This window comes from Engraulis encrasicolus, chromosome 15 (genome assembly GCF_034702125.1).
Source record: "Engraulis encrasicolus isolate BLACKSEA-1 chromosome 15, IST_EnEncr_1.0, whole genome shotgun sequence".
Lineage (NCBI taxonomy): Eukaryota > Metazoa > Chordata > Actinopteri > Clupeiformes > Engraulidae > Engraulis > Engraulis encrasicolus.
The window spans coordinates 24,244,884-24,316,972 of record NC_085871.1 but is presented as its reverse complement, the minus strand read 5'-3'; the positions used below and the strand labels follow the sequence as shown (position 1 = coordinate 24,316,972).

Here is a 72,089-nt window from a genome sequence, read left to right as displayed (position 1 = left end):
TGTCGTGCTGCTATTCCACGGTAGCGACCTTCTCGCCGAACGTTAACCCTTACGTATAGTATAGTACAGTACAGTATAGTATAGTATACTATAGTAGTATAGGTATAGGTATTGTTCAACAGTGTTTCAAGTTCAAGTTCAACCTACAAGTTCAAGTTTACCTACACTATACAGTTGTTAGCTACTGTCCGCATGGTTCAAGGAGCTTCTTAAAGTACGATATGTGAAATCTGTCGAATGTCTGACAATCTTTTTTTCACACTAGCCTGGTTTTACCAGATCATATCAATTACCTCTTAATTCAATTTTGGTCTGGATCCTCGATGCCCTGAAGCACTTGGGTGGGAGCAGTGAGCTCAGCTGGTATGAAATGAGCTCTGACCAATCGCTGACAGTTGATGTTCATGACATATGTTATTATGCTCCCAAGTGCATTCGCTTATTGGCTGGTAACACCGCCCTGAAAACCCTCCCCAAAGAAGCGTAATCAGACCATTAGTGAATTACAAAGTAATTCAAAATGAATGGTCTGGCTTGTCAGCTTATTTTCACATCACGTTAGATTAGAAGCCAAAAAAAATGAACACAATATACCTGATTGTTAAAATCAGGTAAAAATCAGGTTAAATCAATTTAATTAACTGAATTGAATGGAATTGAGTTTAACGCTTGGCGTGTATAGTAGTTCTAATACCAAAATGTACAGAGTGATTTCGTATAATATAATATGGCCTCTTCAAGATGAGACACCTATTTATTTTTGCACTTTAAGTTTAGTTTGCTGACTACAAAGTGATGGGTAAGCCTCTGTGTACTCTAGCAGAAACTCAAGTAGACTGATGGGCCAACGCTTGACGTGCATGACTTGCTACATAAATACAAAAACAAATGAGCAAAGTAAACATGTAATGATGATAGCACAGTATTACTACAATGTGACAGAATATGGCAGAAAGCAGTATTTCTTGTGTTATGTATAAATATTTCCAATTACAAATGATCATGAAACCAATGTATGTACAGGATATTTACCTTGCAACTGCTCCAATTGGTTTTAACACCAGTGATAAACTACGATATGTCATTGTTACAGATTGTGGCCCATTTTTGGGAGACCATAGAGGTGAAATTATTGAGAGCATGTCAATGTAAAAAATAATAATATTAATAATAGTCAATAATAGTAACAAAGTGACACAATAGTCCCTCCATATTGGAGAAGTCATGGAAGTAATGATCATTCCATGTCAGCAGGCTGCTTATATATTGACGCTGAAAGAAAACTGAATAATGGGAAGTTGTTTTACCCATATCAGCTGGAATTATGTTTTTGTGAAGGCTGTATTTACTCTCAAGCATGTTGGTTTGCACAGCATCGTGACCAAGGCCACTGAGGGTTATTTTGCATGTTGACTACAGGTGGCAGCACTGAGCTACAACAAGAGGCAAGCAGCATCACTGGCTTGCGCAAAGGCTGAGGGGGGGAGGGGGCACCTTGTTTTCGGGAGAAACATTTGTGCTAAGGTGTCAATTCTGGGTTCAGAGAGGGTTTTTTTTCCCAATTCATTGAGGTTATTACGTCAAGAAATTAAGTTGTGAACCGTTTGACATTTTTGAAAGCCATTTTTATTAGCCTTAAAGAAACAGTCCACCCTTTTTTATTTACACATATTTGGGGTATTTCCAAGCATTATTCATTAATGTGCATACATTTTTCTTCTCAGTGTTTTCAGTACTTAGATTCATATGTATCAGAATTATTAGCATAGTTTAGCATAATCACTGGAAGTAAATGGGATCATTAGCATAAGGCCACAGGACGGGATTAAATAGCTGTTTTGCCCTCTGGTGAATTTTACATTCAAGTTAAAGTAGTTTATAAGTACATTTGATGTTGTTTTGTTTGATCCCATAGCCTTGCATTGCTACGCTTAATTTGGTTATCCTGTTAAATTGCACACACATCTGGAAAATCCTATGTAGGCTATTCTCATATTTTACTGGGATTTAACTACATATGAGCAATTTCCTGAAATGAGGTGGACTGTTCCTTTAAGACATTTTCGCCTTGCATCCAACATGCATGTTCAATTTAAAAGCTTGAAGACGTAAATAAGCCCTTTGGATAAAAGGCGAAACCTTTGCTTACCACTTGATTTAGCGCTGGCCGCTTCATGAGACACTAGGAGTACGTACACTACCAAACCTTTCATTTGGGGGGCTGTATTGAATTCCCTGAACCGGGGATTGACACCTGTTTATTCCAGGACAGCCGAGGTATCTTCCTAAGTGATGAAGGGATAGGCTGGGGTATGGGGGTGGGTGGGGGTTGGAAAGCTGATGGCTTTTCTTTTCTTTTAATCTGATCCACTCTCCTTGCCGTGATCTCTCTCCCCCCTCTTTCTCTCTTTATTTACCTCTCCTTTCTCGTGATCTCGTGACACCAAACCCACCCCTTCACCACCCCCCACCCCCACCTTTATTTTGCCATGCGCATCCACCTCCCCCCTTTCCTCCACTCTCGATGCAAAGGGTAAAAGTGTAAGGCGTGCAGAGAGAGGCAGGGGCGGACAGAGAGAGAGACAGGAGTGGGGTGGGGTGGGGTGGGGTGGGGGGACGGCAGGTGGACATGTCCCCCTATCTTCTCCTGCCCCCTCCTCTCCCGTCGATGTCCTCCCCCCCCCTTCTTTTTTGTTCTGTTCCTCCTTTTTTCCCTTTTTCTTGTTCCTTTTGGGCGGTTTCAGCCTTTGTGCCACCACGGTTATACCTGGTTGCCATGTCCTTCTAACCCTATGCGGAAGGCCTTTTTTTGGGAAGGGTGGCTGGCGCTGGGTGTGGGGTAGTTTGGGGGGTGGGGTAGGGCTACCGGCCCAGGGAACCGGCACACGGAACCAGCCCACCCTGCCCCCACCCCCATCCCCACCCCCCATTCCCAAAACCCCAACCCTGCTCCCCCAACCCAACCCAACCCGATCCGACCCAACCCCGCCTCGCCTCACCTCACCTCACACTAGAGCAGAGCAGGACCCCACCTCCTCACCACCACCTCCCCCCCACCCCGGACTCGCCTGACTCGCGGCTGCCTGTGCAGAATGCTTCACAGAGACCTGGTACAGACGCGCGCTTCACATGCACCTGCATGCCCCCCCCCCACCCCCCACCCCCACCCCTCTCTACCCCCCCAACCCCACCCCTTAACCCCCACCCACAAAACTCCAACCCCCAACCCCCTACCACCACCACCACCACTACCACCCTCACTACTACTATACTGTACCTCCACTCCACCCACCAACCATGTACTGTACCACTACCACGAGACAGTTGGTGTGAATGTGGTGTCACTCTATAGTCTCTGGTTGTTGCCAGATAGGGAACAGATTATGCATGTTTAATCAATGTAGGATGCCCCACATTATGCCACTCTTAGGGGATGTTGTGATCGATGGCCCCCCACCCCCACCTCCTTTTTCGTTGAAATTTAAAATGTGTATTTATGATATATATAGTGTTGTCGATTGATCTCCTTCAACTCACCACTCTGCCTTCCCCTCCCCCCCCAACCCCACCCCCCAACTCCCCACCACCCCCCCCCCCCCCCCCCCCTTCCTCGCTCGGTGTGCGTGCGTGCGTTCGTTCGTTCGTGTGGATATTTTGTCGTCGTTTCGGTGGGTTGTTGTTGTTGCGTGCCTTTGTTGTGACGCCCCTTCTTCTCTTACTGACCATCCCTCAGTGTGGTAGACCTGTGCATTCCCTGTGTCTCTCTCTGTTCGTGTTATTTCGTGTTCTCTCACAGAAGGTAACGTGTTCCTTTTTTATTTCATTGACAAGATTTACGTTCTTTTACTTGCCGTACTTCTTTACTCTCTGTGATACTTGCATTGGCCTCCATTCACAACCCCATGGGGAGGGGGGGAGGGAGGGAGGGGGAAGGGTGGCTGTTTCCCTCCTGATCCCATCTCTGTGTCTTGGAAGGGTAACACTTTACTTGACGCCGGTGTCATAAGCATGTCATTACAGTGTCATAACAGTGTCATGACACAGTTATGTATGTGTCATAAACATTATGTCCATGTCATAAACAATTTATGACTGTTGGCTTTAAGTGACATTCCGTTAAGGCAAAGACGGTTGACTTATATATGACTGTGTCATGACACTATTACGACACTGTAATGACATGCATATGACACCGGCATCAAGTAAAGTGTTACCCTTGGAAGCTGTACTGTAGTAGTCGTGGATGGTCATTCCTGCTCAGTCTCATCATTCACTCCAGCACCCATGGCGGCGTGCACAGCACAGACTGACAAAACTTGTTTTCGAAAACAAGGCAGCAGTTGTGCACACCCCTAATGTCAAGCATAAAATAGCTTTCCAAAACATGCACCAAATATGAATTAGTTGCTCCATGCTCACTAATATGTTTGTGAGAGAGAAATACTGTCAGAAAGTCTAGGTAGAGATCATTAGTTCCTACTATTGATATTTTTAAGGAGGGAAAGAAAACGATGGCAATTACAAAACAACAGATAGGCTACGCATACGTATGTAACGCTTATAAGAGTTTTTTCTGGCCTGCAATGATGCTAAGATCAAGAATGACCATGCACTTAACATGAAGGGGCTTTGTTGTTTTAGCTTATGTTTATCTCACTGACTTTTTGTTGCATTGTTTCTAACTGTCTCTTCTTCTCTGTTCCACCAACCAACCCTCCTTTCTATGGCTCTGTTTCGCCCAAGAAACGTCAAGAAGCGCCGCTACGACGCCAACGCCAGTGCCATCTAGGGTTCTGGATGAGTCTGTGCACTTTGGGTGCCCAGCTCCTTCCGTGCTGCGTTCAGCAGAGCTGACGTTCGCTGGACTCCTCCTTCACCACCTACTCCTAAGTACTTCACCCCTTTCCCTGCTGCTAACTTAGAGTTAGTGTATACTTGAAGACTACACGACGGAACATCGATAATGAATGAAAAAATAAACGACTACTGCTACGGGGAACTCCTGGGCATCTTCCATTTGTAGTTTGTTTGAAACTACAGTGCCCAGTACAGCCCCTCCTTTGCCCCCTCCTCCTTTCTTTCAGAGACTTTTACTCATCACCCCAACATGCCCCACCCTGAACCCAAACTCTTTTCCTTACTACTGGTGTACCCTGCCCCCCAAACTCTCTCGCCTGATGGGGGCGCTGTACTGTACTGGTGACCAGTGTGCTGCAGGAGCAACCCGTTCCGGAGGCCCTGCTCCGTGAGGCACGACTTCCTGTACAGTGCACTTTTGACCTTTCACCTTTGACCTTTCACCTTTGACTCCCTTCCCACCTACCCCAGCATGCAACAAGTCCTGGCTGAGGCACTGCATGGCTGAAGTGAGTCACCCATTAAAAAGCGAAAAAGAAAACCACGGTTAAACCACAAACAAGCTGTATCACAAACGAGGAGGGGAACAAAAAAAAACGTTGACGTCGATGCTAAGAATAATTTTAAGAAAAATAAAAAAGCGAACTTGAGTACAATCAACCACTTCTGGCCGGCCCATAGCTGCGAAACATGAATCCAAGAAAAGAGAAAGAGGTGATTGGCCTCTGGAACAGACTGGCCACATGTCCTCACAGTGGCGTTGCTACCAGACGTACGTACTGTATATGTGTATGGAAGAGGCTTGTAGCCGTCACATTGAGAACATCGATCAATTGTCGAATCGACATATCATTTTACACTATTGCATAACTTGCATTTCCTTCTTTGGTTAGAATTTTTCGCATGTTGTCTTGCAGGTGTTTTGGCTGTATTAATAACAAAGAGTGGTGGAGAGAGGACAAATCCGATAGGTGAATTGTTTTTTGGCCAACAGTTAAGGACAAACAAAAAAAACATGAGAGGAAGCACTTGTGAGCAGTGAACACCTTTTTTTTCCCACAACAACGCAATAGCAGGGAACTCAAGAGTCACGACACACGACAGACAGATACCTAAACTGACAAATACACACACCCACCCACACACTTTCTCACACACACCACACACTTTCTCTTTCTCTCTCTCTCTCTCTTTCTCTCTTTCTCTCTCTCTCTCTCTCACACACACACACACAAACACACACACACACACACACACACACACACACACACACACACACACACACACACACACACACACACACACACGAACCTGCCTCACTCACACAAAGAAATGGTGTCTGTGTGGACCTTAAGTCTTTTGGCCTTGTGTTCTTCTCACCAAACGTACCGCTAGGCACCACAGTCTGTAGAAGAGAGAAGAGCTGCATGATGAAGACGAAGACAAGAGGGCAGCCTTTCCTATCTGCTCTGCTTCCCCTGACTACTGCATGACAAAGGATTTAAAATAAATAAAAATAAATAAACAAATAAACAACTAACGTACTTACTATGCAAAAGAAAACATTGCACAGACCTGCTGATTGGTTATTATGACTATATGATATGGTTATTATTATTATTATTATTATTATTATTATTATTATTATTTAAAAAAAACATGTTTTTCGCTACAGAACAAACAATGAGGCAGCATTTGTGCTTGGCCACTTTGACTTCATTTGTCTTTGGTAAACAGAAAAATTAGCGGAGAAAAAGGAAAAAAAATCAGAAATTCAAAGCTCATTTGATCATTTCATTTGTCTAAGTTGGAGGAATCAACAATTTGTCGTTTGTGAATAAGAGAGATACATTTTTCTTATGAAATGTAATAATAATACTAATGATGATAACGATGATGATGATGGTAATATTAATAATAGAAAAATAAAAGCGTTTCAAAGGGATCTTTCCAGAATTTTCTCGGGTAGAGGTCTAAAGATGTGGGGTGTCCTGTGTGCCGTGTGAGGTTACTTTGGGTGTCCGTCATCATCATCATCATCTTGTTCTGTCCAAACGCTCATCATATGGCTCTCCATAGAAAACATCTTCAAAAATATTTAAATAAAGGACTTGACAAAGTATTGTATCATAAATTGACGACGTGTGTTTGTGTGTGCCTTTATTTGTCTTACATTGTCTTTGAATATCTTTATCACTACAAATTATGTGATGCAATATAGGCCTATATACCTGGTGGGCTGTTCAGGTGAAATTGGTTTGCTAGAGTTACACATAATACAGGGCAAGCTACAGATTCTCAACTGACGTGTAATGTCTTACATTCTACCAAACTCATACTAGTGTTCTGCAGTGTTCATTTGGTGCTTTTTTAGATAGCCTGTGACTGTGACGTGAGACGCATCAGACAGGTAAATAGGATAAGACACTATGCAAATGTGGTTGCAAGCGCTCCAGTGGCAACCTCGGTTATGAAACTGAGGTTACAGAGCTGTTTGCAGAAGTGTGTGTTTGCTTGCTATCCTATAGCACAACCAAGACCAGGGCTGGACTTGGATGAAGAAAAAAAATGAAAAGAAAGAAATTCGGCCCCTGAAGACTGTCGGCCCACCGGGAAAAGAGGGGACGTTGACAAGTTATTGTTGAGCTTTAGAAACAAAACAGTACATTTGTGTGCACGAAAAGACAACTGGATTTGCAATAGCCTGAGCACAATATGCTGTGTGAACCTCCAACACATCAACCAGGCAGCACAAGCCACACGAGAGCTCTAGGTCAGTGGTTTTCAAAGTGGGGGCCGCGAAGGGGTACTAGGGTGCACGCGGCAAGTTGGAAGTATAGCAAATAATAATAATTTATCAATGTACACCAAAAAAAGCAAAAATAAACTAAACATTATTTCCATTAGTAGAGATCTGCATTATAATAATCTATTTCATGTCTGAATTCGGTATTATATAAATCCCAATGGGACACTGACACACAGACCGAGACTATGGTTGTGAAAGAGTGCTATGGTTGTGTGGCACGACCCGTGTCAGGGGGTCCTTTGCTGGAATCTATCGATATATGAGGGGCCTCATCATGGTAAAGTTTGGGAACCCCTGCTCTAGGTTGTCTGAATTCGTGTCTGGGGGAGACCCCCTTGGCTTGGTTACAGAATTCTTGCTTAGCCTACCAATATCACATCCCCCAAAATCCGCCACTGTGAATGTTCATTAGTTTCTTAGCCTTGGGTTTCTGGACTGTTCTTCTGTTTAATGAGTCAATAGTTCTTTTCACAAATGGTGCACCCTCTGTTGGATTTTAAAAGTGGTTGGAAAGATTAGACCTAATTCATTATTTGTGATTGGCAATGCAGATCGTGATTTTGGTGGTCAGGTCAAAAAACCTGATTGGGCCATATGCTTTCATGTGATGTTAACATACAAACCCCAACTCCGATGAAGTTGGGACGTTTGGTAAACAGTGAATAAAATCAAAATGCTATCATTTTCAAAACATTCAATCTATTCATTAGATGGAGAATAGTGAAAAGACAACATATTAAGTGTTAAAACCGAGAAAAAAATATTGTTTTGGGGGACATATGTACTCATTTCTAATTTGATAAATCCAACACGTCTCAAAAGAGTTGGGACGGGGACAATAAATGGCAGCAAATGTCGAGGAAGACTAAAAACAAAACAAAAGACAACACTTAACAGTTAAAAACATTAACCGATGAGATGATTTTATATAAAAAACAGTGTTAATTCCTATCTTGGACATGATTTCACCAGCTTAAATTGTGGGTGTATTCCTTGTCATGTTTTGCAATGTTTTCCTTTCTGTAGTGCTTACAGTGTGACAGGTCTGACCAAAAACCCACCGTTTTATCACCTGCTGGTCCTTATAATGGAGCCAAACTGTTAAAACATAGTAGAGAATGCAATTTGACCTTACTATGTGGCAGTAATCGAAGATCTCCCTTCAAAATATAATGCATGAGTGGCTTTTCATGCTGTTTAAAACCCATTTATACCATTCAACACTGTATCTAACTCTACAGATGAGTGAGAACATCTTAACCAATGCACTACTGCACCCGCATGCCATCATGGAGGCTGACTTTTGAAGCTAGCACTAACACAAGTTGGATGGTCCATTTTCACTGTAGCACAGGATGTGCAATGCTCTATTATTGTCAAAAAGAATGGACTTCTACAACTTCTGCTGACTTCTGTAAGCAAAGGACAGTTTCCCATGTCTTCTGGGTCTATTTCAAGTGAGCTCAGGTGCTTAGGAGAATGTTACACCCCTGTATCATTTTCATGCATTAAGCATTCTTAATATGGTCAATTTTCAGTAGCTCTAATTCCTGGAGTGCTAGAGTGAGACTACAGCCAATATATATTTCATGATGTCATGAACCTATACAATGATTTTATTAACAAAAATATGTCTTATATACACTCAATCATGGTAAATCAAAGGGAATTCAAAAATGTATGTAATAACTATGGTAATTATTCCCTTTGCATCTTTAATTCTGAGTGACTCAGCCTCTCTGTGATGATCTTATACCTGGACACCTATATTGTCCGTCAGTACAATTCATTTTGAAATGTTCTTCTTTGTTGTTTTATCTTATTTGGATGTTTACTACATTTCACTGATCCCCGTCCCAACTCTTTTGAGACGTGTTGGATTTATCAAATTAGAAATGAGTACATATGTCCCCCAAAACAATATTTTTTTCTCGGTTTTAACACTTAATATGTTGTCTTTTCACTATTCTCCATCTAATGAATAGATTGAATGTTTTGAAAATGATAGCATTTTGATTTTATTCACTGTTTACCAAACGTCCCAACTTCATCGGAGTTGGGGTTTGTAGGTCAGGTTACATCCAGTAGGCCTAAACAACAGAACATTACTTCATGAAATCATGAGACTATTGAATTGAATGGGCTATATTTACCCAAGTCTTTATTCATGAAGTTTCATAAAATGAACTAATGTAGGGATATTATAATAACTAGATTGCATTCCATAGGTTTAATGGATTCTGTGAGATATGTTGTAATGGTTTGTAACAATGACTGAAGTGCCACCCAAAAATGGTGGCTGCCCAGAACCCCCCTCCCCCACAGGGCCCCCAACAACCCCTTTGCCTAGGGGCCCCAAAATACTGCAACAGGTTCAAATAACTTGTGTAATGCTGAATAGAAGTAATTTCCTTTCCAGACTGCACTTCATCAAGGCCTCCACCTGATGGCCTCAGAGAGAGAGAGAGAGAGAGGGTTGAGTTGACAGTGCTGTGGGTAGGCCTATCATGTGTCAAGGTTAAACAGCAACTAAAATGTCTTGCCTTTGTACTTTCACTTTCTCTGCAACGCGGGAGAGAATGCTGTTCTGAGCTCAATCATGGCAAAGCTGATGAAAAGAATATTCCTTGTTTTTTCATTGTTTCAAGGTAAGTACGTAATACCCTTTGATTATAAATTAAACATAACTTGATTATTTTATAGTCCGCAACTTTTCTGGTAATCACACCCGTCGCCTTACTTGCCATACCGGTTGCAAAACAACCTTGTAGGGTGTGTCTGGAATTTCATGACAATGTAGACCTATAAGTCCATTATAAGATTCTAGTTATTAGTGTCTATTCGTTTGAAAATTATAGAAGAAGTGCAACACTGCTATAATCTGATGAAGGTCTGACTGACCGAAACGTCAGCTTTTACATTAAAACCTTGACCGTAATTGTAGCAGTGTTGCGCTTCTTCTACAATTTTCAAGTGATTTCCATTGAGATAGCTGCACTTGCAAATGAAGATTCAAGGTGTGCAGGCCACCTCCTCCATTCTATAGTGTCTATTCTGAAATTTGAATGCAGGACTAAGGTTGTGATGGCTGGTGATAGTATGTGCACTTCCTGAATTTAGTTTTTAGATCTGCTGATTCTATTGGCTGGTCCTGGTGGGCCAATTGGCTTTGGTAAATGATAGCCCCACAACAACCCCCCCCACCCCCACCCCCTTTTAAACCCGCTGCTATACTACATGGCTATCTGTGCATTTTTCCAAAGAATGAAATTAATTTGTGGTGCCCATTTTCACAAAAGGAAGACAAAGAAACGTCATTGTTGGTGGTGTTTATTGCTGCCCAGTTTATTGTTGCAATGACACTGACCTTTGGTAAAGCCTGTGAATGTTTAGGTCTAGAATAGGATTTAATCATGAGCATGCACAGTTCAAAGCATTAGCATCACATGAATTAAGTCATATTATGGTGACTAATTTTACACCCTTTCCATTCAATGTAAAGGATAAACACCCACATGCCACCAGCTGTAGATTATGTGCCCAGTATAACAAACAGTAAACAGTACATTGCTATCAGAGACTGTCTTTTATATGAGACGAAACACAGAGGGAAGCATCCATAAAAATAGACAGGGGTGATTCGTAACGCCAAATTGGCGTATGGTCGCACTGGCACAGCTCCCACCTTTCTGCCAACAAGAGCCATTTGCCTACTGAGCTTGAGGAGATCCACCATACACACTGCACAAACAGAACATTAAAAATCCTTAAAGACCACACACATCCTGGTCACAGGCTCTTCACCATGCTACCATCTGGCAGGCGCTTTAGGACTCTGCGTGCCCGCACTACGAGAATGAAGGACAGTTTCTATCCTACTGCCATTAGACTCCTGAACTCAATACGTCACCTGCCCCCCCTCAATACTTCAGGACTCTCTATACTGTGAGATGCAAATGGACTTTTATATTTTGTTTATTATACTGTTAATATATCTTTTATTTTGTGGGCATTTGTGGGTTGCTTCCAAACAGAATCTCACTGTATTTATATAGAGACAATAAAAGCACTGTACTCTACTCTACTCTACTGTAGCTGTGCTGGCATTGATCCAATGATCTTGCAAGTGCAAATGTATTCTTTTACGACTGCTCAAATTGGTTTGCCTTTGCCAAGCGGTTTGTTTGCAATTGCCAGCTAATTGAAAACGTGCCTGTCTGACGGTGGAGTCCGCTAGCCCTTTATTGCATTTTTTTTAATGGTTTCATCAATGTGTTCTCAGAACAGGGTAATTGGTTTCAATTCAGACCAATTATCCTCATTTTATACAATGTATGTTTCTTTTTCTGTGCTCTATGAAACCATTAAGCCTATCTGGTTCCTGGTTAAAACAAGAGATAGGCTAAATAAACTAAATATAAACCTTATAGATAAAATACCTTATTATTGCTATTAATGTTGTTATTGTTATTATTATTATTAGTAGTAGTAGTAGTATTAATTTGCCAACAGCACACAAATAGACTAACAATCAGATCAAGGTTACAATTGGCTTTTGCCAAAGGAGAGAGAGAAAGAAATTGAGAGTCCAGAGAGCATGCTCCTTGCTTGGCGTCTGTCTCTCTGACTCTCCTTCCAACTATAGCCGTTTCATAAGGAACACAACGAGAAAGACATGGGTCACACAGGTCAGCAAAGAGAGCAAAATAACTCCTCCAGTCTGCTATCTTATCTAATGCGGCCTTGAAGCCGGATACTCCTTAATACAGACGCACATTTCATTGTTATTGATGATAACTCACAGAAGACACAGAGTACAATGTATGAGGTGTTTGCTACAGATTATAAGTACTTTTTAAATTATATTCACAATATTGCTGTTGTTGTTGTTGTTCTTGATATTATGCTATTATTGTTGTTGATAAAATATCTACCTAACAGCCCCCATGTTTGGTACATGGTATACTACTGTACGACTGCCAACTGTGCTAGGGATGCAAACAATAGTATATGACATTTAGAAGTAAATTCATGTAAATTAGCACACATATTGTAACATTTCCTGTGGGAAAGTTAATAATATACACGTGACGATCATGTTTTCCAGGTCTGTCCTCAAAAACCCTCTATGGCCCCACTAATGGAGAAGTGACCTTGAAGCCAGGGGTGGAAGGGGTAATAGACGATATCCTGTGGAAGCACAAAGGCAACAAAGTAGTAGACTGGGACCTGACGGCTGGTGCAGCTGAGTATTTAAGATTTAAGGGTCGTACACAGCTGAACACAAAGACAGCAGATGTCACTATCCAAAGCCTGACAAAAGAAGACAATGGACTATATGAAGCAGAGGTTCAAATTGCTGGACTGTTGAGACATAAGCAGTTGGAACTGAAAGTAATTGGTAAGATGCTTTGGCGGAAACACATAATCAAGTAGTCTTTATAATTTCATGTCGGCCTACCATACAACTACAAATACTCAGACACAAAAATGAAACAGACAGAATATGTATCTTCAGCACTGGAATGGTAATACAGGGCATTTTCCCCTTGGGCCAAATTTCTTTGGGGGCAAATGCTGTTATTCTTTATTTGTTGACCTGTACAACTTTAACATATAAAATGGACTGAGCCACTCCTGGTATCGTACAAAAAAATCTGTGTGGGAGGATTTGTGTGGAGCTGGTCTACGCCAAAAGTGCACAGGCTGTTTTTTGTACCAGCCTAGCCCTGTGTATCTTCATAGACCTTACACCTTTATTTCCATTCTTTTTAATATTTATCTAATTGTATTTGTTTGTTCCAGACCCTGTGACAGAGGCAAATGTCACCTGTGAAACCAGTGATGCCATGACAACACTACACTGTGTAGCAGTGGGTGACAATCTGACATACAGCTGGTCAGGGCCTGGACTACCGACTGTAGGGATGAGCGGACAGACAGGACCACAGATCAGTCATGAGAACCAGGACTCAGTCTACACCTGTAACGTCTCCAACCCAGTCGGTCACGGCAGTGTGTCCTTTCATGCCAGGGACTGCTTTGGGAAAAGAGGTGAGTCCTCTCATATCTCTCTCTCTCTCTCTCTCTCTCTCTCTCTCTCTCTCTCTCTCTCTCTCTCTCTCTCTCTCTCTCTTTCTCTCTCTCTCCCTCTCCTACACACACAAAAGGAACATAAGGACATAAAGGGATGGACATAACGAAATAAATAAATTTGTATTTGTCACATAGGTCAACCATATTCTGAAGACATTGGAGCAATAATTGGAGGGGGGGTTACTGCTGTTGCTCTCATGGTTGCTTTGGCTGTTGGAGTTTGGTGCTGCTGTAAGAAGAGAAAGGAAAAAGGTAAATCTGCAGACACAAGAACATAGTTCAGTGATACAAGCTACGTACCATGCAAACAGAATGTCGCCAGGGAGGTGCATTCCCACATTCCAACATTCCTCCTCTTTAAAAAGCATAGGTGCATTCACCAAGAGGTCAGAAAGATAAGAACCCCCTTCTTTTAAGAATACCGGCCTGCACTATATTACTAAGTGTGCATGCACTTACAGAAATTCTAATTGTTGAATTAGTCCAATTAAAGACTTTTTAGAGTTTAAAAAGTCATGTATACACCTTAGTTGAACTGAAATTGAACCGAACTGGACTTTGAAAAATCTGACTATGCTGACCAAATAATCATTCTTTGTCGGGCTACGGTATGCTGGCATGTGCAGCTCCTTCTTTAAAACTTCTAGGGTTAGGGTTTCATGTATTAAAAATGTATTAATTTCCATATACTGTATTATTATTATTATTATTATTATTATTATTATTATTATTATTATTATTATTGTTATTATTATTATTATTATTATTATTATTATTATTGGCTCTGCATTGATTTTCTACAAGGTCAAGAGGTCCAAGAGTAAGCCATATGTCTATACATATAGGCTACGTGTATACACTATTTTAACCATTTCTTAGGGTTCACTGCCTTTTTAATCAGTCATATTAAAATTATGCACGTTTACTATCTGTATCTGCTAATGACAGGAAACAACAAGGACACTGACAAGAATACCACACAGCAAGGTCACCCAGGCAACCCTGTCACTGAAACCATACCATTACTGGCAGTCAACGAAAAAGATACACAGCAGGAATCATGCCCTACCAAAAGCTCTTCAGACACAGTGGTCAGTGAACGCATAAGACCTGTGGGGGAGACGGTTGGCAAATTTGGAGGGGGGATAAAAAAAGAAATAGTTAAAAGCTCCAGTGCTGCCAATTTCAGTTGTACAGGTAGTAGAAACTCCGAAGTTGACAAACAGAATACAAATCCCGTGTCAAAATCCATCAGAGGACAGTTTGCATCTTTTGGTGATCCATCTGCTGGTGATGGTAATGTATTAGAACAGACAGACCCTAAGGAGGATGTATGTGAACCAGAGAAAGGTGAAGACATTAAGGAGAAAAACAGACACACTGAGGAGGAGAAAACAGGAGGCGCTGAGGAGAAAACAGGAGGCGCTGAGGAGGAGGAGGAGACAGGAAGCACTGAGGAGGAGGAGGAGGAGGAGGAGGAGGAGGAGAAAGAGGAGACAGGAAGATCTGAGGAGGAGGAGGAGGAAGAGGAGGAGGAGACAGGAAGCACTGAGGAGGAGGAAACAGAAGACACTAGGAAGAAAAAAGGAGGCACTGAGGAGAAGAAAACAGGAAGCACTGAGGAGACAGGAAGCACTGAGGAGGAGGGGGAAGAGGAGGAGGAGGAGACAGGAAGCACTGAGGAGGAGGAAACAGAAGACACTAGGAAGAAAAAAGGAGGCACTGAAGAGAAGAACACAGGAAGCACTGAGGAGGAGGAGGAAGAGGAGACAGGAAGCACTGGGGAGGAGGAGGAGGAAGAGGAGGAGGAGGAGGAAGAGGAGGAGGAGGAGGAGAGAGGAAGCACTGAGGAGGAGGAGACAGAAGACACTGAGGAGGAGGAGACAGGAGGCGCTGAGGAGAAGGAAACAGAGGATACAGAGGGAAAAAAAGAGACACCAAGGAGAAAAAAGGAGAAAAAAGGAGGCACTGAGGAGAAAACAGGAGGTGGAGGCAGGAGGCACTGAGGTGGAGGCAGGAGGTACTGAGGAGGAGGGAACAGAAGAGACTGAGGAGAAAACAGAAGACACTGAGAAGAAAACAGGAGGCGCTGAGGAGGAGGCAGGAGGTAAGGAGGACAGAGCAGGCACTAAGGGGCTGCTGCTTCTGGTCCCCACGCCCTTTAGAAGATGAATAACAGCTCACATTTCACATTTACAGCAGTGACGATTATGGTTCAAATGTTCACTCCTTTGAATTTTTGCTTGGGGTGCTAGCTGATCTTTGAGTTGACTCTGGAAAGGACTCGGAGACACTGGAAGAGAAAAGAGACACTAAAGGTCAGGAAGGAGACACTATGGTTACCAATTCTCTACAGAGTGTGATGACTCAAAAGACCATGCTGAGGAACAAAGTGGAACAAGAGGAGACACTATGGGGAAAAGAGACACTAAGGGGGTGGAGAAGACATTTAGGGGGCAGAAGGACAACAAACTATGGGGAAGGATGCACTACAGCAGGGGTGCAAGAAGGCATGAAGGGGGCAGGAAAGAGGAGATACTACAGGGCAGATAAAGACACGAGGAGGACGCAAGGAGCCAATATGGGGGAAAACTCTGTAGAGGACAACTTATCAAGGAACAGTAACATCAGCCCAGAGGAGACTTAGGGACCACAGTTGATGGAAATAGTGATGCACCAGATCTGAAATCACAACATACACTTGCTACCGGTAATCCATCCACCACACATTAAGCCAGCTAAGATAAAGGAACATTATTCTGAAATTACTGTGTACCGTAAATCTGCCAATGATAATCGGCATTGCTGTTGCTGCTGATATTATTATTATTATTATTGTCGCTGCAGTGGTTTTCTACAAGCTCCAGAGGTCCAAGAGTGAGTCACATGCCTATAAAGCGTGTCAGGCTGAAAGTGAGGAAAGGAAAGGGGCTGATGATCAAGTATGAGGAGAAGGGAGCGCACAACACACTACATCAAACAAAACAGATGCACCAAAAATCTCTTCAAACTCTGTGGAAAGTAAACCCACAACTTATTTGCATGAAACAGAATTAGATGGTGACCAATACCGCCCCACACCTATGAATGAGAAAATGTACTTTCGGCAAAATAATGGGGAAAAAAGTAATAACAGCTCCGGTCCTGCCCATTGGAGTCATAGTGGAAATCCCAAAGATAAAAAACAAGGATTCCGTGAGATATGTAAGACTGAGCAATTCAATAATGAAAATAATGATCAGAATTCAGACACTAAAGGAGGAGGGAGACACTAAAGGGAAAAGAGGATACAGCAAGGTGTCAGATACACTAATGGGAAGTACAGAGATTCTAATGGGCAAGGAGTAGGCACTAATGGACAAGGAGTAGGCACTAATGGGCAAGGAGTAAGCACTAATGGGCAAGGAGTAAGCACTAATGGGCAAGGAGTAAGCACTAATGGGCAAGGAGTAAGCACTAATGGGCAAGGAGTAAGCACTAATGGGCAAGGAGTAAGCACTAATGGGCAAGGAGTAAGCACTAATGGGCAAAGAGTAAGCACTAATGGGCAAGGAGTAAGCACTGATGGGCAAAGAGTAAGCACTGATGGGCAAAGAGTAGGCACTAAAGGGCAAGGAGTAGGCACTAAAGGGGAGGATAGAGCAGAGTCACATCCTGTCACCAAGACAGGCAGGCAGCAGGTGCAGTGGTCCCCAAGCCCTACACAGTGGTCCCCAAGCCCCGTGAGTAACAGCTCACACTTTACTACAGCAGTGGTGATTTTGGTTCAAATGGTCAATATTTTGAATGTCTGCTTGGGGCGTCAACTGACCTTCGAGTCACCTCTGGGAAGGAGATAGGAAGAGCGCTGAGGGGTGGGCTGGGGGTTGGGGCTGTGCTTCAGTCCTACCCATTGGAGTCATAGTGATGACAAGAATGGTGCCAATGCCCAGAACTTTTCTGTATGTGATAATTTGTTGAATCTGTTGATGTCCACGTTGCTATCACGGTTCGCAGAGAAAAAAACAAGTATTTTTCCATTAGTATCAGGAACCAACTTTCTTGTTCTCAAACGCTAAGACTTGCAACACTTGAACACACTGGCCGGTTCTGAACGTGATTAGGTGCGGAAATAGACCCTGACACGATTCTGAAATTTTGAGAGGGAGGATGCAGACTTTAAGTTGAATGGAGACACAATGGAGAAGGAAAGAGGACAAAACCTCCAATCCCTGATTACAAAAATGAATAAATAAATGCAAATTGTCCTTGTATATTGTGTACACTTAAGTTACAGAATGCTTGATATTGAAAATGGCTAAATATTATTGGCATACTAATATTTAATGAAGTGATGGATATGTTATGATTTTGCCCCAACTACCCTTGCAACAAAATCCGTGCTTCTGGACACAGATGTTAAAGACACAAAATTTGTGTCCAGGAGCACGGATTTTGCCAAAATTCCGTGCTCCTGGACACAGAATTATTTTCTGTGATGGACACACAGTGCTCTCTCTACTCCCACAGTTCTATGTTTCCACAGTCTTGTGTTTTCTCAGGATTTTTCTTATTTCAAATATTGTTTCTCAAAAAAATGTTCTTACTGACAGGTTATGGTTAGGGATTGTTTTGGTCTGGGCACAGCTAGTATTCTTTCATTCATTATATGAATTTAACCTATCAACCAACTGGAAAAGGTATTTCTCAAAAATATGTCTTTAATGACAGGTTAAGGTTAGGGAATGTTTTGGTCAGGGCACAACTTAAATTTCTATAGCATTATTTTGTTTAGGATTAGCATTTGGTATGTATTTTCTAATGATGGAGTAAACACAGTGCTGTGGGAATATAGAAAGCACTTCCGTGTGCCCATCACGGAAAACAATTCCGTGTCCAGGAGCACGGAATTTTGGCAAAATCCGTGCTCCTGGACACGGATTTCGTGTCCTTACCATCCGTGTCCAGGAGCACAGAATTTTTGGAGATCAGGCTGACCCTTGTGTCCAGGGTCGGATTAATGCACAGGATATGGCTGCAGCCACGGGAGCCCCCAGTTGGCCAAAAGAAACAGGGGGCCCCCAGTTGGCCAAATTGGCGAAATGTAGCAAGATGTGGTATTGATAACTTAGTTTTTCACATCAGGGAGAGTTTTTTATAACTATTCTGATGTGTGCTAGTAAACATTCTCCTCTTTCGTGAGTATCTACTAGACTAATGTTTGAGCTAACCAAGCCCCAGGCCAGACTCTTGATATGTATGTATGTGTGTGTGCGCGTACTCTAGGCCTACTTAAAAAAAAACTAACCCTTCCTTGCATTTACACTTGTTGTTCTGCATATTTACTGTGCACTTTGTATTTGCTAGTGATGTTGGCTATGATTATGCCCTCTTTTGACAGCTAAGTTTTAATCCACTGTGTGTATGAATGTGTGTGTGTGTGTGCTGTGTGTGTGTGTAGTGTGTTTTAATTATAGCCTTGTGTACGGGCGGGGTGGGTCGAGAGACCAAACAGCATGTTATAGCCCTAAGGGTGCGTTGCATGTTTCTAGTGTGCAGTGCTTTGGTGGGAAACGTGTGCGATTTTAGGGGGGCAGACATTCGAATTCAGCAGCCTACTTTAAAGGGGATTTTGCATGTTCAAAGTGTGTAGTGCCCTTGTGGGGTATGTATTGGGTTTGATGTGTGCCAGCATTCGAATTTAGTACTATAGCTACTGGTTTTGTAGTGTGATATCCACGTCCTATGAGTGTAAACCAAAGTGTGCAGTGCCTATGGGGGAGACGTACTGGGTTATGTATGCCTTCGAATGTCAGCCTGTATTTTTCTAGTGTGAATTAGTGGCCTATAGTCTGCCATTCTTTTACCATCTGCACATTGTTTGTAGTGGTGTGCTGCTATTTCATGAGTTGTTAGTTGTAGACTTGTGTACGGGCTACAACCGTACTGGGCTTGGCCCCCACCCCGTGCCAGGCTTTTTATGAATTTTGTAAGTAATAAAAGATCATTGTTTTTCTTCATCAAATTGTTGTCTGCCTACTCTGTTCTCACACTCAAGGTTTATTACAATATTATTGCAGGCAAATGTGCACATTGGCCTAGAAACGCCCTATAGTGGCCGCATATGGAATTTGCTCCCAGGGCCAGTCTAGGCGGTATCAGGCCAATCAAATAGGGAGAAGTGGGATCGGAGGCCGGGCCCTCCTGATTTGTATTGAGACATTGTAAAAAGGAGATACGCAATCCACGCTTCTAAATCAACAATCCGGTGCAACCAGAGCAGGACTAAATTGTAAGTACAAATGAAAAAGAATCTGGTGACACACGGACGTATTAACTTATTTTAAAATAAAATAAAATAGAACAATAATTCATCACAATTTCATGAGGACCCAGTTCTGGGCCCCTCCCTCATTACAAAAATTACAAGACACTCCTTTGGATAATGGAAAGAAATCTATGTGTCTCCAAGAAATCTATGTCTCTGACCTATGACCCTTACGTTCCCAGAGACACGGAAGTTTGTCGGCACACATGTGCGGTACGGACGTTTTTTTAGTGTGCTATCTATTCTACATGCGCTCCCTGACATCCTCCCCTTACAAACAATTTTTTTTTTTAAAGTATTTTCTAATTTTGTGTTCTTTTTTTTCTAACTCTACACATCTTCCATTTTCTAATTTCTTCCACATTATACACACTAATCTTTAAACCACACAGACCAAGTATATGGTCTAAATGGTGGATGTGTCAAAGCAAGTTATTGGCAAAAGACATTTCTAAGCCCTGGTGGCTCACAGGCCTATAACCGAAATCAGTTAGCCTAACATTCACAGGTGAGCTCAGATTATTGCTATGAACCACCTTAGTATTTCAGGGACACCCCTACCCAGAGGTTAGTTGGCGCCCCCTTGTGGTATGAATAGTAAAGTGCTGTCTATTCCACATACTGTGCACTCATGGACAATAGGTTTAATGTAATGACTGATTATATAATCTGAATATATTTAAACAAGTTCACCTTACTTTAATTGGTTACAGCTGTGAAGGTTTCCGCACTCAAATTATTTATTATCCAGTGTTTTTGTACATCTGATATTGTGTTATATTTCTTTAAGCACGAACTGTTGGTAAATATTTCTGTGGTGAAGAACATACTGTAAAATGAGTTCACAAGAAGGAGGTTTGGTGACCTAAAAGATGGAATTTGCAGCAATAGAGACATTGTTGTAGTATGATGTTGTGTATTTGAAATGTTTACCATCTGTTTAAAATCCATTTACTTGATACAAAATTTGTCAATTTGTCTAGATCGAAATGGCAATTCTCAGTATTAGAATACACATATATAAGGAGTATGTCTATGCATATTTTATGCTACACGACAATGTTTCTAAGGTTTTGTAAGGTTTTTGTGTATAGAATGACAGCATGAGTGTTGTGTGCTTGAAGTTTAGCGGTCACGTTCTACTGTAAGAAGCATGCTGCAGCAACATAGGCTAATTTACAGTAAAGTGACCTACTGTACAGTTTGCAAAATTAAACTACAGGACACTACAGTTGGCTATATTAACATAAACACCATTAAATAACAGCTGCATACACACTCAGACAGTGTCAGAAAACAGCACAGCATTGATGCCAGTCAGGAACAATATACACTTCCAGGAGGGTCCAATGCAGATTTACTGTGGGAGGATGTTTATTGCAGTGATAGCAAATGGAACAAAGCTTTTCATTGAAGCATGCCTGTTGCCAGACTGTCCTCTACCTATGTCTGGATAGAAGCAATGTGAAGTGTGGGTGGAGTGAGTGTGATCTCTGTTTATTGAATGTGCAAGGTGTATGACAGCTTTGAAGTTGAGCTCAGATTGTGTGTGGCGTAGTGAATAATTGTTGTTGTGTTGTGGGTGATTTTTGTGTTTGTTTCTGTTGCTGGTGGAGAGCATGTTGTAGCAGCAGGGTGAGCAGTACAGTCGAATGGAATGCTGGAGTACAGGAGGAACAGGAAGTGAGGGGCAACACAGACGGTATAGAGTTGTGTCTACTGTAGGTGCAGGGCTGGACTGAGACAAAAAACAAATCAGCCAAGACCGGTCCGCCAGGCATTGAGAGAGTCATTGAAGCCTGTGACAATGTTTGTAGTCATCTACTTCAGGCTATTTTGACAACAGGCAAAATGAATAATTAAATCTGACTCCGACGGGTCAGCTCTAGCGGCATGAGGACTGATGCCACTACATTGAGGGGAGGACCAGGCCAAGATCATCAGCAGTCCACCGGGCAAATGCCAATCCAGCCATATAGGTGTAATATGTCAAGGGTTAAACATTGACTAAATGTTGTACTTTCACTTACCTGCACCGAGGGAGAGAATGCCGTCCGGAGCTCGATCATGGGAAATTTGATGAAAAGAATCTTCGTTCTTTTCACATTGTTTCATGGTAAGTAATAATCCTTTGGTAAAACATCACTTAGTTATTTCAGTTTGCAACTTTTCTGGTTATTACATCTTCACCTTTACCTATTGCACATTACAATTGCTTACTTTATATTTATTATTATATCACAATGCTACTATCACACCATGTCAGAATCGTCACAATAGGACATAACTGGAAATGCACAACAATACCTCTTCATGTTCTATGTATGTCTGCTGTTGCCCGGTCTGCACTTTATATGTCTGTAAGGTATTGTATAGGTACTCTAGTGTAATGTATGTGTACTGTCTTTGTCTAATTGTCTATGTCCACACCTAAAGTCTATGTCTTTGTCTGCATGGGAAAGTAAGAAACGTAATTTCAATTATTTGTATGACCAGTGCATGTAAAGAAACAATATACAATAAACTTGACTTGACTTGACTTGACTTAGGCCTACCATATCGGTTGCAAGTCTGACAACATTGTGGCATATGGCTTGAATATAATCACGACAGTAGGCTACACAAAGTCATTATAAGGTCCCAGTTAATATCATTGTGTCTATTCTGAAACTCTGCGGGGATAAAGTTGTAATGGCTGGTGATAGTTTGTGCACTTCCTGGGTTTAGTTTTTAGATCTGCTGATCCTAATGGTTGGTCTCGGAGGGCCTGTTGGCTTTCGTGATTGGTTTTTCCCCTTTAAACCCACTAAAATGCTATAGGCATGAACGGCCATCCGGGTACTTTGCTTGTCAATGTGCGTTACGCCCCTTTGTGGGTGAAAACAAACCAAATGTCTCATCAACTTACATGCTATATTTGCTTGTCTAAATGAACACAGTCCATGCTTCAGCCACGGCTGTTTGGTTATATTATTTGAACAGCCGGCAACACAACACGTTTTCGGCATGTTGCGCGTGAACAGCGCTAGTCTACAGGTCCGTATCTTTCGTTTATTAAACCCCAACATCACCAATTAACTTGCATGGGTTGTTTTCCCCCACAAATGGGCGTAACGCACATGGAAACGTCACGCCATTCATGAGTTAGTGGTGTCTTTGTGTTTTTATAGAATGTAATGAATTAGTGTTGAGTAGTTCCACAAAATGATGAAGTCATTGTTGTTGATATTTTTGCGACACAGCTTATTGCTATGACAAAAACTGAACTTTGGTAAAGGCTGTAAAAGCATGTTTTATAGGATAGGCCCTAGGTCTAGTAGGATTTTATCATGAAGAACAGTCTTCAAAGCGTTAGCGTTAGACAACAGTATGAGTACAATATGAGAACAATATGAGATCATTTAGTGGCATGTGCCATGTGGCATGCGCCAGTGACATGCGGAAGTGGTATCATTGGCATGCTATTATAAAACACATTTTCCCACTGACAGGTTAGGTTTATGAATAGGTTTTGGTTTAGGCACAGTTCGGCATGTTTATAGGTTGGCGTACACACATTTTTCACTGACAGGTTAGGTTTTTTTTAATTTTAAGGATGATTTGCACGCATGTGGTCCATTTTTTCCAGGAGTATCCTCAAATTGGCCTGCCATCCATGGCCCCACTAATGGAGACGTGACCTTGAAGCCAGGGGTGGAAGGAGAGATAAATTACATCCTTTGGATGCACCAAGGCAACCAAATAGTGTACTGGCACTCAATTCTTGTTCGTGAACCAGCTTTTTTAGAGTTTTCGAGATTTAAGGGTCGTACAAAGCTGAACACAAACACGGGAGATGTCACTATCCAAAGTCTGACAAAAGAAGACAATGGGTTATATGAAGTAGAGGTTAAAATTGCTGGACTGCGGAGAAATGTAATGTATGAACTGTATGAACTGAAAGTAACAGGTAAAAACAATGTGGTTTTGTCAACTACTCTTTATAAATGAATGTGTGATGTATAAACTCTTAATTAATAACAACCAATCAGACTATATGTATCTTCATAAGCTTTAAGCCTTATGCACTTTCACTTTCACGCGATTCGATTAATTAATTTATGCCATTAAAAAAATTAATCGCAGTATAATATAGCTACATAGTTCTGGATTAGACCAGTGGAAGGCAGTATTACGCCTGATGGTGAACAGCCTGCTGAAATTGAGAACAGTTCTCTCCTTTTAAAAATGAATAATATTTTATATTAAGCTTTTATTTATTGTTATTATTCAAAATCCATGTGAAAAAAATGTTTTTCACTGTTCTCAAGTCAAATATTTAAATATGATTAAAAAGCGATTCATTAATTTCAAAGCCTATAGATTAATTTGATTACAATTTTTAATCGATTCCCAGCCCTAGTAATTTAATTTGTTGCAGACCCTGTGACCAATGTAGACCTATACATAACCTGTAAATGCAGCGATGGCATGTCAACGCTACACTGCACAGCAGAAGGTGAGAGTCTGACATACAGCTGGTCAGGGCCTGGACTACCGACTGCAGGGATGAGCGGACAGACGGGACCACAGATCAGTCATGAGAACCAGGACTCAGTCTACACCTGTAACGTCTCCAACCCAGTCAGTCACAGCAGTGTGTCCTTCCATGCCAGGGACTGCTTTGGCACAAGATGTGAGTCCTCATCTCTCTCTCTCTCTCTCTCTCTCTCTCTCTCTCTCTCTCTCTCTCTCTCTCTCTCTCTCTCTCTCTCTCTCTCTCTCACACACACACACAGAGTTATAAAGACCAAAATTAATTATTATTTTTTATTTGTCACGTAGATCAACCACATTCCAAAAGCATTGGACCAATAGTTGTTTGGATTGTTGGATGGCTTGCTACTGTTGCTCTCGTGGTTGCTTTGGCTCTTGGTGTTTGGTGCTGGTTTAAGAAGATGAAAGAAAGAGGTAAGTCTCCAGACACAAGAACATAATTGTAAGTGTGTGATACAAGCCACTATGGAAACATATAGGGTTTTCACATCTGGTCCCTTTCAGCCATTTAAGTGAACTCAGACCTGTGACTCAGCATTTGCTGTGGATAAGTGAATGCTCAAAAGTGGACCCAGACCACTCGGAAGCGAACCTCACTGAGACCCATCAGTACAGTTCGCTTATGAGTTCTGACAAGTTACACTTGTGACTAGGTGTAATCACTTAAGGAGGGCTCTAGAGGACCGGGTGTGATCAAAAAGAAGACTGACACACCATAAAAGCCTAACAGGACCAGACAGATGAGCCGGTTCTTTTTGTAATACACTCACAATATGAACAAAAACAGAACTTTTTGGTCCACTTAAAGAGGACTGAGTTTGGACTGAGTTTTTGGCCCATATAATGTTTACACTGGATAGTCCAATGGACAAGACCTATAAAAAATGTATTGGATTTTTTTGTTAAAAGTTTGCAATCATGCCAGAGGTTATAAGCATGGACAAATGTTTCAGAATCCATTGGTTGCCAACAGGAAACTTGACCTTTAAGGTCACATTTGAAGGGCAAAAGGTAAATTATGGTCAAATAATAGACATATATACTTTGGTAGCTCATATCTTGGCAATACCTTGCACTGATTCTTGAAAAAGCGGCTAAAACATGTCTCAGCAATAAACTGCCAATTATGTTGAAAATAAACTACATTTTCATGATCAAAATGAATCCAGGTAAAGACCCAGGGGTCTGTTACACAAATGTACAGTCGTTTGAAGTATTTAAGTGCAATTGTATTACTTTTCATGGCTATAAACCTGCCCACACCCTGTAAAAACAGCTGTCCCAAGGACAGACATCATAAGTTCAATTGACTTAAAATGTAAAAATCACTGATATTATCGAATAATATCACCATGATGTGAAAGTCCATATTGAAGTGGTTCTGCAGATATGCACATAGTGCGTGTAAAGCAATATTTACTACTATTTTCTGATTGCTCAAAGTGTGTCCAGCATATTAGTCACCACCGTCAGATTTTTTTTTAAAAGACGATAAAATCAGGTCTGCACAAGGTCATTGTCATTACTTAGGACCCCTTTTCAAACCTTTAGCTCTGAATACTTCACCATCACTGAAGCTCCTGTAAGTTTACTATTTTGTCCTCAATTTGTTAATTTGTTTGGACACTGGTACTGTCCCAACCATAAACTGTCAACACCGTCGGGGGTTTTAATTAATAGTATTATGTTGTATTAATGTTAATTATATATACTTTTTCAGAAGTGGCATGAAGACCCTAAGAAACAGAGCGAAAACGAAGTGGCTAATGTGAGCAAAAAATGCATAATATGCAAAAGAGTGTTTTTTTGTCTCACACCGTCAGATATCACCACCGTCAGATTTTGTTCCGCTCATCATCTTGTTCTATATTTTACTAAATTGTGCTGGCTGCCAGCCATTTTCATAAAAGAGTAACCCAGAGTGCCAGAGATTTTTCAGCATTTTGGGTGTTTTTTGGAGGCTCACAGAAAATTGAGTTCTGTGTCTATGTCAACACCATACCTATCAAAACACAGATTAGACGCTCATCTGTCATCAGAAAAAAACGGTGTCTCTCTACCCCTTTCCGTTCAATCATCTGTTGAAAATAAGTGGAATTCGCCAAAATGCTGCTTTCTAGCCAAAAAGCTGAGAAAACGCCATTTGAAGTTGACCTATAATTGCAAGTGTTTTTGCTCATAATGACACCGTCCTAACAACTCCAAACCTATCAGATGCTATTACAGAGTCTCCTGTCATCTGTAGCCAGAACAAAAGATCGTTTGTATGGTCTTTTCAACCTAATAATGTACTGAAATATAGCGGGTTGGGCTTGAAAACAAGAGTGTTTTGGTTTGTTGCTGGCGCGCACAATGGATCATGACAGCAGGTGCATGATGTAACTCATGTGAAATACTAAACTCACAGAAATACTGTCTCATAGTCCCTCTGTTTAGCCTGTAGTCCTCTCGTTGGGGAACAAATCACAGCTGATTTGTTTCCTCCTGTACCGTGTGAACTGGGAGGCAGGCAGGCAGGCGGCACAACTTAGTTACTGCTGCTTCTTTGGCAGAGCGGACAATTTGCAGATTGATGATTACTGTCATCATGTTTCTGCTATAGTGATCTTGTCATATATTGTTCAATGAATTTTCTTTTGATAAAGTACTGATCACATATCCAACATTTCACAAGCCGATTGGAGTGGGGAAGGCTAGCTGGTCTGAGGCTAAGTGCAATGCTTTCTCATGTGAGCTGAATGTATCTGACCAGACACAAAGGCTAGCCTACTCTGTTCCAAGAATCTGCAACCCCCCTGTCTTTTTGATGATACAGTAAGCTGATCATACTATACAGATCCATAACTGCAACTGTAGAATGAGTAAAAATAGTTGACTTACCAAGGCTCCTTTATTTAGGCTTAGTTGTAAGTTGTTAGCGATTTCGTGCTAGCTAGCTAGCGTAGCAAACAATAGCCAAACATTCCCAACTGAGGTGACCACTAGTCCCGTGCATTTTCCTGTTAGATGATCTTTTGTACGCATCATCCTGATGTTGTGTAGGCTGATCACATTATCCAAAATGAAACAGTTGCCACACAGATCATCTCTGGTTGAACATGGTGTATTTTGGGCAAGCTAGTTACAATGCCTACTAGCTAGATGGCAACAGGGGGGGTGTATTTTGGTCATGAGAGGAACTTTTTTTTGTCAGACTCTGACACTAAAATCATTAGAATACCTGTGTTAAAAGGTGCATTCGAGATGTGTCAACGCATGTATGCGCATTTAGACAGCAATGCACCCTGGATGGAAAATGCTGCATGACGGTTAGATTTCCTGTCAAGCTTCGAAATTTTGTCGACGTTGCGTTGACAAGGTGCCATGTCACATGGTGTAAAACTATCGCAGGATGAATGCGGCTGCAGTCAGATCTTGCAACCTCTGCAGTTGCTTATCCCCTTCAACGCTCGTCGGCGGACTGCCTCCGAGGTCACGCGCCCATGAACTGGTTGGTCAACAACTCACTCACGTGTGTATATGGGTCTTGTCTCACACCTCTACACAAGTTTGCGCAGGTCCCCACTTCAGCTCCTCCTCACTGCCCGTCCCCCCACTCCTCACACGTGGTGTGTTAGTAGAGCAAACCGGTGCGAGCTCATCGTCTCGTTCATATTTGTGGCCGACTTTAAATGCGCTGTATTTAATAACACCCACATCGTGACAAGTTCTCGCTCACGTGCTTCCGTCAACGTTGGTCGACAGCAACAAAGTCGTATGGGCTACAAATCAGAGGGCAAGAAAGTAGACTACTGTCACAGGTGCTTTACTTTCAAAAATGATTTTGCTATGCTACTTTTGAGATTATAATAGTAAAAAGGGATGTTTTTGTCTTGACATTTCCTCTTGATGTGAGCTAATGCCCTGCCCTGACTGTTCCTAAGGACACTTCTGCCACCTACAGGAACAGTTAGAACATGACTAGAGGCGTGAAATTAATACACAACATAGGTCAGACCGTCCTCAAGGCGTGGCTGTAAAAAAACGCAATTATCGGCGAACGACGTCGAAGGCAGGGGGCGTCACTATTCGAAATGACGTCATTCGACGGCTAAGGGAGCCAATGAGTTAATGAAACATTACCAGACATGTTAGTAATAATTGTTGCCCAAACTTATACTCCAGCCTCCACTGAGGTGCATTTGGAGGGTTTTTTTCACAAAACCTGACGGTGGTGACATCTGAAGTAGTTCACAAAAATGCATGTGTTTTACATGTTTTTCACAAGTTTTAAGAATATGCTTCCAATAAGTATCTACAATTATGTTGAATTTTAAAAGTAATTCGCTTAAATACAGTAAACATATTTTTTTACTTCTAATTCTGTCTGACGCTGGTGACAAAACCAAGAAAGAGCCCATTTTATGAAAAATGTAAAACATGGGGAGCTTGGCCAATACATTCACTGCACTTGGCCAATACATTCACTTGGCCAATACATTCACTGCACAGCCAAGACCTTCATCTATGATAATACACCTCTATATTTTGGATTTGAACAGCTTAAAACCTGTTTATGCCACATTTTCAATTATCTAGGCCTACTTCCTAGAGTATCTAACAAATGAAGAAAAAACACATGCACAAACATACTGTGCACACACAAAAATAAAGTGTTTATGCTAGATGTCATTGACTTGAGAGGGCTATTTATTTTGCTAAATGTAGGTAATAATTAGGTCACTTTCACCACCTTCAGATTACTGTCACCACCGTCAGTTCTTAAGTCACCACCGTAAGAAGGAGTTTTGGACATTTTAAATTAATGTGCTTACAAAATGTTTCTTTGGAGTTGTTGAATTATCAAAGTAATAGCAAATTTAATCCTACACGAATATTTGTGAAATTACACAAAAAAAATTGATCTATTTAGGCATTAAGTAAGCATTGTCTGACAGCGCATATTTTTAAATTAGAACACATGAAGCAGTATTAAAATAGAATGAAAGTGAATTTTCAACATTTAAAGGCGTATGTGTGAACCAGAAAACACACACAATCATCAAAAAAACTCCAGATACATATGCAACCAAATCAATACACTTTTTATTGCTTTTAATTGTGTCTGACGGTGTTGACAAAAAAAGGTATGATGGGAGAAAAACCTGATTTCTGAAAAAAAAAACCAAAATGGGGAGATTGGCCTTGTGCATTTCTGAAAAGCCAAGACCTTTGTCTACGAAGATATACCATATTATTTTGTAATACACTTCGTTTTTTTCTTTCAAGATTACAACCTGTTTTAGCCACTTTCTCAAGAATCAGTGCTTGACGACTCAAACAAAAAAATATTACACATGATCTGCACTACCCCCAGAGGAAGCATACTGAATATGGTGCAAATTGGTCATTGGGAGGCGCTACAGTTAGTGAAAATGTATTTTGGCCAATACTGTGGGCCAAACAGGAACTTACCTCATATACATGGTTAATTGTGAGTTGAGTATGAATGAAGGGCAACACATGCATGAAGGGCAACGCATGCATGGAGGGCAACGATTGCATGACGGTCAAGCATATTGCAGCATTTTTGTGAGGAAATGCAATCTAGTTGCTTTTACCTTTACTCCTTTTTATTCTATTTTCACCTGCCATGCCTTGTGTTTTTATTTTTCATTTTATTTCATTGTATTTGATTTGATCATACTTTTCTGTGAAGCGCACTGAATTGCATTTATGTATGAAATGCGCTAAACAAATAAAATTGCCTTGCCTGGCCTTACATTGCCTTACTGTTGCTTGCTAGGGTCTATACTTTTCTGTAAAGCACACTACATTGCACATCATAGGTCAGACCGTCCTCAAGGCGTGGCTGTAAAAAAACGCAATTATCGGCGAACGACGTCGAAGGCAGGGGGCGTCACTATTCGAAATGACGTCATTCGACGGCTAAGGGAGCCAATGAGTTAATGAAACATTACCAGACATGTTAGTAATAATTGTTGCCCAAACTTATACTCCAGCCTCCACTGAGGTGCATTTGGAGGGTTTTTTTCACAAAACCTGACGGTGGTGACATCTGAAGTAGTTCACAAAAATGCATGTGTTTTACATGTTTTTCACAAGTTTTAAGAATATGCTTCCAATAAGTATCTACAATTATGTTGAATTTTAAAAGTAATTCGCTTAAATACAGTAAACATATTTTTTTACTTCTAATTCTGTCTGACGCTGGTGACAAAACCAAGAAAGAGCCCATTTTATGAAAAATGTAAAACATGGGGAGCTTGGCCAATACATTCACTGCACTTGGCCAATACATTCACTTGGCCAATACATTCACTGCCAAGACCTTCATCTATGATAATACACCTCTATATTTTGGATTTGAACAGCTTAAAACCTGTTTATGCCACATTTTCAATAATCTAGGCCTACTTCCTAGAGTATCTAATAAATGAAGAAAAAACACATGCACAAACATACTGTGCACACACAAAAATAAAGTGTTTATACTAGATGCCATTGACTTGAGAGCAGTGTTAATTTTGTCATCCATTTTTCTATTTAGTCTTAGTCTTAGTCTTGTGTCAAAGTCCATTCTTAGTCTTAGTCGCTTTTAGTCTTTCAAAAATCATTTTTGTTTAGTTATTATTTAGTTGACTAAAAGTCCTCAACATTTTTGTCTAGTTTTAGTCTTTCACAAATAATTTTTGTTTAGTCATTATTTAGTCGACTAAAAGTCCTCAACATTTTTGTCTAGTTTTAGTCTAAACATTTTAGTCTTTATTTTAAGTCACAATACAATAAAACACAAGGCCTTTAGTAATACACTAGGACTTGGTTATTGCCATTCTGGTAATAGCAAATTTATAACACTGTGTCTTAAAAAGACACTATGTAGAATTATGCGCCAATGTCATGTCTGTCTCTAAATCTAACCTAGCTAAACTTTCGGTGAGAATGATTTTAATCCCACTGTGCCAGCAGTCAATAGTGCATAGAAATGTGAATATGTCGCTGGTGCTATGTATTCATAAGGGGATTTTTTTTTTGTTTGAGAAACTTCTCCCCCAATATTCCTTAGGGTCAGTCTGCTAAGTTACATTCAGGGTTTTCTGACAGTGGGGCTGCGAAAGCGGTCCAGAGCATTCATTTAATGACTCAAATAAGTGTCGGTGGATGGATTTAATCCCATAGTGTCCCTTTAAAGGTTGATTACCAATTAACAATTAATTTATAGGCATTAGTTGTGGTTGTACCAATTTATGTCTGAGCCCCCAAAAAAGTCTACGTCTTAATCGTTTTTAGTCTTTCACAAATCATTTTTGTTTGTCAGAATTTAGTCGACTAAAAGTTAGTTCTTAGTCTTAGTCGCTTTTAGTCTTTCACAAATCATTTTTGTTTAGTCATTATTTAGTCGACTAAAAGTCCTCAACATTTTAGTCTCGTTTTAGTATTTCACAGATCATTTTTGTTAGTCAGAATTTAGTCGATTAAGCTCTCAAAGGGTTAGTCGACTAATATATTCAGTCTTAGTCTAGTCGACAAAATTAACACTGCTTGAGAGGGGTATTTATTTTGCTAAATGTAGGTAATAATTAGGTCACTTTCACCACCTTCAGATTACTGTCACCACCGTCAGTTCTTAAGTCACCACCGTAAGAAGGAGTTTTGGACATTTTAAATTAATGTGCTTACAAAATGTTTCTTTGGAGTTGTTGAATTATCAAAGTAATAGCAAATTTAATCCTACACGAATATTTGTGAAATTACACAAAAAAAATTGATCTATTTAGGCATTAAGTAAGCATTGTCTGACAGCGCATATTTTTAAATTAGAACACATGAAGCAGTATTAAAATAGAATGAAAGTGAATTTTCAACATTTAAAGGCGTATGTGTGAACCAGAAAACACACACAATCATCAAAAAAACTCCAGATACATATGCAACCAAATCAATACACTTTTTATTGCTTTTAATTGTGTCTGACGGTGTTGACAAAAAAAGGTATGATGGGAGAAAAACCTGATTTCTGAAAAAAAAAACCAAAATGGGGAGATTGGCCTTGTGCATTTCTGAAAAGCCAAGACCTTTGTCTACGAAGATATACCATATTATTTTGTAATACACTTCGTTTTTTTCTTTCAAGATTACAACCTGTTTTAGCCACTTTCTCAAGAATCAGTACTTGACGACTCAAACAAAAAAATATTACACATGATCTGCACTACCCCCAGAGGAAGCATACTGAATATGGTGCAAATTGGTCATTGGGAGGCGCTACAGTTAGTGAAAATGTATTTTGGCCAATACTGTGGGCCAAACAGGAACTTACCTCATATACATGGTTAATTGTGAGTTGAGTATGAATGAAGGGCAACACATGCATGAAGGGCAACGCATGCATGGAGGGCAACGATTGCATGACGGTCAAGCATATTGCAGCATTTTTGTGAGGAAATGCAATCTAGTTGCTTTTACCTTTACTCCTTTTTATTCTATTTTCACCTGCCATGCCTTGTGTTTTTATTTTTCATTTTATTTCATTGTATTTGATTTGATCATACTTTTCTGTGAAGCGCACTGAATTGCATTTATGTATGAAATGCGCTAAACAAATAAAATTGCCTTGCCTGGCCTTACATTGCCTTACTGTTGCTTGCTAGGGTCTATACTTTTCTGTAAAGCACACTACATTGCATTTATGTATGAAATGCGCTATACAAATAAAATGGTCCTGCCTTGCCTTACTGCTGCTTGCTAGGGTTTATAGTTATTTATATATTTGATCTATTACATAATTCATACTTACGCAGTTAGAATGTTTTGTTAATTGTTTTGCTATTCAGTTCAATGTTGTCCATTGTTTGTCTTATCTATAGATGGAGCAGTACATTGTAATTTCTATGTTTAGGACATGTAAAGAAGAAATTGACAATAACTCAAACTAATCTGTCTAATTTACAGTAAAAGGAGGCACTGGAATTGAGACTGTGCCTTCAGAAGAGAAGCTTGATGATAAACGACCACTTCTACAAGCACTACCTACTGAATTTCCAATCCCTCTTCCTCGTGCACATGGAGACGTAAATGCATCGTTAGTCTTAGGTCCAAGTCCGGGACATGAAAATAAATTGGTAAATATGTATGTGACTGGGCAGAGTGAAGGGCAGAAGATAGAATGGACAAGTCAGGATCGAGGTGATGAGCAGCACAATCCTGAAGAATCAGTTGCTCCACAAACACCTTCAGAGAACGCAGAGCATTCCTTAACACTTCAGAGACAGCAACATACAGATTTAATTCCAGACTCACCCAGTCTATCAGTAGATAACCATGGTGTCAACAAATCCTCAGCCTCTTTAGAGATCAGTACAAATGGTGAACAGAACGACTCAACAGAGATTGACGGTAAGTTTTATTTAGGCTTCAAACTATATGCAAAACACACTACTTTCAGACAAATGTCTGAGCTATTTCCTCCTCTAACATTTTGGTGGATTTACATGATATGCCAGGAAAAATGGATTCATCATCATTGTTCATCACCCATCAAGATGATCAATCAGAGCCTGAGGGCAAGTCTGGACTACCGACTGCAGGGATGAGCGGACAGACGGGACCACAGATCAGTCATGAGAACCAGGACTCAGTCTTCACCTGTAACGTCTCCAACCCAGTCAGTCACGGCAGTGTTTCCTTCCATGCCAGGGACTGCTTTGGCACAAGAGGTGAGTCCTCATCTGTCTCTGTCTGTCACTCTCTCTCTCTCTCTCTCTCTCTCTCTTTCACACACACACGTCATGCACACACACAAACCTGTCTGCCTGTCAGAAAATTAGGAACCTTGTGCCCTGCACTATTTCTAGAGTGCATGCACTTAGAAAATTCTAATGATTTGCTAAGTCCAACTAAAAAGTCTTTTTAGAGTTTTAAAAGTCATATATACACCTTAGTCGAGCTGCAATCAAACTGAAAAGGAGTTTGAGAAATTGAACTATGCTTGCCAGCTAGTGACGATTTCCATGGGCGTTTTTAGCCCAAAATTACCACAGGGGCCTGACAGGGGCCCACATGTTTTGAGGGGGGCCCATGTACCTTATATTCTTCGACCTTTATAGAAGCTAAGCCTACCGCTTGAAGCTCCTGAAGTGTTGCTTGACTTAACACCAATCAGACGCGCTTGCTCAGCAGGTGGACATGAGTATGCATGAATAAACAATCTTGACGTCTTCTTACTTTTCGTAATTTATTGCGTCTCACCACAGTTAAAGTGCATCCAGTAGCAGTACATTCCCAGTCAGCAAAGTCCACAATAATCCATGAAGCGAAAGTTAAGCACGACCGAAAGTTCTCATACATACGCCGAGACGAAGCGGTCAAAACTGTATGCGTTCACCTCCGTCAGGCAACACCTGTCACCTGAACAAAGGTTCCCCCTTATATTGCTGTGACCCCAATTACAATGCAAGCGCCACCCAGTGGACAATTACAGCATGACATGAAACAGAAAGACAACAAAGGCAAAACTGGCTCTTACAACCTTACTTTTGCCAAAATATCAGCCTTTTTCTAAACCAAGTGTTGCCTAAAATACCTGCAAAAACACATGCTTCAGCATCTGAAGCACATACTAAGCATGTAATTAATTGAATTAAAACCTGCTTCATTTTGCATTATCACCCATTCATTCAGCTCTAACATACAAACTTTCTTCATTTACAAAAACGTTGAATTTCATGAGCCTAAAGCTACATCATGCAGCTCCTGGCACCACGGTCAATGGTAACCTACACAGTATTTGGCATCAATGGGTTAACCAACTTACCAATTTCATATTTAATCTAGCTAAATCACAATGAGCTGCATGCCTTATTTGAAATGTGCTATACCAATTATTATTATTATGGAAGAAATATAATGGCAAGAACATACAAACTAGGAATGGGCGGTTTTGAAAAAAAAAATGTGTATCACAGTTTTCTTGATGACAATTGATATTTTTTAATATATATAAGTGGCGATGTTCCTCAAAACCTTTCTAACAAAAAGACTGGAAATTAAATTTAAAAATGAGATAAAATCATGAATTCAAATTAATCTCCATTTCTATTTTATCGCTTTTTCATTTCAATAATATTTTTATAATTTACAGTTTATATTTCCCTATCCAACTAAGTCTCAAATAAGAGAAAATGCAGCATTGTATAAAACAGCCTAAAATCTCCACCACAGGGCAGTCAGTCCCAGTAGCAGATCTTTCAAGGAAGAAGGGTTAAATAATTATAAGCAGCTGCTAATTTCTCTGGCAGCTGTTTTGGGCTTTTTTTTCTAAGACAGCCCAAAACAGCTTATTTCTCTTACACCTGGCAACACTACTTGCTTATTTCACATTCTACATCTGGCAACACTGGTTCCTAGGTCCAGCGTCGTGTTGCTTGTGCTAGACTAGCGACAGAGCAGTGGGAACAGAAACGAAACAGGCTGAAGACACGGAAAACAAACGGATTTACTGACATTGTGTGAATATTTCCTTTCAATTAAAGGTCAAATCCAACGTAGAAGGTATTTTGTCTGGTAGTTTGTGTCATATGGCGATGCATTTCGCTCCTATTTTGCTCCCAAATCATTTCAAACAGCAATGTAGCTAGGCCTAATGTATCTTGTCTGTCCATTGCATTTGTAAGCTAGGCTACTTTAGCCTATGACAAAACTCATAAGCAGCCTTAATTGCAGTGCTGCAGCACACACAGTTGGGATGGTAATTAAATACCATTATGAATCTGAGAACTGTTAATAATTAATAAAATAGCACCACATAGAATTGCCTTAAAGCGATGGTTCGGAGTAGAATCACCCTAATGCCATTTGAACCGTGACACCCATCCACCTTTACACCCGAAGTGTTTTCTGCCGCAGGCTTACATCAACAGAGTTGCCGTGTTGTTCGATGTTTATTCCGGATAGCTTGACTCAAGCGCATATGGATACTGGGCACCGTCTCCAAACTTTCCCCACAAAAATAACATGTCATGACACCAAACTTCTACAGTATAACAAATGTGGTTTGTACTCACAAAAAGATGAATTTGAAACTTTGTACATAGTCCAGGAGTTTATTAGTAACAACACACGAGCTGCTGCTAAACATCCGTCAACGTCACTTCCTCCAGCTGGGACTTTGTTGATGGAAACAAATACACGTGAGTCCGGAAGGCGGAAAACTCAAAAAGACAGCTTGCGCTACAACTAGAAATTAACCACTTCGGATTTAAATTTTACCACGTTTAATAAATAGAAGACGATGCCACACTCGTGCATATATCCTGGCTGTGGACTAAAACACAAACCTTACAATAAGTGGACAGTCCCAGCTGGAGGAAGTGACGTCGACGGATGTTTAGCAGCAGAAAAGCTAATCGTCTCGTGTGTTGTTACTAATAAACTCCTGGACTATGTACAAAGTTTCAAATTCATCTTTTTGTGAGTACAAACCACATTTGTTATACTGTAGAAGTTTGGTGTCATGACATGTTATTTTTGTGGGGAAAGTTTGGAGACGGTGCCCAGGATCCATATGCGCTTGAGTCAAGCTATCCGGAATAAACATCGAATAACACGGCAACTCTGTTGATGTAAGACTGCGGCAGAAAACACTTCGGGTGTAAAGGTGGATGGGTGTCACGGTTCAAATGGCATTAGGGTGATTCTACTCCGAACCATCGCTTTAACTCAGCCACATAGGCCTACAGTAGCCTAAGTGCCCAAACCGGATGCATGCCACCATTCCGTTTAAAACCGGCTTATTGCTCACCTACAGAAACTTAAGGAAATTCATTGTTTCCTCACTTCAGCACGTTATCCAACTCCATTTAGGTCCAGCGATGATAGCTCCAAAAATGAAGAAGTTCTAGCTCACAAGTCTGCAGGTCGCAGCGTGCGAATAGGGTTGAGTGCGTGCAGGGGCAGTGGCAGCACCTCACCCGAGCCTGGGGGCAAAGTATTGACGAAGGCCCCCCTACCCAATATGTGTAATGTCACTAGGACCCAATTCTGTACCCCCTCTGTGCCTGTGCCTGGGACAACTGACCCTCCTAGCCCCTTCCTGTGTGTGTTGCACTTGGAATCCGTCAATGCACGTTGCAAACCTGTTAGACATTATTATTATTTCTATATCACTGACTGGCGCAGGGGCCCTAGGGGGGGCCAGGACCAATCCTACAGGGGCCCAGGCCCACCCTGGCCCCTGTCTAAAAACGCCCATGACGATTTCCCAATGTCAAGTGTTCTAGTCTTGGTAGTGCATGAAGCGCCCAGTTATTGGATACTCTTTGGTGAACTCCGCGGATGATCCAATCACCAGGTGTTTCACGCACTAGCAAGGCTAGGACCAAGGACATTTGGCATTGGGAAATGGTGACTGTGACTCTTTGTAGAGCTACGCTATGCTGGCATGTACTACACCTTAGTTCGACTATTGGCCAGCCACTCCCCTTTCTGAACCCACTCTGCCTTCTAGGAGTTAAGTAACCAAAGTTACAAGTTATCAAGGTCAAAAGACTTTTATTCACAGAAACATCCCTAATGGTTAAGGGTGGATTATCAGCGAAAGGAGAGGGATAGAGAGATCATCTGTACCCATGTTGTTTTAAAGCTAACTGTGAGAATGGAAATGGGGAACCTCTGTTCATTTTTGCTGCTGTCTTTGCACGTAGTTATCAGTCTCATTATCTCGTTTGCCTTAAAATGTATTTATTAATAGTTTACAGTGGAGGTAATCTGCAATCATCAATGTGATGTGATTATGTAGATCTTTCCTCAACAGCTAATACATATTAACACAGAGATGTAATTTGGTCAATAGATTGTCATGATGTCAATAACCCCTCAACCACTGCAGAGGTCAGCAGAAATGATGAACAGAACGACACAATGGAGACTGTGGAAGAAGAAGAACAACTTCAGGAAAACAAATGCTCTGCAGCACTACCTGAGGAAGACTTAAGGGCCGTACACACACGTCGCTGCTAGTTACTCGCTCAGCGGATGAAGTCAATAGAATGTCTACGTGTTCCAGCGAGTCTCGCTGGCGAGTAGGCGAGGAGAGTACAAGCGATGCGATGTGGGCGGGTTCCGAGATAAACTTATTTTATCTTCAAGCGACGCGAGTTAAGCGAGTAACCAATTGGAATGCAGGATACAGATTATTGACAGGTGACGTTGCCCCTGTGGTGTTCTGACCACCCAACTTCTGCACGCCATCACACTTTGAAGTGTTGAGGAAAATACATCCAATACAGTGTACACCATCAAAGGCTCATATGCATGGGTGTGCACAGCACACGATCAACGTTAAACAGCGTAGGCCAACATTTTGTTTCGTACGGACGTTATTGGCGCGGACAGCGGGAACCATGACAACCAGTAAACAAAATCACCCAGAGCGAGTGGCAAGTAGGCGAGTGAGCAAGTAGCGAGTAAATAGCAGCGACGTGTGTGTACGGCCCTTTACCCAGAGCGCCAGAAGAGTACCCTGGTGTCAACATACCCTCAGCCACTGCAGGAGAAGAGCAATATCAGGAAAGGGAAGTAGCTGACAGTTCAACTTTTATCCAGGGTTCAAATTACATACCTGTAACTGGTCTTTCAGAAGACAGTTCTCATCTTAATTGTTCTGGTAACACTGCTAATGACACACATGAAAGCACTGAGATTAAAAATAATGTTAAAGTGAGGAACATGGTGTAAAGGGAGACACTAAACATCAGTCTTAGCAGATACCACATGCCAAAATGCAGAGCCGAAATCTAAACCTCCTAAACCTGAAATAGCTCCTAAACCTCCTACCTATAAACCTCCAACAGCACCTAAACCTTCAGTTTCACCAGATGTTGTAGAACGCTATCCAGGTGTAGGGGGAATGTCCAGTGAGACAACAAACTCTAAATTACATGGGAACAAAAGTAGTGTCAAGGGAAACATTGAATCACGCACATAGCCAATTTAAATATGTATGCAGTATTATTATTTGTTTGAAACAACTGTCCTGAAGAAGGCATACTGTAAGTGTGGGACTTTCGTATTTCGTATGTAAAATGTATTTTTATATTTCTGATTTTTTTCTTACTCATGCCACATACTGTACATACCGTTGCCCATGTGGTGCCCAAGTGATTTGCAGTGCTGAGGGTTTGGGTTTGTGTGCTCTGTGTACTTTGTCTAACTGTTTGCGGTATTAAATTGGGTAGGTTTCTGTGTTCTTACTTAAATGAAGCTGATGGTTGAGGTGTAGCCTGTAATCTGTCGGGTATTAGGGTCTGGTCCAAGCCAGCGGTGGGTTTCTCGAATCCGACCAAAATTAGCCTTCGGACCAAGTAAGTCCGAACGAAGTCCGCCACAACAACTAACCAACAACTATGATTTCTCAAAACCCTCATACCAACTTCGTCCGATGTAGGTATGAAGTAAGTCCCATGAAATTCCAACCAAGTAAGTTCAGACGCACGATGAAGTTGTCGGAAATGCTCGGAGTGTCTCGCCTCAGCTCGGGTGCATTTATCGCAAAGCAGTGACGCTACCACAGTGCCTGTCAAATGCAGTAATTACATCTCTATCAAAAGTCCACAAATCTTTGTCAACACAATCATGTCCCCGAATTCACCCCTTCAACTGCAGTTATGAAATGCGACATTACAATCCATCATGCATTATTTTTTTTAACTTAGGTTTTGTGTAGGCCTAATGTTTGCATTAATATTGTATAACCTACTGTACAAGTTTTGCCAACATTTCTTCATTAATATTTACAATTATTTATTGGAAATTAACAGATAATATATTGTATGTGTAAACTAGCTTCATTTTACTCTTAACTGTGGTTCTGTGACTGTGTTTGGGTTTCTGTGTAAGTCTTGGGCCTAACGCTGAGTCCACTAAAGACAGCTGCCCTGTCGTAAATGTAGCTACAGAGGTGTCGTTTATCACACAGCCACTTGGGCTGAAGTTAGTGAGTTCGGTAGGCCCAACATTCAGAGACACTAGGTCTAGGCAATACAACACTCAGGAGTGACCATTTCCTTATTTGACTTACTTGACTATTTGACTGAGCTGACCATGTTTAAGAATGTATTCTTGTATCTTCTTGCTGCACTGATGCTTTGACCATGTTTGTTACATGATGTAATACACATGTGGGGTTTAAATAGGCTACTGTTCTCAGATGCAGCTCGAGAGAACGGTTGGGACAGGCTAGGTTAGGTTCTGAGTAGGGCGTTGTCCCTGGCTCAGAACAAGCCATTCTCACTTAGAGAAGAGCTGGGGACAACTGGGGATGCGCTTGGCGGATGGGCGCTAAAGCCCTGATGCTAGAGGCACTAGGTTATGCTACATTATGGTATTCTAAGGGTTAACTGAATTGCTCTTCTCACTTGCAATGTATCAATAAACTATCTTAATGGCAATGGCATTCATCTCTCCTGACATTTCCTGGCGTCCTGGTTTCTCTTCTCTGTTCTCCTGCACAAAGATGGGTAATGTATGCTTATGGCTGATTGAGCCCAATGAACTAAATAATAACTAAGTATGTAATGGTAATAACAATAATATAAGTACTTGGTATTAATTGGTAAATGGTAAAACATACACGAGTCAGATGGCGGGTGGATATTCTGTGCAACTGGTAATAGCCCAGATTAAGTCTTATTAATTAAATTGGGTTATGGACTATTTTATTGGCCCAGCTAATAATCTTAATTAGCAATGTGGGTTAATAAAAAGTTACAACACTACCACTAATTTGGAACAGTTGGTGGGTGAGTGGTTAAAATGTCGGAATATCATACACGTTTGCCGTTTCCTTATTGGTGGCGTGAGTTCAATCCACGGTGAATAAAGTAGCCTAGCCTATAATAACCACCCATCACATCTTTTTTTTTTCAGAACGGCAAGCGAAGTCATTCTCACGCTCATAGGCAACGCAACACTTTAAGCAGGTCATGGCCACACATATTGGACAGTAAATGCTGCTTGAAATGATAACTAATATTACGCTCGAGAATTAATAAAACATATCAGGATGTTTATGTCATTTTCCAGTCTGCACATCTTTACGCGCAACGTAAGCTAAGGTGGAACTGCCATTATTGCCGTTGTAGCCTACATAAAGACGGGATGAAGGGATGGAAGGATGGATGAGTCCTATGGAAGGGGCCATCAATGTCTGTAAACATGGCACATTCAAAGTCATTCAACGTTGGAAAAGACCTGTCAACACAATCATATCCCCAAAATCCACCCCATTAAATGTAGTAACCAAATGTCGGTCTACACATCATTATCGCCATCAATGACTGAAGAGCAATGGACGGTGAATGGTAAGCCCGAAGGCATAATCGCGGCTGCGTTTTCAGTGTCTGTGACAAGATTTCGATTCCCTCAGTAAGATACATTAAGCGCAGGTGCCTATTCCTTTGCGCAACTGTTTATCCACCCTCTCTCTGTGTGCGTAAAGTGGCCGATCCACGCGTGCTGTTGTGCGCACGTGTGGAACTGTGGCATCTGACAGCCTTTGCCTCGCAGCCACACACGCAGTCACATTAAGGGTGGTTTATGCCTCGAGATCAGCGTCACTGCATCATGATGCAGTGAGCCGCGCAGTTAACGTAGTGAAGCCCCCCCCATCACGCAGGTACTCTGGGGCACCTCCCCAAAATTGTGTCTCGACGCAGGGAGCGACGGCGTGAAAGGGCGAAAATAGGTCTCTGATTGGTCCTCTCGACCAGCCTGCTCTGTCCTCGAGTCGAGAACAAGCGCTACTTCCTTGTTCTAACCTTCGTCGGTCTACGGACTGTGAGCTCTTCATTAAATAAGTTGCCCGTGCTTTGTTGTTTGATTTATTTACACGAACCGAAGACAACACATGCGCGTGCAAGTTATGACGCTGAAGTTATTTGGACAGTTGAACAGTGGTTCCGAGGTCGAGGAAACATTCCGCTTCGTCCTCGACAAATGAGCCACTTCTTTGTTCCAAACTACTACTGTGGCTGCCAGTGCGATCAAACATGCACGTGATATAAAGATTTAATGTTTCATTTTCATTCTCGTCGAGTCTGTGATGCTAAAAAACAACCGACACGTCTAGTTTACTCCTTGTATTGAAGGCAGTTTCAGCGTGGAATGACATCGCGCAGACCGTGCTTCAAAACAGGGCATAAACAAGAATTAACTGCATCATGGCTGCGTCAAGCTCACTCTGTGGCACAGCATGGCCAAGTAACTAACTGCTTTTCACGAAGAACACGATGCGCTGTGTTGTTTTCTGATCCCCCTGACTGCACTGCATGACGGACACTTCGTGCGCCATGGGCCATGGCGCTATTTGGAGTGTGCTCACTGCTGAAACAACATTTGTTTTAACCGTAGCCTATTGGCCGGCTGCTTGTGACAGGCTTGTATTACAATAGTGGAATTGAAATGAAAAGAAGAATATGTATATGTAACCAACTGCGGTGCAGATTGTCCTCCTGCAGCCACCATAGCTCTAGCTGACACACCCCCAGGTAGCAGGTTAGTTGCTAATTCTTCCAATTAGCATTTCATGTATAACTAGAAATGCATTCTCACAGAAAATAATGGAAGCGGGCTTGCCTTTGGGGGCAGAGATGAAACAAAGTACTATTGAGAAAACAAAGCTAAAAGAAATCTTGGAAAAACTCCATCCACCCAGTCAGAAGTTATGGGCCAAACAATTCAGCCATCTTGGATTCAGCCATCTTGAAAGTGTTGTAGCTCTGCGTTTTGGGGATATACTAAATGACATACATGGTATTTTAAGTTGGCTAAGGAACACTGCATATGATATAATTTTGAAAATCAACATGGATTCGAACTCACAACCTCCATATCTGTAATCCAACCCCTTTGCCATTGATATTAAATTACATACAATACATGATATTTGAAGTTGGCTAAGGAACACTGCATATGATATCATTTTGAAAATCAACATGGCTTCGACTGGGGTTCGAACCTCCAACCCCCATATCCCTAATTCAGCACATTTGCCATTCATACTAAATGACATACATGGCATTTTAAGTTGGCCAAGGAACACTGCATATGATATCATTTTGAAAATCAACATGGCTTTGACTGGGATTCGAACCCCCAACCTCCATATCTGTAATCCAGCACATTTGCCATGCATACTAAATGACATACATGGCATTTTAAGTTGGCCAAGGAACACTGCATATGATATAATTTTGAAAATCAACATGGCTTTGACTGGGTTTCGAACCCCCAACCTCAATATCTGTAATTCAGCACATTTGCCATCCATACTAAATGATATACATGGCATTTTAAGTCGGCCAAGGAACGCTGCATATGATATAATTTAGAAAATCAACATGGTTTTGACTGGGATTCGAACCCCCAACCACCATATCTGTAATCCAGCACATTTGCCATGCATACTAAATGACATACATGGCATTTTAAGTTGGCCAAGGAACACTGCATATGATATAATTTTGAAAATCAACATGGCTTTGACTGGGTTTCGAACCCCCAACCTCAATATCTGTAATTCAGCACATTTGCCATCCATACTAATTGACATACATGGCATTTTAAGTTGGCCAAGGAACACTGCATATGATATAATTTTGAAAATCAACATGGCTTTGACTGGGGTTCGAACCCCCAACCTCCATATCTGTAATTCAGCACATTTGCCATCGATACTTAATGACATACATGGTATTTTAACCTGGCTAAGGAACACTGCATATGATATAATTTTGAAAATCAGCATCGCTTCAAGTGGGATTCGAACTCTCAACCTCCATATCTCTAATCCAGCACATTTGCCATTGATAATAAATGACATACATGGCATTTTAAGTTGGCCAAGGAACAGTGCATATGATATAATTTTGAAAATCAACACGGCTTCAGGTGGGCTTCGAACTCTCAACCTCCATATCTCTAACCCAGCAGCATGCATTACCACTAAGCCAAGCAGCTAGCTGTCATGCACAGTCCAGCAAGACTATATTACATTGCAATGCAGAGCTCAACAATAGACTTCTAGAATGCTTCCTCGCACCTGCTCGTTAAGAATAGAATCTTGAGACAGTGACAGTTGAAATGGAACACTTCACTGGCTGCACCTGTTGTGATTGACTGAAAGACAGTTAGCATTGAGTTCTAAACTGGGGAGAAAATGAGAATGAGTTTTTTGTCTTTACAACATCGTTGTAAAAAAACTAAAAGGAGTTGGCACGTGTCCTTTTCACAGATCGGAGTCATGCTTGTGATCTCTCTAACAGTCTTTGAATGAAGTTTATAGGTTAAATTTTTCAGGCACAAATGGACCTCCGTGTGGGACATGCGCTGATCTCTTGAAAAATGCCCTTTTCGAAAGACTGGGATTCTCCATAGAGCCAGGCCTGTTTTTTTTACAAACCTGCCATTTAAAAAGTATTGGGAGTTGGGAAATGAAACTTTCACAATTTGGAGACATCCCATAGAGCTCGCTAACAACGCGTCAACTAAACTTCTAGGTGAAAGTGTTGATGTTTTATGACCGAAAAAGCCTCCTACACTCTAATCTCTAGAGTGGCGGAACTTTGGTTCATGGAGGTTCCACCACTATTTTCAATGGGGGCCCAGGCTTTCACAAAATCGACAAAAACGGGAAAACGACAAGAGACACGGAAAAGCCTATTAGTATACGCGATCTCCAAGCCGAGCCGGTCGTTTTAGTGTTTGAACGGTGTCTCTATCTCGAAAGGCCTAGGAGGAGATCCCTGCACAAGAACGATAAATAATAATAAAGAAACAGGACTTAGAGATTACTATAATCGGGCCTTGCTCTGCAAGGGCCATGCTCTGCATGGTCCTTGCTCCGCAAGCCCGCTTAAAAATGGCACTGACCGGCTGGTCATGCACAAGCCCTGCTATGTTGACTCTCTCCCCGGTCCTCGCTGTTTTATTGGAGGTGTGACACTTCTGCAGCATACTCAACACTTCTTGATGGAGGATGCCTTGAAGGTTGAGTCTGGAGGATGCTGGGGGTGAGCTTATGCCTTGGTGTGGTGTGTCCGAGGCTTTGATCATGGCTGCAGTTATAGGAGGTATGTTTATTGTTTTACCTGTGCTCCTGTGAATTTATTGCAACAACTGTGTTTTACAATGTTTAACTTGTTTGATGTTGATGTATTGTAGTGGGCCTTCTCTCTGACGGCCTGGGGCGCAGACTGAAGAGGCACGTTTGTTTAGGCTCCAGTTGTAGCATGGAGGTAACTCTTGTTTGTTTATGTACGCTGGGCATGGTCAAACATCTTTCAATAATGTTTACTACAGCTTGGTGTGGCGTTGCATGATTTGTGTGAATATATAACTGAAATAACCTTGCATGGTTTGTTTAGAACTGTGTGATTCTTGAAGTTTATGCCATGATGTGTGTAATTGTACGTGTTTCCTGGAACTCTGCCTGAACCATACCTGTCAACTTTGAGCACCCAGAATCCCGGAAAATTACCATATTTTAAGACAAAATCCGGGAAATTTTCTAAAGGCCAAATTCTGACAGTCAACGGGATGACAGAGACGGATCGGACGGTGCGTTCTATCTGCTTTTCACAACAGCGCGCGTGCAAAGACAGTCCTGTCTAAAATCCCTCAGAACACGTTTTACAGCGTGGAAAAACAATGTAATGAAAACAAAACAATGAAATGAGCGCAATTAGTTTCTTCTTATTGTTTTGTCGCATGAATTGCCTGTTCGTGCTGCAAAACTTAGCCTAAAGCCTAAAGGTTGTGATTAGGTTAATCGCATGATTCGCTGTTCCGAGGCTGTTTTATGCGTTGCATGAACGGACGCGGTTTCTGAGGAAAAGAGTGGGCGCACAAGCGCTAGAAAACTACGGAGCTCGAGGGTGACAGACAGCTCGTATTTTCAAGAAACTTCAATTCTTGGTGACATCTGGCATACAATCTTCTGGCCGGTTGCTTGATAAGCAAGACCCTCTGTCTCTCTCTTCAAGAGGGGGTGTGGCTCGTCGGACAGGGCCGTGGGTATAATTACTGGACCGTTTTTTTGATAATGTGAAAAATCCGGGATATTTCCGGGAAAAATGTAAAATAGGGAAGAAATCTAGGCAGGCTGTTGGGAGATCATTGATAAAAATTGATAAAAAAAAATTGAATCCCCACAAAGGGCACAGCAAGACAATTTAACCAGCCCTGGAAGTTGTGAGGAACAAGATGTGAGGCCCACACAGGCCCTGCAAACCTGACCAATGCCCCAGGGGATGTGCACAGAGGAACACAGAAAGAAACCAAAATAAATACTGAAAACAACAAAAGAAATCAAAAATACAAAACAACAATTAGCGCTTGGAGATTGGCGCGCAGCCATATGTGAGCAAATTAGCCCATGGGAAATGGGACGGGTGGAAATGCAAGCAGTATTAGAGAAATACCAGATTCCACATCATTTGCGCTCTTTGCTCCTGACATCGGTACTGCGATTCGAAGACGATATCCAGAACCGCCAGGTGGTATGCATACACTGGCTTTTACTTACAAAGATTGGCAGGACATTACAGAGTTGTTTTGTAAGACCAAAGGGACTGATATAGCGGGAAGTGGACATGGACCGATATAGCAGGAAGTCACCGTAGTGCGGATGATTTACATACCACACAATTTAGGAAGGCAATGCTCACAGCTCTTTCCAAACCAGTCAGAGACTGGTCAGAGAGTATGTAGAGAAACATGGGGGGAAAACAAGGACATGATAGATTCGGCACAAGAACAACGGGTGATACTCAATTTAGAAGAGACTAGAAAAAAAGTTCAATGAGGCAAAGACAGATAATAAACCACAAAGAATCGAACAACAGCAGCCAGACTTGTATGACTCCCAACCTGGCAAGGTATGTACCCACATATACAGTTGTGGCAAGGACAGCCTTAGCCTTGACAAAGTTGTCAGAGAGTTAGTGGACAGTGAGGTGAGGGTTTCAGAGGTCGGGGTAGGGGACATGATGTCTCCATTTGCCCTGACACAAATGTGTGATGCAAATGTATAAAACACAAATCTATAAAACTTGTATAATGCATCTGCACATATTTCTTTCACTTGGGAACAAAGACCATTCTTCCATGTTGCATCTAGCTTGTGGAATATGTTACCAGGTAATATTAAGATGATCAATAGCCTAGATGGTTTTAAATGGCCTTTGAAAAAAACGGTTTAGAGATCAGTCAGTGTAGTATATTACTTTAAGTGGAAAGAATATGTGTTATGTGCATGCTATGTATTTAATGTGTTATAGTTTTAGTTTGGTCCCAGTGCTACTCTTGTCATTTTAACAACTGCTGCCATTAACACCACTAAACACCAAAGACCACAATGGAAATAAGCTTCCGAGCTTTCCGACCGTTTTTTTAAATTTAAGTATGTGGTGCGGTTTATATGAAACTCAATTATGTATTTATTTTATTTATATGAACTGAAGATGTCAAATAAAAGCATTCATTCATTCATTCATTAACACCAAAACACTCATATCAGATTCACATGGTTTGATCATGCCATGTGGGTTTAGTGTACCAAATTCACACTTTCATATCTTTATAGGCTAGCATAGGCCTATGTGGGCCAACTTGAGTAGAGTCCAAGTATGATGGAGACGTTCTGTCAAAGATAAACTTTTTATTTAGATATCAATTACATAAAACAATACAGCGCTAAGAACTATTACTACTGTCTGTGACCCTTGAATATCAAAATGGGGGTTTTATCCAACTACAGTTTTACCTTTTGAAATATCCTCCCTTATCCTTAAGGCAATCTGGGCTCGGTTCAAGTTCACCTAGTTAAACATTAATCAAATATCTATGCAGTGCTGTTGCAGTTTCACTTATTCCTCCAGACGGAGACCAGAGAAATCCTTCGACAGTCTAATCATGGGAAGCTCAGAGAGAAACATCCAAATAGTTTTCTTCATTGTTTTCACCCTTTTTCACGGTAAGCATGACTTGTTGATCATCAAGTTTAACATCGGTAAGGTAGTCGAGTGGGCTTTGCTCAATCCATTAGCATGTTGGCTAACTCAGCCTTGGCTAAAGGAGCATGGTCATGGAAGCTAACAATCATTCAATTAAAATGTATTTATATAGCACAATATCACAACTATACAGTTCAGTCAGAGTGCTATTAAATACTCATTCACAATCCCACATCGGCTCTGGAGGCTGCAAAGAAGGCGCCAAGTGTCACGTGAGAAGTTGCTCACACACACACACACACACACACACACACACACACACACACACACACACACACACACACACACAGTAATAGTAATAATAGTCATTAGATATTAGACCTAGGACTGTGTCTGTGATTTCCTTATCTGAAAGGCAATATCAAATCTTGTGGATTTGATTGTAAACAGTTGTTAAACAGTTAAAGCTTGCGATTTCTGTAAATCTGTGTATTTAGGAAAGAGAGAGGTAATTGCGTAAAACCTTCAGGTGGTCATCGATATCCAAAGTTGCAAACTTGAAGTAGAGAGAGAGGGTCCGAGGCACTGTAATTATTACATGGACACCATTGATAGCCGACGCGTTTCGATCGTGGGCAACCTTCTTCAGGGCTAATTGTAGGCTACGTTTATTTATTTAACTTTTGTCACACAATGAAACACTGTCATCTATTTCCACGAGACAACACCAATATAATCAGCCTTCTTTTACAGTACTGCTTTATTACGGCTTGGAGAGCCACCCTGACCTTTGATACCAGTGAATAATATAGTGCTGTGTAGAGATCAGGGCTGGACTGGTAATCTGGCATACAGGGCATTTTCCCGGTGGGCCGACAGTCCTTAGGGGCCGATTGCCGGTTTATTTTTGGTGCTAATGTTTAGATGAGGTAGCCCATTGGTCCATCTTTAATATAGACAATGGACTGGGTCAACCATGTCGTTGAAAAACGAGGGGTCTTTGTGAGAAGAAAAATGCAGCCAAAAATGACCGGGCCGTTTTTCGATCCCAGTCCAACCCTGGTAGAGATAAACACCTTTCTTAAAAGAACTGAAGAAGCTGATCATTGAAATAATAACAAAGTGCTGTATTTTCTGTGACTCCTCCAGAAAAAAACATGGCTGCATTTCAATAGTTTAGTAGCCCCTTTATCAAACCATGAATAATGCCAGTGTAGTCCGAAACTACTTTCTTTCACTAAGAAACATGCAGCGCACATTAAAGGATATTGTAGGCCTACGTGTATATAATGGCAAAAGACATCGTATAATAATGATAGTACTGACAAATGACTATTAGGCCTAAATATTAAATATTATTGATTATCAAACCTTTTACCTTTACACTGATGTGTTACATGATTCGTTTCCTTTTCAGGCACAATTTCGAATACCATCCATGCGCCCACTCATGGAAATGTAACGTTAGAGACAAGGGTCCAGCAAGGAGAGATAGAATACATTCTGTGGAAACACAAAGGCAACAAAATGGTGGAGTGGGACAATACCAGTGGTGTTCCCAGTGAATATATGCCATTCAATGGGCGGATGATGGTAAACACAAACACTGGAGATGTGACCATCATCAACCTGGCCAAAGATGATAGTGGGCTGTATGAATCAGAAATTCGAGTGGCTGGAACATCACCACTTACAAATGTTACATATGAACTACAAATAATGGGTAAGAACACTGTATTATTGCTATCATGTTTTGGACTGAAGCAATTGTAGTAGTTATAATCATATATTTTTAAAAATATTGTACTGCATATTCTACAGATATGAACTCTACTACATACTAGATATTTTAGTCAGGAAGACTACCACAAGGGGCCACATCTGAGCGCCTCATTCACTGTGACTATTTATCACTTATCCTGGGCCAAACCCTGTGGACTATTTATCACTTATCCTGGGCCAAACCCCCATTATGCCTCTATATTGAGTGTATTTATATGCAGTTCAGTATCCTGAATATGAGGCATATCCTGATTATGATCATATTCGGGATAAGGTGTTAATATGAGCACAGAGCGTTATATCCCAGTCTACATTCTTGACTGTTGTAGAATTCTCTTCAAATCTGTGTAGGCTGGATATCAGCAACAGCGTTCTATGGGAAGCCCCTGTATTCGGGATAAGGTGTTTACATGCGTCAGTATCCCGACTTCTGACGGAATACTCCACCCAGCATATCCAGATTTCTCAGTATCCTGAATAAGGGCTTATGCGGGATACTGAAAAGTCGGGAAAAGGTGTTTATATGCTCAAATGCTAATTTGGGATACTTAGTATCCCGATCATATTCGGGATACTGAACTGCATGTAAACGCACTCAATTTCCACTTATGTCCTCTTTAAGCTCTTCAAACTTATTTCATTTTCTCTACATCTACTTACTTTCTACTTAGTTTCTCTATTCCATCTTGTTTCTTCTTTTGTCATCTTGCTATTCTTTCTTGTTTCTGTCTCTCCTTTCTACTTCAGTTTTTATTTTCTCATCTTTAACATTGATGTTTATTCATTTGTTCAGCACTTTGAGCTGCATGCCTTGTATAATATTGTGCTATACAAATGCAGTTATTATTTTACATTCCAAAATGTAAGCAGTACACAGTAGCTAGTGGTTAGAAAAGAATATCAGCCCTTCCCCTGGATGGCAAATAAAACCTATGTACATTGTGTTTTATACCATTTTTGTACCAGACCCTGTGACAGAGATAATGATAATCTGTCAAATCAATGGTACCATGGATATCCTACACTGTGTAGCAGTGGGTGACAGTCTGGTGTACAGCTGGTCAGGGCCTGGACTACCAACTGCAGGGATGAGCGGACAGACGGGACCACAGATCAGTCATGAGAACCAGGACTCAGTCTTCACCTGTAACGTCTCCAACCCAGTCAGTCACGGCAGTGTTTCTCTACATGCTAGTGACTGCTCAACCTCAGGTAAGTCTTTGCAAAATCTTGCTATATATGCTACTTAGTTGTTCATAATTAAAATTTTGTAATTAAAAAAGATAATTTTTTTTGTCTGTTTGCCAGATAAGCCAAGCTTTGCGGAACCAGATACATGGCACGAGCCAGGTTGCAGGCTGTTCAAGTTCAAGTTCAAGTTTATTATGGCCAAATCAACAGTATAACATACAGTTACTAGTAATGTCTTTGGTTTGCTCGTATATTTAACAACACAAATACAAAACAAGAGGGGCCATAAATAAACAGGGAATTATGGATACGATGAACATTGAAAGTGCAATAAGACATAATACAGTACACAGTGTAAGGTAGGCAGAGGTAGAAGGCCAGGCAGTGGAGTGGCTGTCAGGACTAACATGAATTCTAAAGTGAATTCCATATTTACAGTAGGGTACATTGAGTGCGTTTATATGCAGTTCAGTATCCCGAATATGAGGCATATCCCGATTATGATCATATTCAGGATAAGGTGTTTATATGAGCACAGAGCGTTATACTGTATCTCGGTGTACATTCTTGGCCGCTATAGAATTCTCTTCAAATGCATATAGCCTAGATACCAGCAACAGCGTTCTATGGGCAGCTTCGCTATCCGGGATAAGGTGTTTACATGCGCCAGTATCCCGACTTCTGTCGGAATACTCCACCTAGCATATCCTGATTTCTCAAAGTCCTGAATAAGAGCTTATCTGGGATACTGAAGTCTGGATAAGGTGTTGTTCAAATGTAAATTTGGGATACTTAATATCCCAATCATATTCAGGATACTGAACTGCATGTTAACGCACTCATTGTCTCTCACACACACACAGAAAGACACTGTTAGATTTGTTGGGCCCATAATTATGACCCCTTAACTGGTTTTGTCCCCACAAGAAAACTTTGGCAACACGCACGCACGCACACACACACACACACACACACACACAGGACAATAATAATACCTTTTCCCCTTTATCTTAGGAAACCCACTTATCACAGTGTTGATTCTTTTGGTGATGTTGCTTCTGTCTGCTGGAGCGGCTGCTGGGTTTTGGTACTTCAACCGCAGAAGGAAAGCGAAAGGTAACACCACAAATTCACACATGGGTCTACTTTGTTGGTGCGTCGCCTTGCGTGGCAGCAAGTCTGCTCAGCTCCATTATAAGATGACAGACACCTTAATTTCCTTCCTTAAAGTTTACTCTGCTCCAGTGGTTTTCAAAGTTGGGGCTGGGGACCCCTGTGGGGTACGCAAAGGGGTGCTAGGGGGTCTGTGACAATTTGAAAGAGAAAGGATAGCAAAACAAGATAATTAATGTACCAAAATAAACAAAAAGTAAGCTAATCAATATTCGCACTAGTTAAGAACTGGGGGGCCATATGTCATTGTTAAGTTTGGGAACCCCTGCTCTACGCTACTCTACAAAGAGTATGATTTACCATACAGCAGCTGGTTGCTCAAAAAGACGTATTCCTCATTTGTGTAATGTACTGCTGTTATGTATGCTCTTTTGCATGTATCTGGATAATAGTGGCCATTACTAGGAGAGAAGACAACAGAGCCGAGACTGAACACTGGATCAGCAATCCCAGAGACAACAGTTTCAATGACAAGTCGCAGAAGAACTTCACACTGTCCAGGATGGCTCAGGAGAAGCAGGGCAGTCTACGTTTAAATAACAAACAAAATTCTTTCACCGGAGGATTCACATCGTTTTTTTCCCTGAAGAGAAAAGAGGGCACGCAGGAGAAAGGTGAGGGTGAGGAGATGACACAAATGAGAGTGATTCAAGATAGCAACCTGGAGGCATGTGAAACAGCAAGCCCAACTGGTGACAGTGGTGACATTTCAGCTCCAACCACGGAACCATCGAACTATGGAACCAGTGAGATATCAAACTCAATAGGCGAGCAACCCACATACACGTAAACCCAACTGAGACATCAAACTAAACCGCCACAGTTTTCATTTCAGAGAGGTTCCACTTTCAATGTCTGTTTCCCTATACATTGGCGGCACACAGATAGTCGTGTATGGCTTCACTTGGGCTAACTTTTTGGTTGGATCTTAAGTCATATGCATGCGACTCTAAACCCAACGTGAACCGACATTTAGATTTTTTTAGTGTTATGTGTCTGCTGTGTTTCTTTCATTTACTGCTGTTTAAATGTCTTTGCGTATAATGGCAATGAATTCATTCCATTGTAATGTTCTTGATTTGTAACTTGGTAAATCTTATTACCCTGTTAATTGTAAAATGACGATTTTACTGTAAGAGTGACGTATAGTGGAACATCAGTAAAATTAAGTTTGCCGTGATCCAGTAGCTAAGCAGATTTCATATTGTAACTGTATATTCATGTAATTATTGACTGTGCCCAATTTTTTTTAATAAACTGTGATGTGTACTGACATTGTCCCTGATATTGCTGCTTTGGATATCCCTGCTATTGTTTGTCATATCAATGGACATTTCTACTCAGATACAGCAAGTACTTGATATACACCACAGCACCTAGAGAACTACTTCTCTAGTCCATGAATGTTGATCCAACAAAAAGCTAACTTGACAGCACATTTTTCCATTTTTGGATCACAGCCAAGACAATGATCATTCACCCCATAGAGATTTCACCACCACCCATGAACACCCATGGACTATCTTTGAACATTTACTGTCTGGCAAATAAAACAGCCCGGGTGTTTTTAAACCAGCCCCTCACACACTCTTCTCTACACCCCCTTCAACAACATCATTATATGATTGTCCAGTTTGGTTGTTAAAGATGCATGAATGGGTCACCCCTTCTAAGTATTTTTTGGAGCTTTGCAAGCCTTTATTGGTGTTTTATATGGCAGGAGAGTGACGCAGAGACAGAAAGCGATTTGGGAGAGAGAAACAGGGAAGGGCTGACAAAGGACCCGGCCCGGGAATCGAACCCAGGTCGGCCAAGTTGTAAGCGAGTGCCCTACCATTACAGTAAGCCACCGGTTGGGCGGGACACTCCTTAATTATGGGTTGGGCTCCAAGGGGGCAAAAAAACCCAGAGGACTGTTGGCCCATATGGAAAATACCTGCAAGACGAGTCCAGTCCAGCCTTGATGTAAGCATACTGATAACAGATAAGACTAACTATTATCAAAGGAGATATGCACTCCGTGCATCTAAATTAACAATCCAGTGCAACCAGAGGCCTAAACGAAAGTAAGAAGGAAAAAGAATCTGGTGCAACACGGATGTCAATTTAAAAAAAAATAAAAAAAATCAGTGCATCAGTTTCGACATGCGTCTTCATCAGAGTCCTCCTGCACCAGATTCTTTTTCCTTTTTACACCAGATAAGACTAACTATTATCACAGCAATTTGCAGATAACCATGCATATCCTTTAACTCCAAAGTTCAGATCGACCAGATAGAAGCATGTGGCATTTTCTTTGCCATCCAGACTATTTTACTTACTCACTTTTACAGTTTTGGTCACTATGTCTGAGTATACATAGAGTTATTACTACAGTAGCTTTTCCAAATGTACCGTAAACACTTACTAACTGCTATATGACATACATAGTGTGCTAATTGCATGATGATTGTGCCACAAAATGTTTCATGTCGTTTGTCGTTTTGTTGTCTGTCAATGATAATCAACATTGTACATCAATCTTATCAAGCATCTTTTATTACACTGAGAAACTGCTTCGGCGCATGCTGTTAATACTTCAAAAATGATCTTCCATTTTACATACCAACATCTTCCATCAAAATAATTGCAATCAGAAAGGCACACTGCATATCAGGGTTTTATCATAGTAATGCACTTTTCACCTTTTCTTTGTATTGTTATCTTCACCATTTCACATCACAGTTATTCTGTAGGCTGTTCTCCATCATGTTTTGTCTTACTTTGCCAGTAAGTACCCAGAATAGTTTATTGGATGCTTTTGCATAGCTAATTGTACAAAGCGTATTGTTTATTTCTTTACACATTCAATGCCAAATTATAATCTCAGTGGTTTGAATATTTGCTTCTGCACTTGTTGTTCTGTATATTTCCTGTGCACTTTGTATCTGCTAGTGATGTTGGCTATGATTATGTCCTCGTTTGAAAGTCGCTTTGGTTATAAAGCGTCTGCCAAATGCAATGTAATGTAATGTAATAAAATGTAATGTAATGAATGCATTGGGATGCTGGACGGCCCCTCTTATGCTGCCATGGGGAAAGAGCAGATGGATGCTCTCTTCAAGTTGCAGTCTACAGATGTCCACCAGCTCGCCTCTGTGTAGGGGAGACGAGAGGATAGAATAGAATAGAATAGAATAGAATAGAATAGAATAGAATAGAATAGAATAGAATAGAATAGAAAAGAATAGAATAGAATAGAATAGAATAGAATAGAATAGATCAGAATAGGATAGAACAGAATAGAATAGAATAGAATAGAATACAACAGAATAGTATAGATCAGAACTGAACAGGACAACTAAGGTAACACTTTATTTTAGTGTTACATCTATTAGCCCTAATACACACAATGTTAATTCCTGTATAAGTAAATTGTAAGTAGCCTGGGAACTCCCATACTGCCTTTAGTTCTACACAATCGTTTCGATCTGAAAGACAGTATGGCGAGGATGACTCATAACGTACAAGATCATGGGATCTGTGTCATAATGGCCAAGCATTCCGACCTTAACAGTTTCTCTGCCCAATCAGAGAGCAGGGCAGTGTGTCATAATAGCCAAGTATTCCGGCCCCATATGGAATTTACAATAGGCAACTCCCCAGACCTAATCTCACTTGTGATTAGGTCTGGTGTTAACCAGGCAAAATGTAAGGCATGTACTAAGCAAAATCAAACATTTGTTAGGTCCTTACTAAGATCAACTGCGCTCATCCAGCACAAGCCGTCTGGCTCTGCCATCCAGTCGCTCTAGGTACTCCCAGTCAAGATTGTTCTCCGTTGTGGTACCCAAGTGGTGGAACAGTCTCCCAGAGGCAGCAAGACTGAGCACATCTCTTGCAGCTTTCAAGAAACAACTAAAGACATTCCTCTTTCGAGAGAATCTACTAGACTAATGCTTGAACTGGCCTTGCCCCAGGGCAGACTCCTGACATGATGTTTAGTTTAGTTTAGTTTAGTTTGTGAGTGTGTGTTTGTGTGTGTGTGTACTCGTTATTTACTCTTTATATTTAAAAAACAAACAAAAAAAAAAAACACAAAAAAAAAACAAAAAACAACTAACCCCTCTTTGCAACTGCACTTGTTGTTCTGTATATCTCCTGTGCACTTTGTATTTGCTTGTGATGTTGGCTTGATTATGTCCTCTTTTGAAAGTCGCTTTGGTTATAAAGCGTCTGCCAAATGCAATGTAATGTAATGTAATAATGTAATCATATATCATATCGTTACATGACCTGGCAAATCATATCAGGTCATGTAATAGATCCCTAATTGAGCAAAATGCAAGCCAAATTCAATTTTATATGAAGAAACTGAAGACCCTAAAGCCCATTTGACTTGACTTGATGACTGAGTCTCACTTTACCCCCCTACTGTACGTCAGCATCCCTGTTTGCAGTATTTTTTAATGACTACACGACTGACTTTACACACTTGGCCTTGGCCGTTTTTTGGTCGTTTTCAAGAACATTGCCTGTTTTTCCATGAATAATTGGACGGATGACAGGTGGGACACACAGTATCACAGTACAGTATACACAGAGGAGTGTCATTGTTTCTGACCATGGAGCACATACTAGGTTGACTCTTACCTCATGTTTTATGTAAGTTTTTCTTTTCTCTCATGTGCTTTTTTAAGCTTATTTTCCTCTTTGTCTTTGTGTCTGTCTGCGTCTGTAACTATATATTTGCTGCCATTTTGACCAGCACTCCCTGGCAGAAGAGACTCTTAGTCTCAACGGGACAATCCTGGATAAAGAAAGGATACATGAAAATGAGATGAGAGGTGCTGCTGGCTATCTCACCTGCTCTGAACATCTCCACACACATGACCTTTCCTCTCTGCAGGTTGGGGTGACCGGGCATCCAGTCACTATAGGCCCAGACAGAGCCATCCAGCCACTCGTACTGCTGACCCTGTGTGCATACACACACACAGAGATACACAGACACACACACACACACAGACACGCACACACACACACACACACACACACACACACACACACACACACACACACACACACACACACACAGAGGAGGAATATCACAAACTGTCCACACTTGGTTGGTACTACCCATAGAAAACCTGAACCCTGAAATTCAAAAGCCATCATAGTTATGAATCTTTTCACTGAGTTGGGCCAGGAAGTCGAGTGTTTACCTTTTTGACTCCTCCCACCCAGGTGAGTGCAGGGCTGTTATTGGCCACGGTCACCATGGAGACGAGGCGTGTGTGTAGGCCTGCACTGGTCACAGAGGCAATGTGGGCCTCAGAGTGGAGGTCCTGGCAAGAAGACTGCAGGCCACGCACAGAGTTAGTAAGTACAGTTAAGATCCTTTTAGCCACCTTATTTCCCCACCCATTTAAACATTAGTCATGCTTACACAATATTTCTGCTAGTTCCGAATAGGCTGCCCATAGACTTTGTAAATGAGCTAGCAAAATATGGATGGCTACACCCTTGTAACTTCAACAGTATAACAGTGCAATCTTACAGTATGGGCTGTCTCACTCTGACTCTGTCTCAGTCTGAGTCCACATAACTTGTGTTATGGCAATGTGCATTTTTCAATTTCAGTGTGCTCACATCACATGTGCCTATGTGTTTCTTTCTGTAAGCACATGTGTCAGTAGGTGAGTAGGCATTTCTATGTCAGTGTCAGTGCATGCATGTGTATTATAAAATGCCTTGGCATTGGGTGTAATTTTAGGAGTGGATGGTGGGGTCATGTCCATACGATACCATTTTTGAGGTAAACCTTGTTTGTCCCCACCACTTTTTCACAAATACAACGCAAAAAAATAGCGTACCAGGAAAATTAGCCATTTAATGTCCCCAGCACTTTCCAAGCCAAACCTACCTATGTGGATGTGTGCAATGCATGTGTCTCACCTCTGCTTGACTGAAGGTCATTGGGGTAGGGTTGAATTGATAGCACATTCCATTGATGATCTCACCAGAGCACGTCACAGCCACCGGTAGAGTCTCCCTCAACCACACAGCTTCGGTGGAAAAGAACAACAACAATAATATTATATTCATATAATAATAATAGATTCAAGATTTATTTTATTACATCTCATCATAGGTTAAGAAAAAAAGAGTAAAACAGATAAATAAATGAAAGGTGTGTGTGTGTGTGTGTGTGTGTGTGTGTGTGTGTGTGTGTGTGTGTGTGTGTGTGTGTGTGTGTGTGTGTGTGTGTAAAAAAAGATAATGATAATAATGATAATGATAATAATAATCATAATAATAATAATAATCATCATCATCTGTCATTCACCTGAATAAGACCACATAGGCTACATATACCCATACATATACATAAGTGCACTCACAATTCTCTGTCTTTTCAGCTGGTTCCATGATGTCATTCCCCAGATTGAAATGGGAGTACTCAATGCCATTGCTGAACTCATCTGCAAGAGACCAATCAAAAATGTGTTGAGTTAATTTCACACCACTACAGTGATCATTTAGCCCACTTCAGGCAGTAGGATTATGAAGTTACTATGTAGCATACCGACTGTGGCATGGTCAGCTTCTACGATCAAACAATTTAAATAATGTGTTTCATTTTGTTAGCTTTGTTTTTCAGATAATGGAGTAAAGTGTCGCTATAGTATGTCCATCTCAACATGAATTTAAGATTTATTTTAGCTACCCATAGTACAGTTCAAGCAATTATTTGGTCTATAATCTTATATATTATATTCATCCACATTGCAATTTAAAAATTAATATTTATCATCTAGTAGGCTATTTCAGTTTAACTAAAGATTGTAATAAAAAGTCATAGACTCTCTCTAACTCACACACTGTTGCTTGCCTTGTTTTACACACACACACACACACACACACACACACACACACACACACACACACACACACACACACACACACACACACACACACACACACACACATTTATTCTATGTATCTACACATCTCCTACATCTACTGTGTAACAATCATAAAAATGTACTACAACACTCACCTCCCTCAGTCTTCTCAGCTGGTTTTACAATATCATTCACCACATTGGAATGTGAGTATTCAATACCGTGGCTGAACTCATCTGCAAAGTAACGAAGAGAATTGTTTAATGCACGCCTTTCTACCAGTGGAACGCTGTAGTAGTCACTGAAAAACCTTTACAACCATGGTACTGCCCCACTGTGACAGAGCACAGAGCCTTTAGTAATACATTACGACTTGTTCATTATAATTTTGTTAACAGCTAATTTATAACGGGCTGTATCTTACTGGGTTAAAGAGAAATATCAGCAATGCACGGTAGTACATAGTACTGTGGTATAAGTATAGTGACTGGGTGATATGTAATGAGTAGAAAATGACTAGAGGCTCGGGGGTAATACGCATGAACGGTGTGACGTGGTCCATATGCGTTATGCCTTTTTTTGGGGGAAACCCTTGGAAGGAAAGCCAATGCATGTCAATTGGTTGGGGAAGAATAAACGAGTAGACTAGCGCTGTTCATGCTGAACATGCCGAAAACGTGTTGTGTTGCCGGCTGTTCAAATAATAGAGCCAAACAGCCGTGGCTGAAGCATGGACTGTGTTCATTTAGGCTAGCCGATGTAACGTGTATGTTAATGAGACATTCACTAACAAAGTACCCGGATGGCCGTAACGTTCTTGCGTACACTGACATTGTTGCACTGTAATGTTGTCTTAAACGCTGTTGCATTTTATGTTCCTATGTGTACAAACCGCAGAATGAGAAATAGGTGGACTCAACACTCACCTCCAGTCTTGTCAACCACCTCCATGATTTCGTTCTGCCTGTGGTCTCTCATTTGAAAGTGGGAATATTCAATGCCGTGCTTGAATTCATCCAAGGCAGGACGCGTAAGTTCTACAATAAAGGAGCGCATAGACAAGGTTTAGCATATGAGCGATAACACTAATCTTGTAAGAGAGGCTCTTCTCAAAGACGTTAAAAATAAGAATATGTGTAGAATTTTGCAAAGAGTTTTCCACTATGTTAAAATGGTTTTTTTTTTAGGAAAGAGTGAAGACCCCTCAGAGGGTAGGCCTATTCACACAGTTTTTTTGTGCATTAACAGTTGACTGCATATCTGTAATATTGATTATTGGTGATCTATGTAAAAACAAAACCCTGATTACTCAACACATCTAGGTATGTTAAATGAAGTTGACCCCATCACTGACCTGCAATGAGTCCCCTCTGCATCTCTGAGGAGTGCTGCAGCAGCAGACCTGTCCTGAGGTCCACCAGGTTGGCATGGGAGTTCTCAGTGCCCTGCCTGAAGCCATCGCTGACGGGCGGCACGTAGACTACAAGACAGGGGGAGAGAAGGCCATTAGGTACATTCAAATGCTGAAGACTGAAGAAAAACTCCTTGTATACGGAAGCATTCTTGGCCAATGAAGTTGATTCTGATTCATATTCAAAAGTATATGAAAGCCATTGTATTCAACCGTACAGGGGTGCATTTCTCAAACTCATAGTTGCTAACTACATTAGCTACTTTGTTGTCTGCAATTCAATTTCCCATTGGCAACTACCCAAGTTGCTAACTGGCTAACAACTACACTTTCAAGAAATGCACCCCTGTATTGCATAGTTTTGATAGTTGGAGGTAAATTTTGAGTAGGCTATTTGCTTGTTTGCATAAGGGCTTCACCACAAGTAAGCAGACCTATTATAGATAGTACACTAATTCCCTCCGACCCAACACAAGACACACACTCCCACGTACAGCCTGATGGTCTCCTGTTCATCTCTCCAACGTAGTTCTTCAGCAGGCCCGTGTTCAGGTCCATCAGGAACCGGCGGGACGGTTCTGTTCCCTGCCTGCGGTTCTCCTCGGGCTCCACGGTGCGGACACCTTCTGCGCTCTGCCTCTTCTCACTTCTCACACTCTCAACTATGATGAGAAAACAGAATCACATGCTTACAGGTAAGTACAAAGGGAATATCTTAATTTAATACTAGTTTTTCAGAACTACATCATTATAAATACAGACTCTTTTTTCTTCATTGACGTTTGTTCTACAAAGACTGCAAAAAACTGTTCCTCAGTCACTATTCGAACAAAAACACGTGTGACGTGTAAAAACATGTTCAAGCATACTGTACACACTCATAATCAGAAGAACACCGCCCCCTACCTGCAATGAGTCCCCTCTGCATCTCTGAGGAGTGCTGCAGCAGCAGACCTGTCCTGAGGTCCACCAGGTTGGCATGGGAGTTCTCAGTGCCCTGCCTGAAGCCATCGCTGACGGGCGGCACGTAGACTGCAGATAGAGGAGGAACAACAGTCTCTGAGACTTCTCTCTGTCTCTCTTCTCTTCTCTCTCTCTTTCTGCCTTTCCTCTCTCTATATATTTTCCCACATTAACCTTACACACTAACTAAAGAATGGTAAACAGTACCCAAAATAATCCTGTATATTTACCAGTCAGTAAACAAATACTTTGTTATCAACAACACAACAACATAACTTGGACCCCTCTCCTGGTTTTGTCCCCAAAAGTAGGCTACATTTTGCCAACACACACAGACATGCACACACACACAGACATGCACACACACACACACACACGCACGCACGCACGCACGCACGCACGCACGCACGCACGCACACACACACACACTCCCACGTACAGCCTGCTGGTCTCCTGTTCATCTCTCCGACGTAGTTCTTCAGCAGGCCCGTGTTCAGGTCCATCAGGAACCGGCGGGACGGTTCTGTTCCCTGTCTGCGGTTCTCCTCGGGCTCCACGGTGCGGACACCTTCTGCCTTCTGTCTCCTCTCACTTCTCACACTCTCAACTATGATGAGAAAACAGAATCACATGCTTATAGTTTTCAGAACTTAATTATAAATATTAAATAGGCCTACATAAATACATTCTTCATTAATGTTTTTTTCTACAAAGACTACAAAAAAACTGTTCCTCAGTCACCATTTGAATAAAAACACATATGTGACACCATAGACATAGATTGTGTGACACATATAGGCTAATATTCAAGCATACAGTCAGAGAGCAATACACACTCATAGTCAGAAGAACACCGCCCCCTACCTGCAATGAGTCCCCTCTGCATCTCTGAGGAGTGCTGCAGCAGCAGACCTGTCCTGAGGTCCACCAGGTTGGCATGGGAGTTCTCAGTGCCCTGCCTGAAGCCATCGCTGACGGGCGGCACGTAGACTACAGGACAGAGGAGAGGAGGCCATTAGTGGCATTCAAACACTGGAGACTGAAGAAAAACTCCTTTCATGAGCAAGTAAACTTGGCCAATAAAGCGAATTCTTATTCCAATACAGGTCGTTGTAGTCAACTGCATTACATAGTTTTGATACTTGGCAGGTGTAAATGTAAATACAGGATATTTGATTATCTGCAACAGGGCTTCAGCTCAATTACATAGACCCACCAATATATAAACTCATTCCCTCAAACCCAACACAGGACACACACTAATACTCACAGCCTGCTGGTCTCCTGTTCATCTCTCCAACGTAGTTCTTCAGCAGGCCCGTGTTCAGGTCCACCAGGAACCGGCGGGACGGTTCTGTTCCCTGCCTGCGGTTCTCCTCGGGCTCTGCTCTCCGCACCTGCTCCGGGTGGTCCAGACCGAGAGCTCCCCTCACCCATCCACCCTCTGCCAGAGGAACAGCAACCACATCCACATCTGCTTCAGAGAATTGATGAACAGACAAGTGCTTACACAGTTAAAAAAAAATACCACCGTTAATGTATACAGTAAAAAAAAAGGTAGTGTTAATTCAACACTTAGAAAGTACTCTTGGACCAAATACACTCTAGAACTCTCCAATCTGTCTTGGTGTTAAATTAACACTGTAATTTTAAAGAGTTCCATTTCAGATAGCAAAGTTTGTTGAATGTGTTCACAAAGCATTTATAGTCCAACACAAACTGAAGTATTCTAGAAAAAAGTGAAACTCTGTATCATATTTAATAATAAAGCGAAAGTCTTATCAAAAGTTCAGGCACACCCATGTGAGTCAGTCTTAGGAGCAATACTGTAATACGCCAGCCCTCTGGACTGTCACTTGAGACGTCCCTGACAGGGAAATATGTTTACTGCCTGTGGGGGCATGTCAAATGTCTAGGCCAGTGTTTCCCAACCAGGGGTACGTGTACCACCAGGGGTACGCGAGCACACACTGAAGGGGGTACTTGGAAAAATGTAATTTTAAGAAATGCATGGAGAAAAGTCACACTGCAATAGAAAAAGTGATGTAAAACACGAGTTAAGGGGTACTCATTGGGCAACGAAAAGACTTAGGGGGTACATGACTCAAAAAAGGTTGGGAAACACTGGTCTAGGCTATCAGGCTGGTGGTCTGTAGACTCTTCGTATAGATGGGTCTGTCCGTGGGCCCTGTTCACACTTTGCTGGAAAAACTCGACAACAACATAACAACACTGTCATCATGACATTACCGAAAGCCTTAAGTAATAGATTAAAACTTTGGCATTACAATTATGAGGACAATACGGTCATAACAGGCTATGTGCAAAGGGGTTAGACTCACCTTTCACAGTGTCTTTGCGCTGTGCATCCCGATTCTTGAACCAGGAGTACTCGATGCCATGCTTATACTCATCCAAACTGATCTGGGACCGGGCGTATTCGATGCCATGCTGGTACTCATCCAAACTGATCTGGGACCGGGCGTATTCGATGCCATGTTGGTACTCATCCAAACTGATCTGGGACCGGGCGTATTCGATGCCATGCTGGTACTCATCCAAACTGATCTGGGACCGGGCGTATTCGATGCCATGTTGGTACTCATCTGAACTGGTCTGAGGGTGAGAGTTCTCAATGCCATGACGGTACTCATCTGATCTGCCAAGCCTGCTCTCTACTAAAGGGTGAAAGAACGAACGTTTAATAAACATAAGTAGTCTACAGGGTGTATTTTTATTAGTAGTTTAAAATTCAAAATAATTTCTATGTTAATGAATTCACTTAATTGTTATACTTTTTACCGTTTTTGTTATTTATTTTATTGTTACCATGTTTTGTTACCATTTTTATTGTAGTTGTCATGTCTTGATTGACATGTTTTTGGCTCTAGAAATATAAGTTCCGAAGTTTAAAATCCACAGTAAGCACACGCACGCACGCACGCACGCACGCACGCACGCACACACACACACACACACACACACACACACACACACACACACACACACACACACACACACACACACACACACACACACACACTCGCACATGCACACACACGCCCCCTACCTGCAATGAGTCCCCTCTGCATCTCTGAGGAGTGCTGCAGCAGCAGACCTGTCCTGAGGTCCACCAGGTTGGCATGGGAGTTCTCAGTGCCCTGCCTGAAGCCATCGCTGACGGGCGGCACGTAGACTACAAGACAGAGGGAGAAAGTGGAGACACACACAATCCATTAGTAACATTCCAATACAGTTATGCACGCACATACACACAAGCACACACGCACACGCACACACACTATTACTACTAATACTCACAGCCTGCTGGTCTCCTGTTCATCTCCCCGACGTAGTTCTTCAGCAGGCCCGTGTTCAGGTCCATCAGGAACCGGCGGGACGGTTCTGTTCCCTGCCTGCGGTTCTCCTCGGGCTCTGCTCTCCGCACCTGCTCCGGTTTGTTGTGGACGGCATGGACGTGCTGGACGTGTCCAAAGCTGCGTGGAGGAACACCGCGGACCACATGATAGTCTCGTGGGCTGGCCACCCTCAAAGGTCTATGATGGGCCACCTGCCTTCCTGCATTGATCAGGTCACCTCTACCAGCCCTCCTCAAAGGAAGTGCATGGAGACCTACGGGATTAGACAGAGAGGAAATGCATTGGTAGCCTGTTTGTTTTTGTGTGCACATCTTTTGGATGTGCATGCAATCGACATGCTTCCTAATGCAAACACTACTACTACTACTAGAAACCCATTGAGTTGTTTAACTACATACTTAAAGTTATAAGTCGCTACATGTATCGTTATACTTTGGTATCCATTGACATTAACAACAACAGGGTTAGTTTTGGTGCATTTTATTGGCTCACAGATGCCACAAAACTGTTTTTTTTTTAAAAAAACTTTTGTTTGGTCTTTTTTGACTTTGTAAGAGGTGGACAGGAAGCGAATTGGGAGAGAGATGGGGAGGGGTCGGCAAAGGACCCGGGCCAGGAATCGAACTCGGGTCAGCTGCATGGCCTGCGAATGCCCTACCGGTTGGCCACGGACGGGCCACCACAAAATAATGAAGTACGTGATAGAACTAACTATTTTGCAACAGCAGGTGAAGATAAAATATTGTCCTGTACTGGACAGAGATAGTGTATCTTTGTTTGGGGGTAGACCTTGACCTCTGTTCAGTTATGCTGTGATATAACTGGGACAAGAAATAGGGATCAAAGGTGCACTGATTCAGTACTTTGTGTTCCAATTCTATTTCACTGATAAAATAACAAGGACAGAATATACAGAGTTTTTCTTACCAGAGATGGTCAAGATCAGCAATGCGAGCAACTTCAACATCCTGTAAAGAAGGAACAAGTTGATCATTTTTTTGATGAACTGCTATGTCATGTTGTAAACTAGCCTTTGAATTAATCATAAGCCTGCCAATGCCCCTTGACCTCACCATAAGCCTGCCAATGCCCCCGATAGCAATGTCCAGCATTTTAAATGTTAAGTTATAAGTTGAATAAAAAATGTTAAGTTGACAACAAAAAAAGTAGTTTTTGGAAGCAGGCCCACTTTCCAGAGATACAACTCTTCTCATTCCCACATCAGCATTAGAATATCAGAAGTTTCAAAAAATGCAGTTCAAAAATGAAAAAAGTCCAGTTGCTCACAGCTTAACTCTTTCCACATCGTGAAAGTGTCTAATTTGTTGTTAAAATAAAGTTGATCATATATGTCACATACCTGAATTGAAGGTTTGGCTGAAGTTTATCGACGGCCCTGCAGATCTGTGGCGAGACGCTGTTGGTCTGAATCACTTCCAACACTTCCACACAGTTTATAGAGACAAAGATCCCAACCTCCTTTTCGTCTATCTATCATGCCATAAAATATCGTGGGCTGATGCAAGACGGGAGTTAGTGGACCTCAATATCAGTGCAATAAAGACCTTATCAGCAACAGCCTTTACTCTCCCTCTCTCTCTCTCTGTCTGTCTCTCTCTCTCTCTATGTCTGTCTTTCTCTCTCTCTCTGTATCTCTCTCTCTCTGTCTGTCTGTGGTACTGTATGTCAAATGTTTCCATGACGTGTTTGCATTACAGTTGCACTGTAAATTGTACCCCCATATTTGTGGGCATTCAGCCTTTGACAGGGCTCCTGCCTTTTATTTTAATTTTGGATAAAATTACATTTAGTTTATCATTTACTTGGTTTATTTTGTCATATGGTTTTCAAAGTTTCTCTCTCTCTCTTTTTTTAATAGCACTGTATCATAGAAGGCATGCAACTCAAAGTGCTTAACAAATGGGAAAAAAACATCATTGTTAGAGATGGATTTAAGAGGAGAAGTAGAGTAGAGAGGAGAGACAGAGACAGCAAGAAGACAGAGGAAGAAGACATAGATAGAGATTGTAGAGTCATAAGGTCCACGCTCCACTCTCTACATTGCAGTTTTGCAGCTGGGGGTATCAGCTTTTGACTGGGAACAGGGCCAGATTAAGATGGCCCGGGGCCCCTGGCTACAGGTTGATGTGGGCCTGCCGCAAATCTCACGACGAAAATACATAGACACATTTAATAACAGTGTCATTTAAAAATAGGAATTAAGGATAAAATGTCTGCAAGCTGTGCCAGCCATCAACAAGCTTCAAAACTCAACATTAGATATTCATTTTTTTGATTGCATGTTGTCAGTCTAGTGGTCCTGGAATGGAGGCTCCTGTACTTCTTTCCAGAGGGCAGGAGGCTGATCAGGTTGTTTGCTGGTTGGGTCTCATCCCTCATCTGGCTTTGCAGGTGAGGCGGCGGGAGGTGTAGATGTCTTGCAGGGAGGGGAGGGGTGCCTTGATGATGTTCCCAGCTGAAGCCTGTGACACCATTTAGTCTATTACATGCTATTTTGACCACAGCAGCCAAAATAAATATTTAAATTGAACTCGGAGTGGTCATCTGTAGCGGCAAGAGGACTGATACCACTACATTGAGAGGAGGACTGCAGGACAAAATCATCAACAGTCCACTGGGCAAATACCCTGTATGCCTTATGGCCAATCTAGCCAGTTCCGTTGAGGATGATGGAAGCTACTTGTTATGGCAGATACCAATAAGTCTTTGACTGAATACATCAAGTGTGGCCCCAACCATATGCTTCTATGCACTACAATATCTATTACATGTGGTCCGTGGTTAGTGTATGTGTGTAAGGGCATGCCATGCACATGTAAGCCCTCCTGACCTCGAGCCAATCTGAGCCTGTTTCCATAAAGGTGCAGTTAAGGACACATGTTGTGTGATGATTACCAAAGGCAGATCATCATCGTAGATTATGTGTGGTAAGTTCAGAAGTAGAGACGTTGACTGGCAACATTTTAGGCCCACTGAAGCAACTTCTTCTTTCTCATAACCCAAACCTGTTTGCTGTTGCTGCCTTGTAGAGGAGTTGTGCCATGACATCAGCATGGACAAAGTTTTCAGAATCACCTTGTTTTCAACATGAAACTTGACCTTTAAGGTCAAATTTGATGGTCAAAACCGAGGTCAAATCTTAAAAATTATCTTCATTCTTTGAAGAGTGCCTTGGACTCCCTTTTTGATAAGATATTGTTTTTTCCCCCACACCAAAGAGCACCTTGGATATTTTTTCAACAATTCCTGAGCACTTCAGAGTTTCTTCATTAAAAAAAAGAGTGACGTGCTTTCTTAAAATACAATTTATTTGCAAGAAATATTGCATAATTAGTACCTGGGGGATATGAATTTCAAATATATTGATTAATAGTATGGCATAATAGTTTGTCTCATGAAGACATTTGGGTTTGAGACCGAAAGAGGAGAAGGAAACAAAAGAAACCAAGGTCAGCTTTTATTTCCTGACATTTAGATATATGAGTTAAACAATTTTGGATTTATCACCTTTTGTATTACACCACAGCATTTTAGATATGTGAAAATGTAGGGACAGGACCAGTTTGAATTACCCATTTCAGAATGTCCAGAGCTGACAGGTCAGCGTCACTCCATGATAAGGTAAATGAAAAAACCCAATGTAGTTTTGAAGCAAATGTTATATTATATACATTTCATATTCTTTGACAGTCTCTAAAATCAACAGTAAATATTCATCAACAATGCATCAAAGTATAAATTCAAATGGCCAATAAAGGAATAAGTAATTTGATGAATACACAATATTTATCTAATCAACAAAAAAAATGTGTAACCAGTTGTTTTAAATATTTCTCAGATATCTAGTCCTTTGGTGTGACCTGTTTATCCTTTGGTGTGACAGTGTCACACCATAGGACTTTTACCATCACACCATAGGACGTTTGAGCTTTTGAGTTAATTTAAAGCCCTGTCGTTGCCAACTGAAATGCAATTTCACATTTAGTAAGCTGCATTGACATAGATCTACATAAGAAAAAAATATAGAAAATACACTGGCCTATTGTCAAAATGTATTTTATGGCTGTCACACCAAAGGACTACAAAACTAACGCATCTTGTGGTGGCAAAACATAATTGATTGATTGAAGAACTCTGAGAGTAAAAACCTAAAATCCACCCTTGCCGTTGGCTTCTTAAGGGTCTAAACTTTAGACTCTAAAGTCACAATTAATGTATGGCTGGAGCTTCAACAATAGATAATTATACATAGAATTACCAATGTTAGTATGTCACACCACAGGACATTGTTTTCTGTGACAACAGAACTCATTTACTTCATAACTCCATACACTCACAGAAAAACAGGGAAAAAAATTAAGCATTGTCACTTGCTAAAATAGACACCTTGAAAAACATGCCAGGGTTATTTAGACAAATGACTGAGCTTTGATTATTTATTTAAAAATGTTTTAATATGGAGAACCAGGCTTGTGACAGTCACACCATAGGACAAATGTGACATTTGACTCAAAATTTAGTATACTTATTTAAACTCTGGATTAATTACACAGTACTTTTTCACAACATAGACACAAGTTTAACCCTCCTGTTATCCTCAGATTTAGGTTAAATCTGTGATCCTTTGGGTCATCTTCACCTAGTGGTGTCAACAATGATCGATTCGGCGATCCGAATCGATCCGGGGCATGGACGATCCAGATCCAGATCCGGCAAGTTCCAGAATCAATCCGGCAATTTTTTTAAGTTTCAATTACTTCCATGGATATTTCTGGAGCAAATGAATGTTAAATTAAATAAAAACACTTCAAAACATTGCAAGACTGATACAGACTGATACAGAAAACAGACAATAAATTGTTGCTCAGTATCTGACTACTTGTATTTCCTCATCATGGCTGAACATTTGCTTTGCGTTCAGTAGAAATGTAATGCATTGCAATGCACTGTAGAATTGAATCGAATCGGATTGGATCTCATAGAATCGAATCGAATCGGATCTACTACCTCCCGAATCGTGATCGAATCGGATCGTGAGGGCAGTGCCGATCCACACCACTATACCCCACCCCAGCCACTTAAATGTCCACAAAATCAGTAGACACAAAAACTATTGCACCCGTTTATGCCTCAGATATTTACTATTGCTGTGTCTGGGACATAAAAAGCCCTTTAGATAAGTCGTATCACCCCCCCAAACAGCCCACACGCCAAAAAAAAACTAATCCATGTGTAGCATGACCAGGTGAACTGACAAAAATGTTTAATTAATGAACCGACTACGCCACCAGAGGGCGCTAGAGTCCCTCTGGAAATTGAATTACACACTAGTGCATAAAAGCACACAGGTCCGTAAGGAACGACAGAGACAGGATTACAGGGAACAATTACTTTCTTCTTTTTAATAATCATGAGGGTGTATAAAATACAATATTTAAGACCACAAAAACTAATCAAAAAGTACATTGACGTGAGACAGGACAACCACAGGAAACTGAGCCGGCTTAGGTTTCCTCTCTTGAGTAGCTTCAGTACAAGTTAACACGATGTAGCACACAATTAGCACAGCAAGCACATCTAGTTGAATATAAGCATGCATGGAAGGGAATCATTAACACAGCACACGAAATTACACTCGGCATAAGGCCTGAGCACTGCACGTGAGAAGCTACTGTAGGGCGGTCCTACTGACCCAATTACAGGTGTGTGGTGCGCCCAACACGGTCAACACACCAATAAATCTATACACTAAGAAACAAAACAGAAATCAAACATACATTAACCAAACAAAAGAAATAGAACACACACGTACACACACATTCACACACACTCGACAGAGAGTCCTAGCGCTCAACGTGCGTCACCAAACACACTCTCCAAATGCACTCCACGGACAGTTCCAAGCGCGCACCGCGCGTCACACAGTCTCCACACGCACACACTCGTCCACAATAATTGTCGGGAGAACAAAAACAGCAGCGCGTCAAAGGCCGTTGACCCTACATACGACAATCACAGGCTACCTGCAGACAGAAGGCATCAGGGAAGAGTATGACTAGACAGCATATTTATTAATGAGCCCAATTAAGAAGGCAAGTGGTGGAGAGTCCAACATACCGAATGGGTGAGGCACATCGCCTACACAGACATCAGTAAGGGCAACGGTGGTTAAACGGACAGGCTAGGTAAACCATGCATGAATGCAGCGAATGAGTGGAATGTTACGATTCAAAGATTAGTCAGTCGTAGGGAAAACTGGGACATACCAGGAGAGGTTGAGCCAATGCCCACACCAGCAGCTCAGCTGGGACCCAAGAAGCGATTACGCTTTTGTCCAAAAGACGCACTGCAGGACCAGACAACCCCACACGGGCTTTCAAATCCCCGTGGAATACAGATGCCTATGGACGCAGGCTCTCCCAGTGACAACCGAACAAAAAGCCAGGTGATGACAGACCAGCGGACGCCAAGATGAAGCAGGTGTAGCGTTTTTAAAAGAAACTAAAACCTTAGCAATAGAGTTCTTCAGTAACGCGGAAGCATGTAGTAGATTGTAGTCTTTCATGTTAGCATTTAAGGACTTCCTGGTTCGTATCGGCTTCCGGCCTCCATTGGGAATGAATTGGGGCCAGTTTCAAATAAGCTCCGAGTGCAAGCACGCGCTTAGC

At 41.4% G+C, this 72,089-nt stretch overlaps 5 protein-coding genes across 5 annotated transcripts in view; 4 read left to right on the top strand and 1 right to left on the bottom strand.

The window, feature by feature from the left end:
* The window catches only part of adam23a (ADAM metallopeptidase domain 23a), a 45,925-nt gene extending 41,053 nt beyond the window's left edge, over positions 1-4,872 (top strand). Inside the window, exon 26 of the mRNA XM_063217952.1 lies at positions 4,744-4,872. Within this exon, the coding sequence (XP_063074022.1) occupies positions 4,744-4,789 (46 nt within the window). The 3' untranslated portion in view covers positions 4,790-4,872. The remainder of the gene's footprint in view (positions 1-4,743) is intronic.
* Positions 4,873-12,341: 7,469 nt separating this feature from the next.
* Positions 12,342-21,708, top strand: LOC134464212 (uncharacterized). Its single transcript, XM_063217687.1, has 6 exons — positions 12,342-12,354; positions 12,774-13,067; positions 13,472-13,720; positions 13,898-14,014; positions 14,711-15,184; positions 21,686-21,708. The coding sequence occupies exons 1-6, from the start codon at positions 12,342-12,344 to the stop codon at positions 21,706-21,708; spliced, it is 1,170 nt and encodes a 389-aa protein (XP_063073757.1).
* Positions 21,709-21,957: 249 nt separating this feature from the next.
* LOC134464211 (uncharacterized) lies at positions 21,958-40,546 on the top strand. The gene is made up of 6 exons (XM_063217686.1): positions 21,958-22,185; positions 24,490-24,744; positions 24,894-25,019; positions 33,558-34,001; positions 34,109-34,321; positions 40,500-40,546. The coding sequence occupies exons 1-6, from the start codon at positions 22,137-22,139 to the stop codon at positions 40,544-40,546; spliced, it is 1,134 nt and encodes a 377-aa protein (XP_063073756.1). The 5' UTR covers positions 21,958-22,136.
* An 8,010-nt stretch (positions 40,547-48,556) lies between these two features.
* Positions 48,557-54,023, top strand: LOC134464517 (uncharacterized). The gene is made up of 5 exons (XM_063217951.1): positions 48,557-48,633; positions 50,031-50,336; positions 51,362-51,607; positions 52,601-52,702; positions 53,152-54,023. The coding sequence occupies exons 1-5, from the start codon at positions 48,573-48,575 to the stop codon at positions 53,547-53,549; spliced, it is 1,113 nt and encodes a 370-aa protein (XP_063074021.1). The 5' UTR covers positions 48,557-48,572; the 3' UTR covers positions 53,550-54,023.
* A 1,185-nt stretch (positions 54,024-55,208) lies between these two features.
* wu:fa56d06 (uncharacterized protein LOC795664 homolog) lies at positions 55,209-65,486 on the bottom strand. Its single transcript, XM_063217685.1, has 16 exons — positions 65,342-65,486; positions 65,091-65,216; positions 64,363-64,698; positions 63,291-63,494; positions 62,885-63,010; positions 62,460-62,627; positions 61,964-62,089; positions 61,552-61,719; positions 61,001-61,126; positions 60,573-60,683; positions 59,802-59,882; positions 59,143-59,223; positions 58,697-58,806; positions 57,964-58,098; positions 57,605-57,716; positions 55,209-55,894 (listed from the first exon to the last, which is right to left on the bottom strand). Exons 1-16 carry the CDS (start codon positions 65,403-65,405, stop codon positions 55,821-55,823), a joined length of 2,148 nt encoding a protein of 715 aa, XP_063073755.1. The 5' UTR covers positions 65,406-65,486; the 3' UTR covers positions 55,209-55,820.
* Positions 65,487-72,089: the final 6,603 nt, after the last annotated feature.

Excerpts from the sequence above, each read along its gene's own strand:
- LOC134464212 (XM_063217687.1), top strand. Across the intron at positions 13,068-13,471 it reads GTTGGAACTGAAAGTAATTG|ACCCTGTGACAGAGGCAAAT; the intron begins GTAAGATGCTTT and ends TGTTTGTTCCAG. Across the intron at positions 14,015-14,710 it reads TAAGAAGAGAAAGGAAAAAG|GAAACAACAAGGACACTGAC; the intron begins GTAAATCTGCAG and ends TGCTAATGACAG.
- LOC134464211 (XM_063217686.1), top strand. The coding sequence starts at position 22,137 with ATGGGAAATTTGATGAAAAGAATCTTCGTTCTTTTCACATTGTTTCAT. Across the intron at positions 24,745-24,893 it reads GGACTGCTTTGGCACAAGAT|ATCAACCACATTCCAAAAGC; the intron begins GTGAGTCCTCAT and ends TTTGTCACGTAG. Across the intron at positions 25,020-33,557 it reads TAAGAAGATGAAAGAAAGAG|TAAAAGGAGGCACTGGAATT; the intron begins GTAAGTCTCCAG and ends TCTAATTTACAG.
- LOC134464517 (XM_063217951.1), top strand. The coding sequence starts at position 48,573 with ATGGGAAGCTCAGAGAGAAACATCCAAATAGTTTTCTTCATTGTTTTC. Across the intron at positions 50,337-51,361 it reads ATATGAACTACAAATAATGG|ACCCTGTGACAGAGATAATG; the intron begins GTAAGAACACTG and ends TTTTTGTACCAG. Across the intron at positions 52,703-53,151 it reads CCGCAGAAGGAAAGCGAAAG|TGGCCATTACTAGGAGAGAA; the intron begins GTAACACCACAA and ends TCTGGATAATAG.
- wu:fa56d06 (XM_063217685.1), bottom strand. The coding sequence starts at position 65,405 with ATGGACCTGAACACGGGCCTGCTGAAGAACTACGTCGGGGAGATGAAC. Across the intron at positions 63,495-64,362 it reads GCGCAAAGACACTGTGAAAG|ATGTGGATGTGGTTGCTGTT; the intron begins GTGAGTCTAACC and ends TCTCTGAAGCAG. Across the intron at positions 59,883-60,572 it reads GGTGGTTGACAAGACTGGAG|ATGAGTTCAGCCACGGTATT; the intron begins GTGAGTGTTGAG and ends GTTACTTTGCAG.